The sequence below is a fragment of the Pimephales promelas genome, chromosome 3, assembly GCF_988280905.1.
Source record: "Pimephales promelas chromosome 3, fPimPro1.hap1.1, whole genome shotgun sequence".
Taxonomy (NCBI): Eukaryota; Metazoa; Chordata; class Actinopteri; order Cypriniformes; family Leuciscidae; genus Pimephales; species Pimephales promelas.
Genome location: NC_142771.1, coordinates 18,899,479 through 18,971,567, shown reverse-complemented (window position 1 = coordinate 18,971,567; position 72,089 = coordinate 18,899,479). Strand labels below are relative to the sequence as shown.

Below are 72,089 nucleotides of genomic sequence, written 5' to 3'. Positions count from 1 at the left end.
TTAATGTTCAGTGCAAGTTGCTTTATTTTACTTTAAAATGATGTGACCATGTCTTTGAAGCCAGTCAAGGAAATAATGCAATCAACTGAAGCCAACAGTGTGTGGCTGAGTGCTTGTGTGTATATTCAATTATGTGATGACTTTGCGATGGCTCCAATGCAATCAAAAGTAACAGATTTCTTTACATTCAGTATTAAGGTGTTTGGCAGCAGCTGCTAAACCAGATGCCGAGGGCTTAGTGTAAGAGCTTAGTATAAAAATCAACAAATTACAGAGAAAAATACTTGACATATTTATCAATATTTTACAAATATGGACACATTGGGGTCAGATGATATGCTTTTAAACCTATAATATTTGTAGGCTTCTTCTTGTAGGTAAAAAAATAATAATTGGATTTGAGTGTGACTGACATTCAACTTAATGGGTTATCATTTATTGATAATGTCTGTCAATTGATGGTCCCATATTATGGGTCTTTAAAGAAAAACACCCAGAAATGTTATTCACAGTTAAATGGTAAATGGACAGAATTTATATGGCGCTTTCACAGACCCAATGGCCACCAAAGCGCTTTATATTTTGCCTCACTTTCAACCATTCACTCACTCATTCATACACCGACGGAGTTAAAGATAAGTTATTGAATTCATTTGTTTGAATAATTCCTGTACTTTTTACAATAACAACTATCCATTATTAAGTGAGAAAGCCTGAATTAGAAAGCCCAAACCAAAAAGGAGCCATTGAAATAAATATGAATATAATTTCATAAAGAAAAAGAAGAAAAATTATATATAATATTTTATTAATAAGCAATATATATATATATGAAGAGTTCAGATGCAAAAGCCTCTAAATGCCATTTGAAATTTTCTTCTTTAATGATGATTTTTATCAAACTTGTATATTTAAGTTCAGTAATTTCACTTAAATAACAATTAATAGGTAATTATCATTGCAATTTAAGTGAAATCACTGAACTTAAATATACAAGCTTGATAAAAATGATCATTCTAGAAGGAAATTTCAAATGGCACTTAGAGGCTTTTGCATCTGAACTCTTCATATATATATATATATATATATATATATATATATATATATATATCAGTTACTGGACACAAACACAAAAATATGTTTTGGTATCTTTTTGACAGAAAATAAATATTGGTTATTCTATACTTGTAGGCTTTTAATCTCTGTGAATAGCGAAACAGACAAGAGGGATTTGTTGTATATTAGAAGTGGAAGGACAAAAAAACTACATCCATCTCTCTTGAGGGCAAAGGTTGAGAAAGCCTGAACCTCTATTGCCACAGGGGGTGGGCAGCTAAGTTCAAATCCTAGACGAATCAAGTCAAAGTGTGGTAAGTTGAGGTGAGGAAGCTCTCTCAGACCAGTCCATCAGTCACTGAGATAGACGGCCAGAAGATCTCATGTGGGTAACACTAGGAGAAGGGTACTGATTGTGTAAATAAAGTTTCTTTATTTGCAAATGTATACTGATTGGAGAGTATTGCGGTCATCACTCTCAGACAGACCTACATAAGTACATCATATACACATACAGTACATCACATAAAGTCATTATTTCTCACTACCCCACTATGCCAAAGGCTTAAAGAGTCGAATTACAATAAATGCTCCAAAACTGAAAAGATGTCTCCCATTACTAGCCACAGGGAATGCTGGGTTAGCGGGATGCTTTTGTTTATGTGTTCAGGGTGAACTTCAGTTCCCATAATTCAACTAAGTTGGACATACCTCCACTTCCTCACTGTCTGTCACCAATCTGTCACCGCGGTAGTAAGTGGCAATCAGTGTAATTCTGGTCAGCTAAAGCGCGACTCTGAGGGTGGCACAAGCCTGTATTCAATCATGGGAAACAAAGCTGCGGCCTGCTTTCTATCAAAACGATTTTTGCTTTATTCTGTTTTTCTTTTCTTTTTTTCCTACCTCTCTCTATATTGGATATTTGATACAAAGAAAAGGCAGAGGAGGGCAGCTGAGGGAAGAAGGGCTGTATAAATGAAGAAAAATGTCAAGAATCAAAAAGAAAAAGTCTGAACTGTCAAGGAATATAATAATGGACCAAAATGACAAAGCTGATCATTTTTCATTGTTACATAAATCAAATTACCTCCTCTAATGGTGGAATAAATTAGTGTAATCATGTTCGAATGGATTGTTCATCATCTTCCCCCTGGGGGATTTTCTGATTAATAGAGGACTGGCAGTCATCACTGACTTTTTACATGCACGTCACACCTTTTAAAGCTGATACCTAAAGCCTGATTTACCAAGCCCTCAACCATTAGATGAAGACAGAACTGTCTGGACCAGCCTGGAAGCACAAAAAGTTCTCATCAATCTTAGTCAGAACTCGATGTGTGGAGATAAGTGGAGAAGCAAAAATGAGGATTGTAATTTAACTGGTTAGACAATTTTAGTGTGGGGGTAATTTGTCCCACCTTTGTCTGGGGGTAATATCCAAATACAGTGGAAAGAAATTATAATTTTGCAAATAAAAAATAAATCAATTCATTTCAATTAAATAAAAAAAATAGCCACGTAGCCTCTAAGAATTTTGTGTTACGGTAAAAAAATCTCAGAACAAAGGAGGAGCAAATGTTGCTGCACATGTTAGAATGTGTCACGTAATCTGACTGTTACTTGATCTGTTATTACTTGAATTATTTACAAAAAATAAATAAACTAAACAAACATTATTCTAAAGTAAATAAAAAAAGAGAGATACGTTGAAAGAGTGACATATTCAAAGAGCAACAAGTGTATAGTCAACTCATGGCAAGAGATCTAAGAGAAAGTCAATAGAACAATTAGACCGTTTCATATCCTGCGGAGGATCAACTGTATCAACATCCATCAGTAATTCAGCTCTGGAAGCAAAGCCCGAAACTTCTGCTAGTCGACCTTGGTTACAGTGTGCTTAGTCAAGCACAATTCTTTAGTACCTTGTACTTCTGCCAACATTTAATTATGCACTACCAGAGTGCATGGGAGTTTAGCTTTGGACATGCACAAAATTGTAAAAAAAAAATTATATCTGAATCCACCCCTCAACTTGAAAATTTAAGAAAATCTCAATTGCATTTATGTTGATATAAAATGTAAACAAAAATGCACTGTATCTGAGTGTGCAAAGATTTAAACTCAACAAGCGTAGTTAAAGGCATCTTAGTGGCAGTGAGATTAAGAAAGGGTCTTGCACATGAACAAAACTCATCGCTTTATTACATTAGAGCTGTTTTTAAGTGCAGCTCAAGGGCGTTTAGAGCAAGCAAGAGCGGGAACAGAAAAAGCATGAGATGAATGTGTCACATTGTCACAGATCGTGTTCATAAGAGAAAGAGAAAACCAAAGGCAAACTCAATGGCAAAGACGGACACACAGACAGACCTTCAGTACACATTGCATGCACTTAAAGGAACATCTTATAGTCGCAGCTCTTTACAAAAGCGAAAACCCATGATTAGAAACTATGCTTTTACTATCTAGTAAGTGCTGACTCTATTACTTCAACTCTGAACAAACTCTCTGCTCCTCACCAAAGTGCATCTCGGGTCTCGGGTGGATCACTCCGCCCAAGTAGCCGTGCTTTGCCTTCTGAGAATAGTTCCCAATATTTATATGGTTAAAAGATGGCTGTGTATCATATGACCTTGATTTTGTACACTCTGTGACTATACAAATCACAAACATGTAAATAGGAAAATTTTAGCGTTTTGTCACTTATTGGGATTAGTATGCTAGCTGGAGCCAGTCTTTGTGCTAAGGTAGGCTAGCGGTGGGTGCGTCAGACAGAGTTACAGCACACAAGGAGATGAAAAAGGTATGTATGGACTTATCTAACTCTGGGGGATGCGGTGAACAAACTGAAGTCCCAAAAAAAGTCAGTGTTGTTCCTTTAAAGAGATCTGAACTGAAACAACCAAACTTCACATGCTCACTTTCTATAGATCATCAAGCTCAGCACGACCACCCACATGCTTCAATACTAAAATATCGAAACCCTCAGGATTGCAACATTGATAGAAGACTGATTGGTTACATACCATGCAGACATTTCAACTTACGTACCCACTAATCATTTCCCCTCTCTTTCTGTCTATTGCTCTTTTCCAAAACCTAGATGCCTATCAGAGCCGTGGCTTTGGACGCTGATTTGCAGGGTGGGACGTACGCTTTTAGCGCTATCAGACTAAAATTAGCATTTTCACAGATGTCCTACTGCACCTTTAAGTAAAGATGTTTCAAAAGACATCTGCTAAAATACTTAATTTTAGCCAAATTATAGAAAAGGCAATCTTGTATTTTCTATTGTATAATATATTTTATAGTCATGCCTTCAGACTCTTTCTTCTCTCCCCCAGTCTCTCTTTAACTACTGTTGGTTGTCCTCAGTGTATTTTACATTGAGTTCATACAGTTTGAGCTGTCAAAACCATATCACAACCACATAAATAAATAGCTCCACTGGAACCGAAACAAAGTAATTACACAGATCCTAAGAGCCTAACCCCCTCTTCCTGAACATGAGGACCCCCTAAGGACCCCAATGCCATGGGAGTTCGGTATTCCACAAAGTGCCTGGAGAAAAAGACAAAAGTGCAAAGCTGGTTTTGTTTTTGGTTTTACATCTTCTCTTTCTCTTCACCTCTCCATGTGGAAGGTTAACCGTTTCGACACAGAGCGCAGCCAGTCATCAGTTTTCATAAAAATTCAGTTTTCATCAAAACTAGACCCCCGAGTTGTCAGCAGACGGCCCTGAAGGGGTCATTGTCCATGCTTTCAGCCCTAACTGCCCAGGGAAGTCTTACCTTTCCCATGTCCCCCTAAACTCTCCATCAACCCTTCTCCTTTACAGCATGTGGTGCAGGAGCATGCTGGGCTCACTGAGGTGCTCAAGATGTGCTTTACGTGTTATGGAAATGTTGTGTACCCCCTGAGAGAACGTTTGGGGTGCTGCAAGTGCTAGTAAAATACTGCAAAATATAGCCTGAGACTGCAGTTTGTCCCCAATGTGTGACCTCTGAACTGGGTCACTGAATTTTTTTTTTTTTACACATTTTATTCATTTTACAGTAGAATGTGCGCAACTGTGTGTGTTTGCACGTGTATCATGCTCATCTGGAAGAAATGAAAAGTCATTTTGAATGTTTTGACAGCTTGAATGAGTTAGAGTGTCTGTTAATCATAACCACATTTATAATATTCACTTGATACTTATTGAATAAACAAGAATTTGCACACATATGCACATGTGTACAACAGGTGTACAACAGAGAATATGTGTACACATTCTCAAATTATGCATGGTGGATATATTTAGTCACAGCTATAGCTACATCAACATAAGAATAAAAATTAGGGTGATTATATTTTATTGTTGAAAAGTTTGGGGTCCGTAAGATTTTTTTATTATGTTTTTGAAAGTCTCTTACACTCATCAGGGCTGTATTTATCTGATAATAAATAAAGTAAAAACAAATTTACACAAATTTGTGAAATATTAAATAAAATAACTTTTTTTATTAATAAGTTTCTATATAAAAACCACAAATTTGTAAAAATGTATTAAACTGTAATTTATTCCAGTGATGGTAAAAGCTGAATTTTCAGCATCATTACAGTAATCGTATTCAGTGTCACAAAATAATAATAATATGCTGATTTGGTGCTCAAGAAACATTTATTATTATTGCTGTTATTATTATTATTATCAGTGTTGTACTGTTTATTGGTTTTTTTGTTGTTGTTTTTTTGTGGAAACTTAAAGCATTCTTGTAATGAAAATGTAATAAGACAAATGTTGGAGGAAGGAAGACAAAACAGATATTCCAGCACAGAATGTAATAAGAAAATTCATGAAACTCCTACAACAGTCTGCAGGTGAGAGCAGACAAACAGGACAGGTCAAGCAGAGGTGCTCCTGACATTGCTGAGACAGAACATGTATTCGTGTATAAATAACTTAATAGTTGGAGCATGTACAAAGCTAAGCTGTCAATGATTTTGAGTCAAAGTCATAATTCTGAAGGACATATAAAATAAACTTTCTTTATCTGTTTACTTGTAAGCCTATTTCACGAGTTCACACTTACATAGTAGGGGGCTTTCACAGAAAACAAGGATCCACTAGCAAGGGTCCAGGCAAGGGTCAAAATCCATAAGCAGTCCATAGCAGTCCCAATCCCCCGAAAAAACATCCAATCCCGTCCCAATCCCAGAAGAATGACTTATATATTTCTGGTTAATGACATACGAGTTATAGCAGAATCTCTGAGGTAAACTGTAGGTTCATGTAAACGTATAAGGCATGGAAAGCTGCTCCTTGTGTGTATGGTACCTTTCACTAGAAAAGGCTAACTGTTTTACTACATTTAGAGGCATCTGAAGGTGTATTGTTACAAAAACAAAAAAATATTCAGCCAAACAACGGCATGCTAAATGCACTCTTATGTGGTCACAATGAAAAGCTATAAAGAATTGCATATGGAAATAATGTACCTTTAATGTACTATTTCTAAACAATCTATGGCCAACATGATAAATTGACTGTTGAAATTACAGACTATATAGACAAAAGAATAAATTTAGCTTTTTATGGTTACGACAACAGACACAGCCCCAATGTTGAGGACGTACAACGGCAAAATCATACAACCCAAAATGCTTCTGTCCATGACATATCTGCCTATTGCCACCCATCTCATAACAAACGTGATCGTCCCGTATTTAAAGGTGAAATGATGCAAATCATAACGTTTATCCCATATTTAAGATGGGACATTTCTCACATCCAGGTAACAGCTGCAGAATTGTCTAAGACTGATTACTGGTTTCAGACAGAATGACTGCTTAAGGCACAGAGACATATCCTGTAGGAGTTCTATAAATAAAGTATAGTGTTCTATTGCAAGTTCACATACTTGTTTTCATGTTTTACTGTTGAGCTATCAAGTTTACATGCTTTATTTGTGTCTTTGTGTGTGTGTGTGTGTGTTGGGGTGATTGGTTGAAATATATTGATGTATTCATTGACAGCACTAAAACAAAATTATTTAGGATTACAAAATAGTAAACAAGACTACACTTTAACATCTTAAAATTAATACAATTTCTAACCGTTTAACTATTATTTATCATGTAATATTTATTTTGTTTGCCAAGGAACACAAAATACATTTTCTCAGTATAGTCCTATGCTGTGACTGACAATATACAGTAAACATAAAATACACTACTAACGCAAATTCCCAAAATAATAAATTTTATTTGTGCACTGTAATCCAAATCTTTAGTAATCCAAAAGTGGCTATAGGACTGCGTTGCACGCCACTGCTGAAATCTACCCTCATTTGGTTGATGTCAAGCCCTGCTTATATCCAATGCTTGGATGAGTGAGAGAGCGAGTGAGAGAGTGTGCGTGCGTGTGAAACAGCTTTGCCCTGATCATTCAACCTCAGTGGTCCTTCTTGCACTAAAAGCTTTTTTAATTATGAATTCCATTAGTCTTTCTATCTCTCTCTCTTTACCCACCCTCTACACCCCATCACGAAAGACGCATAGATCTAAAGCCAACTGTGCATTTAACCAATCTAAAACACACACACACACAAGCATACAAATATACAAAAAATAATAATTAATTAACAAACTAACAAACAAAAAAAGCTTCTTAATAATTGAGCAGCCATTTATCAATGAATATTCTCCTTTCCAAAGTATTCATCTTTAAATAAATAAACAAACGGCATCATTAGAGATAATGTCAGAGAACAGGCTCCATAGCCCTTAACGGCATGAGTCACATCAGATGGAGATAAGTAGCCGGGATTATTGATTTTTATATGAAGTGTATTCACTCGCCTTTAACCAAAGTCTCTTAAAGCCATTTATCCTCATCGACAGACATTAAACATGCATCACTGCTGTATTAATGAGGACTACTGTGTCTGGTTCCATATCTTTGACAGTATAACAGAGTCAGAAAACAAAGAACAGACATGACCTTCATGCTTAAATGATCTTGGTAAAATGTACAGAGAAAATTACTGGGGTCTGGACTTTTGGATGTGTTTGAACATATATCACCAAACTAGCAAACCAAACCATGGTTTCTGCTTTCTCAGACATATGAAAACCCTAAATCAATTAGCGTCAGCATTTTAGGCTGCGTCTAACCCTTTTTAGAAGGTCATGGCTGCTTCCTGTTTTGACCTGATCATGGCAAAAGGGTGATGCGGGAGCAATACACACAAACACACATTCACCGAGATCTCTCAAATTACACTTCCACAGAGGCCCGCAGTGCATGTGTGTATGTCTGTGGCAGGGTCAGAGCTATTTCAATAGGCTCCCCATTCACCTTTATCAAAGGATTCTCATCCTCTTTCAACAGAGCAAAGCATGTCTAAAGACTACTCTGCATGTGTGCATCTCTGTCAGCAAAAGACCCGTGGTCTGCCTCTCTCTCATGAGATCCTATTACTTTTGTTAAAACAGGACAAAATGAATAGTTTTAACTTCAAGGTGTGCACCTCTAAAACTGAACATTCTCATAAAAAACAAGTTACTCACCCTCATGTTGTTCCAAACCCACATGACTTATTTTCTTCTGCAAAACATGAAAGGAGAACATTAGCATGCAATTACAATGAATGGGGACTGAAGCTCTTAGACATCAAACAACAGAAAAGGATGGTAAAGGCCATAAAAGTGCTCCATACTATCCATCTTTGTAAGGGATGATAAAATGAAATAAATGATATAAAAGGCCCACCAGCCCTTTGTGTCTTTCAGGGCTGTGTAATAGCAGATGAAAAACTAAGTTGATTAATGAGCAGCATAAAACTGAATTATTAACTGAATGGTAAGGTATAAGACTTGTGATTTATGATGACTAAGAGTGATTTGTTTTCTGTTTTAGTATTCTGATGGGAATGGTGTTGATTGGTGCCTCAGATAATTAAGCAGATATATATGAGAATACAGGTACTGATCTTATTGAATTATTGAATAAGGGGATTTGGTTTTAAGCTTCATTGTAATTGTAATTTGTGTGTTATGTTTAATGGTTTTAAGATTTTTACAGATGATGCACGATTGCCGTTTACTTTATTGAAAGCATTGGTGTTGAATTGAGTCTGTATGGAATTGGCAAAGTGATTGATTTAATTTGTGAAATTGTTTTTGTGTTTTGTTTTGGACCTACAACTGACAGCGAGGTTCCCATTTTCTTGGTTTATTCTGTTAAGGTTTGGGGAATTGTAGTGGTTTGATTTACTTTCCAATAGTGGAGGTTGGAGTGAATTTGTGTTTGGTGAACTTGTGAGTGTGCATACAGTTTCAGAGCAATTTACATTGGATAGGATTGGGAACCCTTTTGTCTGTAACGGTTATAATTTTGTCTGATTTCTCTCTTTGGCAGTTCTGATTACCCCATGTAATCCTTGTGAATACGGTGCAATAAACTTTGCTATCTTTTGCAACAAAACACACTGTGGTTGTGGCCCTTTTGAGTTCTCATCTCTTGCGAGATGACGGGGTTACATGAAGGACAGATGACGAGCATCACCGTTAGAGAACTCAAAGGCTTTTAAAAAGGCACATAATTAAGCGGATGAAATGCATTTAAACAGACAGGTGAAACTGTCAGGCTCCAAAAAAGATGGTATAATTCTTAATTAGCCTGCATGTATTATTATCTTTACTTGTGAATTGTATAATAAACAAAACAGCAAGAGAAAGACGCAGAAAAAGGCAGAAACAGAAAGACAGACAAATGAAATAACTGTGGCGGCATTGCAGTATTATCTCTATGTTTTATGTCTTCTGTGTGCGTCTGTGCTTATATTTAGCATGCTGATGCAGTTTAATGAAGTCCATTTGAGGCTCAGATCAATAGAGGCCACAGAGGACAGACCTGCCTGCCCCTTTAGCCCCATCATCTGGATTCAGACTCAATCAACAGAATTCATGCTTGAGGCTAATGGCTCATTGTCATATTGATCAAGTTGTTTGGTGCTCTTGAAATGACAGCCACCAGAGAAGCTAAGAAGGTTTTGAAGAAAAAACAGCAAGAGAGCGAGAAAGAGAAAAAAATATATGATGTGGTGGAAGTGAAAGAGTGAGGATGTTGCTAAAGCCGCCGCTGAGTTGGTCGAGTGGCCTTGACAATGTCTGGAAACAATTTCTTTAAAACGAGAGAAAAGGGCAAGATACACACCCATTTCATGCTGGTCCCTTATAGCCTTCACTGGTTAAACTGGTCAGGTTTCAGATATTCTGTATTGAAAGAAAATAAATTAATTGCATGCAACAAATGCTACATTATTCATATATGTACAAAGTAATTCTGAGATCTAAAATATTTCAGACAGCTGTGAATTTTTAGATGGAGGGAGTGTCTGGGCCACTACTAAAAAGCCATCTAATGATGTCAGACAAGATCATTTGCTGCTAAAGAATTGGTGTTTTTTATTATAAATGTTGAAGATATCTATTTCATGGATCCTTGCTGAATAAAAGTATTATTATTATTTGAAAAAAAAAATCTTAATGTCCTCAAACTTTTGAATGGTAATGTGTGTCAAAAGATCAGGCATTATAGTGTAAGGAGCCAGATTATTCCTGCAGTTGTTAGCATCTGACAATCATCCCTCTCACACCTACATCTGTAATGAGTCTTTCTGTTAAAAAAAACGCCAAATAGATCAACTTCAGAAAAAGTATTTGCAAAGATGGGAAAAAAACTGTAAGCTTGCACTTCTTTTCATTCTGTGTCATTCTTCAGAAAAGGGGCAGCAGATAAAAAACAAAAGAGAAAAATGATGAATAAGGTACTGATGATGCCTGATCCTGAAGGAGAAGTGAACTGGACCTCTGCAAGGAAGCTCTCAGCACCTTCTTTTACTGAGACTGCTGCTCTTTCATCCTTCATCTGAACATTTCTCACGTCTTTCATGCAGGCTTTTCTTTGTAGAAGGTTTGCTGTTTCTTGTTTGCCCCATCTGTCCCCTGCTTGATGTTATCTTCTTCATCCCACATTCCTCTGAAGTCTTAAGTATAATTTTGTCATTTTTACAAAAGCTGAGTAAATGCTGGCCTTATGTAGAGTTGGGGGTTGTGGGATTGTATCGTATGTTTCGGCACAATTTGTCACAGCTCAAAACAAACACCAATCATATGCATTTTTTCCCCCCTCACTGATTATGTTTACATTTGTGATCTACATTTTTTCCTCTCCTCATCTTCCATTGTTTACATTCATAATGAGTGTGTATCACTGTAGATTTAGTGATGTTAAATTGAACTCGCCTGTTTCTGGCACTGATGATAATTCGGATTCTCAATCTCGTTTATATCCTGTTTCTCTGTGCTTTAGTCCTTCGTTATATTGCTCTCTCAATCTCTCCCCCTGGAAAAACAAAAACACAGCCATGGGGGACATATCAGTGGGAGTGAAATCATACCATTCATAATTCTCTGGTGAGGATCATTTAAGCTGGAATAACTGAGTGAGTGTCACTTACAGTTTGATCTTTGATGTCAAACAACCTTTAAAAAAAAGCCTGTGCTGTGTCAACTGCTGAGAATAGAACTAAAGAAAACACATATGGAGAACATGTTGGTATATTTTCCTTAAAGCAAGGGTGCCCTCTTCAGTTGCTATGAGTGAAACACACCTTTAGATCCAAAGAGGTGTATTTTTTCTCTGCTGAAATAAAACCAGGACAAAATCTAAAAACAAAATGGTGCTAAATAGCACTAAAAGTGGTGGCTTGTAATCATAGGGGGACCACATTAAGTATGGCACATATCTTTGTCACATGGTGCTATGTAGAACAATAAGAGGTGCCATAGAGCATGTTAACCACCCCAGAGAACCACTGAAGAACTGCTGAAGAACCAAACTGGGCTTAACAGGTTCTTTAAATGGTGATGGATAAATGCATGTTATGTAAAATAAATAGATAAAAAATAAATCGCATTACTTTACTTATATTAAAACCGGAGAAAGAAAAACTGAAAAGGGAAGTATATGGATGAAGGAAGACATGATGTTCACATAAAATCCTGTCTATTAAGATGACATCTGGAGGCTGTTTGTAAGTATGCAGCACAGGGGTACACTGCCTGTTATTCCACAATTATGAGTACTTTCTTGGTTGAAACAATAACTTGCATTTGTTGAAATTAGTCAATGAATTATGAAGATTACTTTTTTTGTTCTGGTTCTACTGTAAATACACCTGGAGATGCTGCTTGGTACTCAGACTTTGTGGTGCTGTGGCAGGGCCCTGACTATTGCTCTTTAAAAACCGACCTTGTTACGTTCCGATCCCTAGACACACTTAGGACGTAACACTGATGAGAAACAAGCATGACACACGGCTCGAAAGCAGACTCCTTCCGCTTCTTCAGGTAATAGACCTTATTCAGAGCAGCGCCATGACAGGTATGAAAGTGAGGCTGTGAGGGATAAGCTTATCGTGTTTCCAATGGCATCCGCTGTAAAAAGCTCCTAGATTACTCACAATTTTCCACAGCTTACATTGTCGGGAGTTTTTGGAAAGATATTTTTCCAGTGTTTCATAAGCAGAAAAATCCGAAACACAAACAGTACAGCCCATTGAAGAGATGCATGACTATCCCTCACAGCCTCGCTTTCATTTTCATTAAAAATTAAAGATGGCGCTGCCGTGAATAAGGCGTATATGTATGGGTAACTCAGTGCTGTATTATCATATTAGATAAATTTGAGTGTGTTGAAAGTTGCTATAATGCTACTCTGTGCGTTCGCGTTTGGCTGCTCCTACGAGACACTTGTTGCCAGTGTTGGGCAAGTTACTTTTAAAAAGTAATTAGTTACAGTTACTAGTTACTTCTTCCAAAAAGTAACTAAATTAGCAACTCTGTTACAAATTTTAAAAAGTAATTAGTTACTTAAGAAAGTAACTATTGCGTTACTTTCAAGTAAAATTAAATTTTAAATGCTCAAATGTGACCCCACCTCTACCCCTATTTAACGGAACTTAAAAGACATGTGCATGTTCAATTATTTATGAAAAATCTGAATATTATAATGAAATGGACACTTTTCTTGCTGTTATTTTGTTTTTACTTTATGCTATTTACTGTTACAAAAAATGTGCAAGAGTTCATTGTGCGCATGTGTGAACAAATGGGAACTTTTATTTTGACTCAACTTGTGTTCCTTCCTTGAGATGAATGTCGTGCTGCTGCTTCCTCACTCACTGATGTTATGCCAGCGCATTGAGACGAAAACTAACAAATAAATAACACTGAGAAATTGTATCTGGATTGTTCTTTAGAGGATGGATGATCGCAACATATTGTGCATGGACATGACGGACGGAAATGAAAACTTAACATAAGCAATACCGTTTAGAGAAGGCTACTTTCGGATTATTTGGGCTCGTCGGCATACCTGTCTCTCGTTGACTGACTGGCTTGTGTTATTCCTTGTGTCCGTTATTCCTGTCCGACTATGCGTTATGATGGGTCGTTCGCAGTTCATGAGCGTTAGCCGATAGTAATGATGGGTCGTTCGCGGAGAAGCGTAGGTGATGATGGATCGACTCGTTCGCGAATGAGCTTTTGATGGGTCGTTCGCGATTCGCGAATGAGCCGACTCTTTTATTTGAACGTCGGGAGCTGGCTCGCATATCTGAAGAGCCGACTCTATTTTTACAAATTTAGCCTATAGAAATTAAATAATTATATAATAAAAAGTGAAATATTATAGTCAAAGTCATTTAAAGAGCCGTTTGTGAGCTTAAAGAGCCGGCTCTTTTCAGAGCTGAGTCAAAAGAGCCGAATGCTCATCACTACTCTGCGTGCTTTAGAACACCCGCCCAACTCTACCTCTGATTGGCTTACAGTGACAGTTTACTCTACCTCAGCCAATCGTCAGCATTTATGCGCTTGTCTCGTGCTCAATGGAAGAACAGTAAAAAAGTGTGCCTCTCGCTCAGTGATCTAGTTGGTCTGATGAAAATAAAAAAACAGCTTCATCAGTTGTTATAGTAACGGGACGCATTTTTGGCAGTAACGGTAACGGCGTTGTTAAGATGAGAAGAGTAATCAATTAGATTACTCGTTACTGGAAAAAGTAATGCCGTTAGTAACAATATATGTTACTGTTCTAGTGGTTTTTGGATATTTTAACCCAAAAACGTACATAGTGTACCTTTAATGACAGAAATTTCATTTTTGGGTGAACTAACCCTGCAGTGCTAAGCACCGAGGCAGCAAGACAGTTAGGTGTTAGTCATTTCAAGCAGCCATTGACAATCAATTAGAATTTTTTTTTTCAGAATGGCTGTAGTAATAAAAATCAACACAAGATGGAGCTAAAGACCTTTTTATTGTATATAACTAGCAGGGAGTCTCTAATCATTGGATTACCCACTGTCTCCAACACAGCACACTCAAATGACATTAGTGCTGTGAAACATGATAAAGCCACTAACGCCCCCAGCCATGATCCCTACACTAATGCAGGCTCACAGACACACACAAACAGAGACACTATCGCTTTCAATCACAGATACACGCTTGTAACATCATCCTTATGGATAATTTCTTCTAAATACTGCAAAAAAAAAAATTGGATGAATTTTATAAAAACATATACATTTCACATTTCCCCAAACAATCTATGTATATAGATGTATAATCTGTCCAGCTGCATAACATAACATAGTGCATTACATAAATAAATCATGTTTTATGACCAATAAGATTTATTGAAAATTAGGCATTTCATATTGTAATACGATTTTTCTAAGTGTGAGACCATTTCAATTATGTCGTTTGTCAAGTTAATTACATTATTAGTAACTTTGAACTAATGAAGAAAGAAAAAAACCTTTCAGTCACCCAAAAGTATTTTGATCACTCTCTATTAAAAGCTATGTTTTGTGATTTAGAGAAAAAAAATTGCTTAGTCTGTTGCTTTGATCTTATGTGTGTGTGTGTTTTTTTTTTCTCTCCAGTTCATTGCTCTTCGATCTTTACATTTTGTGTCGCAATCTCCGGGGTTTAAATCAGAGAATTTGACCCTTTGCCCTCTCGCTATTCCATTACCAAGCCAACAGACTTGCACTTAATCATACATGCACACACTGCTTTAATGCCCAATATTAATATTTGACAGGGGATGTAGAGTGACCTTAGAGGGTCAAAGGTCACTTTTCTAAGTGTGTGCACTATGCACAAAGAGGGAGGGGAAAGTAATAACATTTAAAAGGAGGTAAATTATCACCCCTGAATACCAAAAAGAAACAGATTAGAAAATAAATTATGGCTGATAACAAAAGTGTGGTAATCAAGCGAGTGCTGTCAGTTGGTTCTACAGTGCAAGTGATCTGATTTCATATTAGACTCACATAGAAAGGCAGAGGATACCGGGCTGTTTCAAATCAATAAGGCTACACAAATCGCATCCCAATACACACAGTAGGGCTCTCCCTGGGCCAATTACCAGTTAGGTGGAGGGGTGAGTCTTGGATGACAAAAAAAGAGCCAAATAACCCAAAACAGATAACAAAGATGCAGATGCAGACAAACCAATAAGAATAGCCTGTACCTTATGGCAAGGTTCCTCTGGCATCAGGTTTGATAACCTGTGACTGCCATCAGCACAATGTGAGAAGGACGAGATGTTCCTATAGACAAACATGCATATTTGTCACTTATCAATAGGTAATCTAAAATTATAAAAAAAAAATATCAATGTATTCACCTTAATGTTGTTCCACAGCCATACCCCTTTTCTTTTCCTGAGGAAAACAAAATATATTAGGCAGAATGAAAGCACCAGCCACCATTGAGTTTCATTGCATGTATAAAACAAAAAGACGAAGAAAAAGATGAGTGAAATAAAGTTTGAAATTATGTGAGGCAGAATTTTTATTTTTTGGTGAACTTTTATCGCTTAAGTTATAATGGGAAATGATTGGTTAATAGGAATGATGTTCAAGGAAGAACAAAGAATTCATATCCAGTAATATGCAGGATATTGTTATATTTACCAAGCAATTCATCATTGTGCATTTTTTTTTTTTTTCATTTAAACGACTGAAGTTAATTATTATGATTAGGCTAAGGTTCAGGAAAGAGAAGGTATGTAGGGTTGACAGGAGGAAGGAAGGAATGTTTGAGAGAGAGAGAGAGAGAGAGAGAGAGAGAGAGAGAGAGAGAGAGAGAGAGAGAGAGAGAGAGAGAGAGAGAGAGAGAGAATGTAGGGAAAGAAGATGAAGAGAAAGAGTGATTGGGGCTATGACGAGGGAGTGAAAAAGAGTAAGGGGGGTTTAAAACGTCAGCATAGGAGCCCTGCTGCCAGTCTGCATGTACTGATATGCACGACGCTCGAGGAGTTTGCGCTCCGGTCAGGCTCGCGCACTGGGATCCTAACCGTCACCAGCACATAAAAGCGCGGATAACGGAGATGATTCTCTTCACACGGCAACACGAAACGACACAAAGTAGTGTACGCAGATGGAAGTGATGAAGAGTCCTGTCAGTTTCCACACACCTTTGGATGTGACGAGCTCCAAGTAGCGGGAGTTTACCGTCACAGACAGCAGGTGGGATTCCACTCAGTGGAGAGCTCGCGCGTGACTTTTTGTTGGACATGGGACCGGGTCTCGCCTGTTTTGGATACGGTACCGGAGGAACCGCGTCTTCTTGAACGAAGAGCTGTCGACAGCTGGACAACGACGAGATGCGCTCCGACCACGGCTTCATCCTGCTGCTCCTCAACGGGACAGCGTGCTTGGTGAGGTTTAAAATTTGATGTGATATATTAAGTTTGTGTTATATTAAGTTTCAGTCTTGTTTATCGAACCGAACTGGGTCTCTGTCAACGGTTGAGTGGTGCGTTTCACGTGGCCTTCACCTGTGCGTCAAGGGGTGACCGTTATCGTCTTCCCGCCGAGCGCTCGCGCTTCACACTCAAGGGCCACCTCTGGATGGACCTGCTCGAGCGCGTATCGACTCTCTCTTGGAAGTCATGCTTCGCTTCGCGCGCAAGGGGTCCCAAGCCTATTTTGTATTAGTGTGTGTGAAGGAATACGAGGGGGGAAGGAAATTTCTCCTGGTCCTAAATTTTCGAGGGGGCACCGCGGTGACAGTATTCACACTGTAAAAAAATATTGCTGGTTTAACTTAAAAAAAGTAACTTGGTTGCCTTAAAATTTTAAGTTGATTGAACTGGAAAAAGTGAGTTAATACAATGAAGGAGATTGATTTAATCATCAGAAACTCAAAATAATAAGTTATCTGAACTAAATAAATTATTTAAGTTGATTTGACAAAATAAAAAATGTGATAACAAATCTTTAAAATATTTTTTTTTTTACAGTGTGACAGCATATATATAACAAAAGAAAAAACAATACAACAATGCTACAAACTTTTTTGTAGGACATATTCAAGCAATCAACTACAAATATTAAAATGCACAACTATCAAATGTGCTGAATAATTTTTACAGCACAATTGTGAGTGTGATAGTGCAGTTTTATAAGTAGGCTAATTAATTTTAACTTAAGTGAGTTTTAGACTGGCCAGTTCTTTGTCATCGAAAAAGCTATTTCCAGGAGAAATTACTCACCATGAAAACACAATTGACACAATTCTTGTTTTTTTTTTTTATGTAGCCTACTATCGTATCGCATGTTTATAATAAATTATTTAGCAGTCTGCATCACTGCATTATTATTATTTTTCTAAATGCACAAGTTCTGTAATCCTTAATCGAAATAACTTCCCCTCCCACTTGCAGACATATCTTCTCTGATTACGTGTTTGCTGGCGCATAGGCGGGACAACTGTCACCCTCACACAAGATCACATCACAGCAATAGCAAACAATCAGAGTTGGCAGGTCCGCTTGTAATACACGACTTAGGACTTTTTTCATTTTTTGGTAAATGGCGCTACGGTTCAAGGGTTTAGGTTTTTTGGGATTATTTAAAAAAATATGGTTGTTCGTTAGTAAATAATGACAAGCAACTTTGTTTCTTTATATTTGGTCACTGTTTTTTTCCCCCAATAGGCCTAGATTGTTTGACACTGTATGCTCACAGTTAATAGCTAACCAGTCCAATTCGTAATTCGTCATCTCACATCCCACCCCTTGCCTTCATTGGAGAAAAATCACATTCAGTGAGCTGGCATGTGACGCCACGATTCAAGCAATGATAGTTAAGAGATGCAAATAGTGATTTATGTAAATTTTCAAAAACAATGTTGCACCAACAGAGATGCACATGATGGAGAGGAAACATGGGAGATGATGGACGCTGGAGGGGAGGAAAGGGACACAATTTAACAAAAAAACTATATAGATAGATAGATAGATATTAATTTTATTACAAAAATGGCTTTACAAAAAGTACAAGGACCCTCACCCTCAGTGCTCTTGTCTTTTTCTCCTTTTCCTTCTCCAAACCTATTCTGCTCACAGGTTATCGGAGGATAGCCCAGTGCTGGCTCCTCCCACTTTGTTGCAATTTGACGTTTTTTGTAAAATAACTTATGTTTCTGCTTTTCAAATTTTTAATATGCTGCAGGCTCATTTATTGATGATAAACAATACTGATGATAATAGATAATATAATAATATTATCTATGTTTTGAAGCTGCAGGTGCTTATTTGCGGTTGACAACAACGATCTAACAATACCAATAACTGATGTCCCTACATTGTTTTTTTCTTGTCGAGAAGGTGTATATCTCGGATAAACATCACAATAGGGAAGCTTTTATAACTAAGCAAAGCACAACACGAAAGCCAGTCTGGAATACTCCACTCCGGGTTTCCCAATTTGCCGTTTCATGGAGAGAAAAGGACTTTCTAGCATAGAGTTGGTTTAACTTAAAAAAAAAAGTAACCTGGTTGCCTTAAAATTTTAAGTTGATTGAACTGGAAAAAGTGAGTTAATACAATGAAGGAGATTGATTTAATCATAAGAAACTCAAAATAATAAGTTATCTGAACTAAATAAATTATTTAAGTTGATTTGACAAAATAAAAAATGTGATAACAAATCTTGAATTTTTTTTACAGTGTGACAGCATGATGTATATAACAAAAGAAAAAACAATACAACAATGCTACAAACTTTTTTGTAGGACATATTTAAGCGAGCAGAAATATATATAGCTGCAGGTGCTTATTTGCGGTTGACAACAACGATCTAACAATAGGTGTATATCTCGGATAAACATCTCAATAGGGAAGCTTTTATAACTAAGCAAAGCACAACACGAAAGCCAGTCTGGAATACTCCACTCCGGGTTTCCTAATTTGCCGTTTCATGGAGCAAGAGAAAAGGACAACTTTCTAACATGAACTTCACTTTGCACCACTCACTTACTCTAGTCTGCAACACCATGAACACAGACAAGTAACTGATACAAACTGAAAGTTAAACATCTAAATAGTGCATAGGCCAAGGCCCAAAGTCCAGTATTTTATATATTTGAAATACATTTTAAACATTTGATCAAATTTAGTTTCCATTACAAAAAAGTTTTGCGTTACATGAGGATTAATAATAATTAAATTATTTGTGAAAGGTGTGACTCGATTGAACTAAAATTGATTTTTTTTTCCCAGCATGATTTGTGAAACTAATAGTTTACTAATACTACTAATATTATTTAGCAGCTCTCAAAATCCACCTTGCTCAGTCTGAGGGGGAATGTGCTTCTATTGGATATTGGCATGACACTTCTGAGAATAAGACTGATGATACTTGACCAATCCTACAGACCAAACTTCAATAATTTCACAATAACTCTACAGCTAACATTTTAATGAAAAATTCCTGTAGGGGTTGGGGCATTTTTCTCAGTGGTCAGAGTCAATTGTCATCTTGGTAGGCTCCACAGAGTCTTACACTGCTCTTGGTGTACCCATGAATCAATGAGTAAAATATCCATAGTTTATCTTTAGAGCAAAGGTTGTGTACGGCTGCCTGTTTTCTATGCACCTGCTGCGAGGGTGTTATAGCTTAACACCCGCAGTCTAAATTTAATCCCCCTCCAGCAGTCTCTGTGTTACAATTATCTGCTATGTAGCTGGAATAATTCATGACTTCTTTGACACGTTTTAATCCTCTTATACTCTGCAGGGATACAAAATGATATCATTAAAGTGACAAAAAAGAAGAAGCATATCAGAATTAGGAATCTAAACAACAAACAAGCATTGCTTTATTTGTAGAGTTTAATAAAGGGTCTTTTGCTTGGATGTTGCATTAGTACAAATCCAGCTTCCTGTTATAAAGCCTCCCATTTGGCTACTTACATTTGTCTATTCGGAAGGGGGCGGACAACTAATAACCAGGACAAATCTTCCTTAGAATAATTACAAAACACCTACGTGTAATTAACTGAGAGGGGCTGCCAGTGAGAGGAAATTTAATAAGGTCACATCCCCTTAAATGTAAAGTTTTAGTAAAATCCAAAATTAAATCTAAAAACCACATTTAAAGTTTGGATTTGGTAAGGGTCAGTCCTGAGAGAAATATACAGCATAAATACAAGGACATCACAGTCGTACTTTGTGATATGAAATATATATATTGCCAAGAAAAGAAATGCTGTAAATAGCAGACTCATACAATTGCAGGTGAAGGTTACATAGAATTTAATTAAAATACACGGTTTTCCTCGTGTTGCCTGCAGAATGTTGTCAGTGAATACCTTCAGATATATAGCCATACTTTACGTCATGAAGACACTAATAATGTAATTATCCAATTTAGCTTACGGCGTTAGGTCATTTATCTGCCACATTACTTAAAACCTGAGGGAGAGTCAGATGCAAGAAAATGGCTTATGTGTTCGCACACCTAAATTGGGCATCATGGATAATTCATTTGCCGTGCGACAGTGATAAATTATAGAGCAATCCATGAATTATCCCTTATTAAACACTATTATGCCGTTATTATTAATAGACATGTAGAGCACATTAATAATCAACCTTAATTTGCAGCGGCTTTATTGAAACTAAAAGGCCTGCTTTAATAAAGCCTTCAAGCATTTGCCTAGTTAAACTCAGGAGCTTTCATTAAATCTGTGCCCTTCGCCATGACCTGACTGAATTTAGCAACTAAGAAAATCATCTGATGAGGTTGGAAACATCTAAAACCTGGCTATACACTGTATACATTACAAGTTATGGGAGTGAATCCACTAAATAATCATTTTGTTTGTGTAGTGAATGCAGTCACACTTTCGAAATCGTGTAAGCTGACATACTGTAGACAATCATAGCAATGTTTTGACATTTTGACCTGTTTGATATTATCTACTTTTTAATTACAGCAGTTGTTCTGTTTGGATATGTACACACTACATAGACTTAAAGACTGCATTAAACAGAAACAGCCCAGTAACTGATTTACAGCGAGCAGAATGACGAATCTAACGAGCCGTAACTGACGAAAATATGGCCATGGTATTAGCGGGATAATCCACGGCTAGCTGTGGATCGATTTTAATGCACTTTGTGAAGGCAACCACCATCCGCTTTGCATTGGCCGGTTCTTTGCCTCAACATTGTGCATTAAAATAGTTTAATGCACAGCTAGCTGTGGATTATCCCTTACTTAATCTCACTCAGATCTTTCTCTATTAAGTCTCCACGCTAATTTGTATTTTTTATTTTTCGTAAATCCATTTCACTCGGATATACTTCACAATGCGTAGAAGATTTGCATCGTATACATCACATTGTCACTTTATTTGTTAATTCAAATGTACTGTCACTTTAAACCTGAATTTTTCAGTGGTGAATTCAGTTGTAAAATGAGGTTGTCATTAACCCTGACTACATCAGACTTCGTACCTCCACTCAATTTCAGTCCGCTTCTGTACTCAGTCTGAGATAGCGACTTATCTCTCAGTTTTCCTCCATCCTGAAAACAGCCGGCCAATCAACGAACAGAGAGCCGTAAGAGTTTAAGATTGTATTCTAGGTTAGGGAAATCGAAAACAATTGCGCGTATGGAGTCATGGGATGCAATTCGCTCTGTTGGAGAATATTCCCAGAATTGAAGCCCGAACAAGAATCCACAAGAATATTTTGCCGCAGTATGAACATATACTTTTAATATACACAGATCAATAATACAAACATTTCACCCAAAATATATCCAGACTACATCTGGTACATGTGGATTCAACACGTAACAGATGTGGGCCAGATCTGGGCCGACACTATGTTGCTCTTTTGGATATAAACAACCAAAACATTATAAAATAACAATACACAACAATATAAAATAATATAATAAAAAATATAATGACAATATAAAAATATAGCTGCAAGCAGCCATTACCGGGGCCAAGCGCAAGAAGCGGCAACATATGCCAAAATGGCTAGGAGTGGCAGACCAACTGCAGCAAGGAGCAATTAAGGGCATTTTGAGAGAACTTTGGGCAAATGGCTAAGAAAATCACATAAACATTACCTTATAAGATGATTTAATGGGTTATCACTTTCGAACAATAGGTGGCGCAGTTACGAAATAGATGTGTGGTCAGAGTGAGGTGACAATGACACATGCAAAGTTTGGTGTCAAAATGTGAAGGCATTGCAGAGATAAAGCCTAAATAGTAATTTTGGCAGCATGCCTAAATTTTGATGCTGTGGTATACAAAAACGGTTTTGTCTATCATCGTGCAATTCATAACTTTTAGTCGGCACGGTCTGGAGATGATACGATTCAATTTTCGTGAAAATCGGACAAACGGTCTAGGAGGAGTTCGAAAAAGAAGGTTTTTCAAAGAAATAAAGATGGCGAACAGAACGTTTGTCTGATTATGGAAAACCTGATATCTATGTTTTTGGCATAACCAAAGGAATCTATTAAGATCAGTTTCATTGCAATAGGCAAATTTATTCAAAAGTTATTAGCGTTCTCAGAAATTAATTATAACTTTTGACCAACAGGTGGCGCTGTCTTAAAATCTTTTAAGTACCTTCAGGGCATGCTGCTTATGGCACACACTGAGTTTTGTAATATTACACCAATGCATTTGTTTAGTATAGCATTTTATTTCACAAAACTCTATTGAAGTCAATGGGAATTTCACGTTTTGTTCTATTATAGCGCCACCAAGAGGCTCAGTCCCACAATTTTTTTTATGTGTCCTCAGAGTGACCCCATACATATGTGTGTCAATTTTGGTGAAAATATCTCAATTCGCTTCCGAGTTATAAACATTTATATGAAAAAACACGTAAAAAATGACTGACACATGACTTTGTTTGAATTTTACTACCCCTTACTATCAATATTTTCGCATTTGGGCATTAGCGTTTAGTTAACAAGCTATGATTCCGTGTTTCTGGCGGTGGTTTCGTCTCGATCGGAACAGCGGTTTTGAAGATATCGCCAAGTGTTTTTTTCGCGCTAAATCGCTACGCTACACCAACCGTAACACGAAACCCAGCATGTTTAGTATTGTTGGACTCGGCAACGATTCAGGAACTCAAAAAGATGACTCCCGTGAAAATAAGTGTACCACACCCAAAGTTATAAGCGTTTGGAAAAAAAAATTCACCACTAGGTGGCGCTGTTTCGAAACTTCTCAGGCTTCTTCAGGGCATCGTACTGATGACCCATACCGAGTTTCGTAACAATTCGTTCATGCGTTCAAAAAATACAGCATTTTAGCACATAATTCAAAATGGCCGACAGCCAAAATTGCCGATCTGGGAAAATTGGATATCGGTCGACTCGGCATGATGCCCTGAATCTAACGAGATGAAGTTTATGATTTTTGGACAAACCGTTCAGAAGTTACGAGCAAAAATAGCCATTTTTCATATCTCCGGACCACTAGGTGGCGCTGCGCCGAAACGCTGCATGTAGCCTCAGGTCATGCTTGTGATTACATGTACCAAGTTTGGTCTGAATAGGATGAAGCGTTGCGGAGATACAGCCTTACGTCTGTTTTCGCAAGCGTTACGTAAAATTAGTTTGTGCGTTTATCGAAAACCGTCAGGCGAATCATCTTGAATTCCATAACTTTTTGTCAGCACTGCCTGGAGATGATCCGGTGCGATTTTGGTGAAAATCAGACAAACCGTCTAGGACGAGTTCGCAAAAGTACGTTTTTTAGAAAATTCAAAATGGCGGCCGTTTTTTTATGACGGAAAATGACGTCATAGGGTGCGATCGAATCGGCATGAGCTCAGGAACAAGAGGAAAAAAGAATTTTGTTGATAGGCCTTACGGTTCAAAAGTTATTAGCATAATAAAAGTGCAACTTTGGACAGTTGGTGGCGCTAGAGGGAATGAGTTAGAGACACCAAAATTGGTGTATTTAAAGTTGGGACTGTCCTCTATCAGAATGTCAAACCAAAACAACTTTCCCGCAAACCGGTCTATGGGCTGCCATAGACGCCCAGTCGGAAGAAGAATAATAATAATAAATATAGCTGCAAGCAGCCATTACCGGGGCCAAGCGCAAGAAGCGGCAACATATGCCAAAATGGCAAGGAGTGGCAGACCAACTGCAGCAAGGAGCAATTAAGGGCATTTTGAGAGAACTTTGGGCAAATGGCTAAGAAAATCACATAAACATTAACTTATAAGATGATTTAATGGGTTATCACTTTCGAACAATAGGTGGCGCAGTTACGAAATAGATGTGATGTGGTCAGAGTGAGGTGACAATGACACATGCAAAGTTTGGTGTCAAAATGTGAAAGCATAGCAGAGATAAAGCCTAAATAGTCATTTTGGCAGCATGCCTAAATTTTGATGCTGTGGTATACGAAAACGGTTTTGTCTATCATCGTGCAATTCATAACTTTTAGTCGACACGGTCTGGAGATGATACGATTCAATTTTCGTGAAAATCGGACAAACGGTCTAGGAGGAGTTCGAAAAAGAAGGTTTTTCAAAGAAATAAAGATGGCGAACAGGACGTTTGTCTGATTATGGAAAACCTGATATCTATGTTTTTCGGCATAATCCAAGGAATCTATTAAGATCAGTTTCATTGCAATAGGCAAATTTATTCAAAAGTTATTAGCGTTCTCAGAAATTAATTATAACTTTTGACCAACAGGTGGCGCTGTCTCAAAATCTTTTGAGTACCTTCAGGGCATGCTGCTTATGGCACACACTGAGTTTTGTAATATTACACCAATGCATTTGTTTAGTATAGCATTTTATTTCACAAAACTCTATTGAAGTCAATGGGAATTTCACGTTTTGTTCTATTATAGCGCCACCAAGAGGCTCAGTCCCACAATTTTTTTTATGTGTCCTCAGAGTGACCCCATACATATGTGTGTCAATTTTGGTGCAAATATCTCAATTCACTTCCGAGTTATAAACATTTATATGAAAAAACACGTAAAAAATGACTGACACATGACTTTGTTTGAATTTTACTACCCCTTACTATCAATATTTTCGCATTTGGGCATTTGCATATAGTTAACAAGCTTTGATTCCGTGTTTCTGGCGGTGGTTTCGTCTCGATCGGAACAGCGGTTTTGAAGATATCGCTAAGTGTTTTTTTCGCGCTAAATCGCTACGCTACGCCATCCGTGAGACGAAACCCGACATATTTGGTATCGTAGGACTCGGCAACGATTCAGGACCTCAAAAATATAACTCCCGTGAAAATAAGTGTACCACACCCAAAGTTATAAGCGTTTGAATAAAACAATTCACCACTAGGTGGCGCTGTTTCGAAACTTCTCAGTCTCCTTCAGGGCATCGTACTGATGACCCATACCGAGTTTCGTAACAATTCGTTCATGCGTTCAAAAAATACAGCATTTTAGCACATAATTCAAAATGGCCGACAGCCAAAATGGCCGATCTGGGAAAATTGGATATCGGTCGACTCGGCATGACGCCCTGAATCTAACGAGACCAAGTTTTTGATTTTTGGAGAAACCGTTCAGAAGTTATGAGCAAAAATAGCCATTTTTCATATCTCCGGACCACTAGGTGGCGCTGCGCCGAAACGCAGCATGTAGCCTCAGGTCATGCTTGTGATGACACGTACCAAGTTTGGTCTGAAAACGAGTAAGCGTTGCGGAGATACCGCCTCACGTCTGTTTTCGCAAGCGCTATGTAAAATTTGTTTGCGCGTTTATCGAAAACGGTTATTCGAATCATCTTGAATTCCATAACTTTTTGTCAGCACTGACGGGAGATGATCCAGTGCGATTTTGGTGAAAATCGGACAAACCGTCTAGGACGAGTTCGCAAAAGTAGGTTTTTTAGAAAATTCAAAATGGCGGCCGTTTTTTTATGACGGAAAATGACGTCATAGGGTGCGATCGAATCGCCATGAGCTCAGGAACAAGAGGAAAAAAGAATTTTGTTGATAGGCCTTACGGTTCAAAAGTTATTAGCATAATAAAAGTGAAACTTTGGACAGTTGGTGGCGCTAGAGGGAATGAGTTAGAGACACCAAAATTGGTGTATTTAAAGTTGGGACTGTCCTCTATCAGAATGTCAAACCAAAACAACTTTCCCGCAAACCGGTCTATGGGCTGCCATAGACGCCCAGTCGGAAGAATAATAATAATAATAATAATAAATATAGCTGCAAGCAGCCATTACCGGGGCCAAGCGCAAGAAGCGGCAACATATGCCAAAATGGCAAGGAGTGGCAGACCAACTGCAGCAAGGAGCAATTAAGGGCATTTTGAGAGAACTTTGGGCAAATGGCTAAGAAAATCACATAAACATTAACTTATAAGATGATTTAATGGGTTATCACTTTCGAACAATAGGTGGCGCAGTTACGAAATAGATGTGATGTGGTCAGAGTGAGGTGACAATGACACATGCAAAGTTTGGTGGCAAAATGTGAAGGCATTGCAGAGATAAAGCCTAAATAGTAATTTTGGCAGCATGCCTAAATTTTGATGCTGTGGTATACAAAAACGGTTTTGTCTATCATCGTGCAATTCATAACTTTTAGTCGGCACGGTCTGGAGATGATACGATTCAATTTTCGTGAAAATCGGACAAACGGTCTAGGAGGAGTTCGAAAAAGAAGGTTTTTCAAAGAAATAAAGATGGCGAACAGGACGTTTTTCTGATTATGGAAAACCTGATATCTATGTTTTCGGCATAACCGAAGGAATCTATTAAGATCAGTTTCATTGCAATAGGCAAATTTATTCAAAAAATATTAGCGTTCTCAGAAATTAATTATAACTTTTGACCAACAGGTGGCGCTGTCTTAAAATCTTTTAAGTACCTTCAGGGCATGCTGCTTATGGCACACACTGAGTTTTGTAATATTACACCAATGCATTTGTTTAGTATAGCATTTTATTTCACAAAACTCTATTGAAGTCAATGGGAATTTCACGTTTTGTTCTATTATAGCGCCACCAAGAGGCTCAGTCCCACAATTTTTTTTTATGTGTCCTCAGAGTGACCCCATACATATGTGTGTCAATTTTGGTGAAAATATCTCAATTCGCTTCCGAGTTATAAACATTTATATGAAAAAACACGTATAAAATGACTGACACATGACTTTGTTTGAATTTTACTACCCCTTACTATCAATATTTTCGCATTTGGGCATTAGCATTTAGTTAACAAGCTATGATTCCGTGTTTCTGGCGGTGGTTTCGTCTCGATCGGAACAGCGGTTTTGAAGATATCGCCAAGTGTTTTTTTCGCGCTAAATCGCTACGCTACACCAACCGTAACACGAAACCCAGCATGTTTAGTATCGTTGGACTCGGCAACGATTCAGGAACTCAAAAACATGACTCCCGTGAAAATAAGTGTACCACACCCAAAGCTATAAGCGTTTGAAAAAAAAAATTCACCACTAGGTGGCGCTGTTTCGAAACTTCTCAGGCTCCTTCAGGGCATTGTACTGATGACCCATACCGAGTTTCGTAACAATTCGTTCATGCGTTCAAAAAATACAGCATTTTAGCACATAATTCAAAATGGCCGACCGCCAAAATGGCCGTTCTGGGAAAATTGGATATCGGTGGACTCGGCATGACGCCCTGAATCTAACGAGACCAAATTTATGATTTTTGGACAAAGCGTTCAGAAGTTACAAGCAAAAATAGCCATTTTTCATATCTCCGGACCACTAGGTGGCGCTGCGCCGAAACGCTGCATGTAGCCTCAGGTCATGCTTGTGATTACATGTACCAAGTTTGGTCTGAATAGGATGAAGCGTTGCGGAGATACAGCCTTACGTCTGTTTTTGCAAGCGCTACGTAAAATTAGTTTGCGCGCTTATCGAAAACGGTTATTCGAATCATCATGAATTCCATAACTTTTTGTCAGCACTGCCTGGAGATGATCCGGTGCGATTTTGGTGAAAATCGGACAAACCGTCTAGGACGAGTTCGCAAAAGTAGGTTTTTTGGAAAATTCAAAATGGCGGCCGTTTTTTTATGACGGAAAATGACGTCATAGGGTGCGATCAAATCGGCATGAGCTCAGGAACAAGAGGAAAAAAGAATTTTGTTGATAGGCCTTACGGTTCAAAAGTTATTAGCATAATAAAAGTGAAATTTTGGACAGTTGGTGGCGCTAGAGGGAATGCGTTAGAGACACCAAAATTGGTGTATTTAAAGTTGGGACTGTCCTCTATCAGAATGTCAAACCAAAACAACTTTCCCGCAAACCGGTCTATGGGCTGCCATAGACGCCAAGTCGGAAACGGAAGAAGAATAATAATAATAATAGGAAACGGAACAGATACAATAGGTGCCTCCGCACCTTCGGTGCTTGGCCCCTAATAATAATAATAAGAACCGGAACAGATACAATAGGTGCCTCCGCACCTTCGGTGCTTGGCCCCTAAATATAGCTGCAAGCAGCCATTACCGGGGCCAAGCGCAAGAAGCGGCAACATATGCCAAAATGGCTAGGAGTGGCAGACCAACTGCAGCAAGGAGCAATTAAGGGCATTTTGAGAGAACTTTGGGCAAATGGTTAAGAAAATCACATAAACATTACCTTATAAGATGATTTAATGGGTTATCACTTTCGAACAATAGGTGGCGCAGTTACGAAATAGATGTGTGGTCAGAGTGAGGTGACAATGACACATGCAAAGTTTGGTGTCAAAATGTGAAGGCATTGCAGAGATAAAGCCTAAATAGTAATTTTGGCAGCATGCCTAAATTTTGATGCTGTGGTATACAAAAACGGTTTTGTCTATCATCGTGCAATTCATAACTTTTAGTCGGCACGGTCTGGAGATGATACGATTCAATTTTCGTGAAAATCGGACAAACGGTCTAGGAGGAGTTCGAAAAAGAAGGTTTTTCAAAGAAATAAAGATGGCGAACAGAACGTTTGTCTGATTATGGAAAACCTGATATCTATGTTTTTGGCATAACCAAAGGAATCTATTAAGATCAGTTTCATTGCAATAGGCAAATTTATTCAAAAGTTATTAGCGTTCTCAGAAATTAATTATAACTTTTGACCAACAGGTGGCGCTGTCTTCAAATCTTTTAAGTACCTTCAGGGCATGCTGCTTATGGCACACACTGAGTTTTGTAATATTACACCAATGCATTTGTTTAGTATAGCATTTTATTTCACAAAACTCTATTGAAGTCAATGGGAATTTCACGTTTTGTTCTATTATAGCGCCACCAAGAGGCTCAGTCCCACAATTTTTTTTATGTGTCCTCAGAGTGACCCCATACATATGTGTGTCAATTTTGGTGAAAATATCTCAATTCGCTTCCGAGTTATAAACATTTATATGAAAAAACACGTAAAAAATGACTGACACATGACTTTGTTTGAATTTTACTACCCCTTACTATCAATATTTTCGCATTTGGGCATTAGCGTATAGTTAACAAGCTATGATTCCGTGTTTCTGACGGTGGTTTCGTCTCGATCGGAACAGCGGTTTTGAAGATATCGCCAAGTGTTTTTTTCGCGCTAAATCGCTACGCTACACCAACCGTAACACGAAACCCAGCATGTTTAGTATTGTTGGACTCGGCAACGATTCAGGAACTCAAAAAGATGACTCCCGTGAAAATAAGTGTACCACACCCAAAGTTATAAGCGTTTGGAAAAAAAAATTCACCACTAGGTGGCGCTGTTTCGAAACTTCTCAGGCTTCTTCAGGGCATCGTACTGATGACCCATACCGAGTTTCGTAACAATTCGTTCATGCGTTCAAAAAATACAGCATTTTAGCACATAATTCAAAATGGCCGACAGCCAAAATGGCCGATCTGGGAAAATTGGATATCGGTCGACTCGGCATGATGCCCTGAATCTAACGAGATGAAGTTTATGATTTTTGGACAAACCGTTCAGAAGTTACGAGCAAAAATAGCAATTTTTCATATCTCCGGACCACTAGGTGGCGCTGCGCCGAAACGCTGCATGTAGCCTCAGGTCATGCTTGTGATTACATGTACCAAGTTTGGTCTGAATAGGATGAAGCGTTGCGGAGATACAGCCTTACGTCTGTTTTCGCAAGCGTTACGTAAAATTAGTTTGTGCGTTTATCAAAAACCGTTAGGTGAATCATCTTGAATTCCATAACTTTTTGTCAGCACTGCCTGGAGATGATCCGGTGCGATTTTGGTGAAAATCAGACAAACCGTCTAGGACGAGTTCGCAAAAGTACGTTTTTTAGAAAATTCAAAATGGCGGCCGTTTTTTTATGACGGAAAATGACGTCATAGGGTGCGATCGAATCGGCATGAGCTCAGGAACAAGAGGAAAAAAGAATTTTGTTGATAGGCCTTACGGTTCAAAAGTTATTAGCATAATAAAAGTGCAACTTTGGACAGTTGGTGGCGCTAGAGGGAATGAGTTAGAGACACCAAAATTGGTGTATTTAAAGTTGGGACTGTCCTCTATCAGAATGTCAAACCAAAACAACTTTCCCGCAAACCGGTCTATGGGCTGCCATAGACGCCCAGTCGGAAGAAGAATAATAATAATAATAATAATAATAAGAACCGGAACAGATACAATAGGTGCCTCCGCACCTTCGGTGCTTGGCCCCTAATAAAAAAAGGCCATAGGCTACTTGCACATAAGACAGGCATCTCCTTTCTGTCCTTTAAATATCTACTGAATCAACAATCATCCTTTAACCCTCTTTCACTCCTGATTGTGATGATTTAAATGATTTCTCCTCAGAACAATGTCATGCAGTCAAGAGCTTATTGCAGGCAATTACCATTTTAAGCGTGTTTATGCTGATGATACTGGCCTAGCATCATTCTCATTATGAGCTCATTAAATTAATACAGTTACAAGATGTAATGTTTTCAGAGCCGGCAGTCCACTTTCTATAGTCATAAGGGAAAATAAACTAAACACTGACGTTAAAATCAGACAACTCCAGTCCATCTGTCTGGGTGTGCACGATACGCTTTGTTTTTTGGCATACAGAGAAAAGATTAAAAAAGACTGTTTGCTAAAGTGTAAGCATGTGTGCAAGCATGTGTGTGTGTCCACAAAACATCAATGCATGCACATCAAATGCATGTGTTCAATATGAGTGAAAGTTACTTGTGTTTTCAGACCAGTTCTGTTTAGAGGAACATTTCTTATTGGATCGACATTCTTCTAAAACTAAATCAAGGATACAACAGACCTGAAACCATTCAGGATAGAGTGTTTCTCCAACTCTGGTGTTGCTTAAACAGTGTTGTTTGATTTTAAGCTCTTAAAAAATCTGTTTGCATGCCATAACTGTCAGATTTTCTGTGACTAACCTGTTCATCAAGGCCTTTCTTGTCCCTCACGGTCTGCTGCCTTGTCTGGCCAGATTCACTTTACAAGAAAATTCAGAGACTGTCCACTAGATCAGGGGTGCCCAACCCTGCTCCTGCCGATCGACTGTCATGCACAGTTTATCTCCAACCCTAATCAAACACACCTAATGCAACCAATTAAGGTCTTCAGGATCACTGGAACATTAAAGCCAGGTGTGTTTGATTAGGGTTGGAGATGAACTGTGCAGGACAGTCGCTCGGCAGGAGCAGGGTTGGGCACCCCTGCCCTAGATCGACCCACAGTTCATCTTGAGACAGCAAGAGGGCAAGTTAAGGCGGGCGTACACTGTGCGATTTTCGTCCGATTTTGAGCTGAATTCTGACTCGTGCGACTCTTTTTCGAGTCGGACCAATTTGCAGCTTTGTCGTGCGTCGTTTGTCGTGCAGTGTACAGGGAGAAACGAGAGGCGATTAACCTCTCACGATCGACAATCAGATGGTCGGATGAATTTCTGGCATGTCAGATATTTTGGTCGCTCCTCGTAACTATATCGCACAGTTGAAGCAAAGCTACGAACCGATTGCCCTAAACTCAGTGTTTTTTTTCCCTCACTGCACCTGCGCGAAAACAGAAGTTTAACCATTTCATCTGCAGCAAAAATAAAATTAAAATAAAAACGAAAAGAGGGAGATCTTTAAGTTCTGTAGTTCAAACTAGCTACAAATTACTGTTGCTTATCTCCAGTTCGTGTTGCAAAATGGATAATATTACCCACGTCTTCCAAGCCACCTGCGATGTAACCTATTAATTTGCGTCAAACAATGTTTTTGAAATAAACCTGTTTTTAATTTTCATTGATGATTAATTACGACAATGTGCGGACATATTATAGACTGTTAATAGTTTGTTTATATGCATATAATTCATTGTAATCGACCTAAATGTTTTAAACAATTTTTAATGAGGAGTAAGATTATGCAATATTTTATTATCCTCACAGCACGTTGGTTATGTGCTGTGAAAATATTGCGTGGCAAATTAATTATAATAGCGGATCAATTTAATAATAAAATTAGCCTATAGGCCTCCCCTAATAATGATAATACAATTATACTAATAATAATTAAATGCATAAATTGAAAATGCTAAATCATCTTGATACTGATAGCAGATGCTTGTTTTGACAATATCCCTGGATACATACACGTAAATAGGCGCAAACCAGGGGGTTATCGCAGATTTTACACGTATAGTGTGAGCAGTGAGGTCGCAGCTCGACGATCGGACCGTGCAGTGTGAGCACATAAATCCTGAACTTTGGCTTTGCATCGCATGCGATTTACTCATTGAGTGTGAGTAGGTACCTTGCTGAAATCGCACAGTGTATGCCCACCTTTAGTCACTCATAGACAAGATACACCCTGTTTCACTAAACACTGCTGACTACCTGTGTAATGTGTGTTAAACACTGTTGATGATTTTTATGCATTAGCACAGATTGACTAACACCACATCTAACTCCTTCCCTGAGATGGGCTTCGTTGGCATGGCTCTCCATTTTGAAGATTAGAGAGATGCACAGTACAGCTAAAATGGCACACATTTTATGTATAGATTATTTATGACTACTGTCAACATCCAATTATATCTCAGTTAAATGCCACTGTATTAATATTGAAACACTGCTTAATTGAAGCTAACGTTGTGGTACTCACCATGCTTGCATTACACTAAACGTGGACTTTGTAGTGGTCTCATGTCATTGTGATTAGGGCCATTTTCTCAAGACCAAAATACGAAACATGCAAAGACAGACAATGCATTGCAAGGACATGTGCTTTAGGGTTACTGTGGTGGTCAAAAAACAACAACAAAAAAACTCAATACTCAAGGGGGCGACAGAGTTACCTTTGTCATGTCATGCATGTGACATTAGCAGTGATGCCAACTTAAAAATTTTGTTGCTACATTTCAGACTACCCTAGCAACTTTTTTTTTCCAAAAAGCACCTAGCAACACATTTAGAGCCATATAGAGATAAATGTATATGGAATCTCTATAGAGAACCTCTCTATATGGCTCTGGGCCTATCCATTCCAAACAACACACGGCAAGGGCGTGGTGAGCTGGTACCTGCATGTTAGGGCACCAAAACTTCCAATAGAAATTAAACTGCAGTAGCCACCATTAAACTTGAAGAGGGTAGCACTCAGTACTCAGACGTTTTAAAACACTTTATACCCAAATGTCAAAAAATGTATGTAAAAAAAAAAATACTTGAATAAATGACCAGCATTATTAAAGCCCCTTTCTTAGATCATTAACTAAAAAAAGTTGTTTTAGAGTTTAGTTACTCTTTAAGATCGCTGTGGAAATGTGAAAACAGGAAGACGAAAGACAACGAGCGCAGGGGCGGGGCTACATAAGTTATGATGTCACTTTGTAGGCCAAAACGTGGAAGTGAGTTTGCATTTTAGCACTTCTGGTTCCCTCATCCTAAAGTCTATTGGTTTTTTTGAATGAGTTTTTGGTAAATCGCCTGAAATAAGGTCTGTGGTGAACAAAGCCTCTAAATATTTTCACATTTTGATCTTTGACATAAAACACACCAGTTATAACCTGCTTGTGTTTTTTTTTTTTACTTTTTTGTGTCTGCTTGTGTTTTTTAAAAACTTTATATAGGCTTCAAAATGTATACATTTTGGATTAACTTGAAAAGATTATCTTGATAGACAAAACGTGAAAGGGTCACAACTCGTTGTTTAACACAGATCTTATTTTTGTGAATTTCCAAAAATCTATGGGGAAAATGCATAGCTTTTCGATTGAGGGAACACATGCGCCGCTAACTTCCCGAGTTGTCCTACAAAGTGACGTCATCACTTCGGCACTCTATAGCCACTTAGCCAGGGTCAAAGTGTTTAACTGTTTAATATCAATGTTGTATTAAAAAAATTAAAAATCTGATCATAAAAAAGTGGTTCATAGATATTATTTTTTATACAGTATATCTACGTTTTACAATGGCATAGTTTTGCGTTGGGATTATATGTAATGATAACGTCATTTAGCAACTTTTAGCAACAAAACGACCTGCCTTTAGCAACTTCCGCTGAAAATTAGTTGGCAACACTGAACTGATGTATTGTTCAGGCAAACAGTTATATCATGACAGTAGCTGACATGACATACCAAACTGACTGTAGAATCAGTTAGAATAACTGAATAACTAAAGTTAATTTTAGTTCAAAATGTATAAACTTTAATGTTAATGTATACAACTTTTAATGTTATTCATGCATAAAGTTAATGCATTTGTACATGTACATACATTAACCAAGAATAATAAATGCTCTAAAAGTATTGTTCATTTAGCCTACATTAACTTAACACAGTTTGTTTTTGTCTGTTTTTGCATACATTAATGAAGTACTTTCGAGACTTTTAACGTTATTGCTTTTCAAAAACACGTTCAAGTTTTGCTTTAAAGTTTACCTTCAATGTGGATTTTAATCAATACGTAGAACAATCAATTTTTACAAAAATCAAATGAACTGATGGATTAATTATGACTTTGAAATTGGTACATATTTGTTTATGTCTGAGGAGGTTTTGGACTTCAAGTAGACTTGTAAAGAGGGGCAAGATGAGTTTCTTCATGGACACAGTGTTACACCCAGTTTATTTGAAGCATGGACATCTGTCACCATCTGTGAAAGTAGACAGATGGTTATTGTACTACCAGAGCATTGCAGTGACCTCATCAGGGTGTGACAAAGGCATCTGCTGACATCATTAGTGTGTGACATAGGCATCTGTTGGTGAAACCTTCAAGGCTGGATGAAAACAGAGTTATATTGCTTTTCTTATTCCTCCCCCATGGTGTCCCCTTAATTTTTAATTCTTGAAATTTCAAAATCCTTAGATACTCAGCGAGTTGTCAGTTCAAAGATTACCTTAGAGCCTGGTAACAAATACAGTTTGAAAACATTAAAGGGGTCATAAGCACTTTTTCAAGTTGATTGTACTGAAATGTGTGTTGGCAGTGCCTGTGCACAAATATCATATAATGATAAAAATCTATCCAGTGTTTTGTTTTAATCTCCTTATATGTTTCCCCTGCCTCAAATTGAGCCATTTGTTTTTGTGACATTGATTGTTGATTGACAGCAGTGTTTCTACACATCCCGGCCCTGAACGAGCTGTCATCATAGTCCGCTATTGTTGATATGCTGGAGCAGAATGGCATCTAAGCGACGCCATTGGGTTTAATAACGAACACAGTCATTTTGATGTTCCTAAATACAAAAACGCTAACGACACAGTGGCTGAGTTTTGTTTTCCAATATTCCCCACGAGCAACGTCAATGCTTTCATGCGATTCGCGAATCTTTTCTCAGCACCAGACTTCTATATAAACGAGGCTCAGACTCAGTATAAAGCTGGTTTTGCTAAGGAGCTGCTCCTAAAAAAAAGAATTGCATGTCCCTGCTGCACCTCCAGAAGAAGCGAGTGTAAAATTGTATATTTTATATTAAGCTTTGCAAATCGTTTGAGACAGCAGGCACTGTTTTGTGCGGATGGGCGGATAGGTGACTGGAGCGCATTAAGAGTTTTTTTTTCTGTTAGAACAGTGTCGTGTTAGCGACCCTCAAGTTAATAACTAATGATCTTCGCAATGGAAGTGAATTAATAAAAACTAACTTTAGTTGTACAATAACTTTATTCTAATGCTGTTGTAAACCCTAAACAATCTGTTACGGTAATTTCTATTATAACTGTAAAGCTGCTTTGAAATAATTCATACTGTTAAAAGCGCTTTATAAATGAAGGTGACTTGACTTAATTTGACTAAAGAACATTGTATACTGATGGCTAAAATAACGGCAATTTGTTAAACACAAAACAATGTATATTAAAATATACACATAATTGCTCAGTTTTGCTAAATCCATTGTCAAAGCTGTCAGTCCTATAGGATTTCAAACTGACATACGGTAGTGGGGAAATAAAGAGTTTAAATTCAGCCTTGATTTTTGCTATCAGATGTGTAGAACATGGGTGGAGTGGTTAGTGATCTTCAGGCTTTCCTGAACAATGGAAAACATTGGAGTAACAGCACTAAAAGAATCATGTTCATGATACTTTTCCTTTGAAATGTTATCACATCAAGACAAGAGTCATCCCTTAATACCAGACATGACTTTTCTTACTAGAGAATTTATCAAAAGACTGAATCCACAATTTCATTCCCCATCCTTCTTTTTCTCCTGCTCTCTGTATCCCTCTCTCCCTTTCTGATTCTCAGTGCGTTCCATGAATGATCCTAACAAGTGCAAATGGGGTCAAATAGATGAGATCTAAACTGCCTGTTAGAGCCTGTCCTATAGTGCTATGGAGAATCCCATTACCCTGCGCATCAACTGTGCTCTCGGCCGAGGAGGAAGGGAGAGAGAACAGATGTAGTTTAGGATGGTGTTTGTGTCAATGACATAGAATCAAACCTCTTCCATTAGACTGTCTTGCCCCGCTGCCACACATAGCCTTGTTGGATCTTACTGTGTCACCCTTTATCACCCAGCCTCACCCTACATGACTCACAGATCCATCACTAAAATTCACAGGGCCTGGAACAACATGTTTATGGGTATGTACAATGAACAGTAGTTCCTTTTTAGTTCAGTTTTGATTGTTTTCAAGCTCTCTGCAGGAAGAAAATACAATGTGGTCTGTTTTACCACATGGCAAGGGAACTCATATTTAATTAATGTTATATTTTCTTTTTTGTTTAGTTTTGTTCATGGGTTTTTTAAAAATGTCACGCAACATGTTTAAGTCTAATTGGATGCACAGCCTTCGGCATTAAGAACAAAAGATATGGAAAGCGTTTTCTCCTCCCTTTAAAAGTTCATTTTAAAATACATATTTTAAATCACGCTTGATCAATTTTATACATTTAGTACTTGCTGAACAAAAGTATTAATAAAAAAATAAAACACCTTTTAATCCCTTGGATTCCTTTTTGATCCTGGAACAACATTCTAATCAACCAATCAGATTTGAGGGGTAGGTTTAGGCCCCGTCCACACTACTGCGTTTTCGTTTAAAAACGGAGACCTTTTGCTACGTTTGCACCTCCCGTCCACACTAAAACGGGAAAAACGAAGACCTAAAACGGAGAAGTTTAGAAACGTTGCAGCTGCGTTTTGAAACTCCGGAGGGCGTTTTAGTGTGGACGAGACAAAACGGCGGAGTTTACAAACGATGACGCAGAGGCTTATGCTCGGCTCTATGATTGGGTGTCATCAGTCATGACGTGTCCTTCCCTGATTCGCCAACCACTGTTTACACCGGCGCGCGCATGCCCAGTGTTGGTGAATGGTCACGTGATCTGCGTTTTCAGTCGTTTTAATGTGGACGGAGATCAATTCTAATACGCAGACAAAACGCTGGTGTGGACGGAGATCGTATTCGTTTTAATTCTCCGTTTTTAAATGTGGACGGGGCCTTAGAGCTAATGTCAAGTTAAGGCTTACAACAAGGGTCACACAATTCTTATTCACTTATCATTCTGATTTTTGGGGTAAGTTATGGGTAGGATTAGGTTTAGAGGTAGGATATGTTAAGGAATATGTTTTTGTTCCAGGATCAACAAAAACTGTCTTAATTGACAATATTATGGCAGCCAAACACGCAGAGATACACACACTCACGCACTCTCCCTCTCTCTACCTCAATTTTTCCAGCCTGTCGATGCCTCACCTTTCACAGACTGGATTGTGCTGATTTTGCACCCAAATGCATGTTCTCTCTGTCAATATGTCATAAAGCAAAAAATTCCATTCAGGCACCAGCATCTCGCCGTAAATACTGAACTATCCCTGGGTCCAGCGAGCATCACTGAACTGAACCCAAATAATTTCAGATGGTCAGTTCAAGTGAGACGGGCCATGTGAAAAGGGGCACAGAGACCGAGGTGAGGAGGAGGAAGGAAGAGACTGATGTTTGTCAAGTAGCCAGGGCTGAGGTGGGTGTAAGGGTCTGCTTATTGGCTCTTGTGACCCCCTTGAAGCCGGCATAAATTATTCATTAAGAGTCAAACGGCTTGTTTCTTGTGAAATTACCTTTCTCTCCCCTTTGTGTTCTTTCTCTCCCTTGCGCCTCTTGTCTTGGTGTGGAATAATTAGTTCTAAGGGCAGAGCCGTTTGCAGATTTTAATCATGTAACAGAAGGAGAAATCTCCCAGCGTGAGCGGATGAGGTCTGTTGCAAAGAGTGAGAGAAATAAATGTGTCGGCGAACACTCAGGAATCTGAGTGGGATCTGGGGCCTTTAATTAAAAATTGATGTCATATTAGAGATGGAGATTTCAATCCAACAGCCTGAGGAAACACAGGAGCACACGGCTCATATTGAGAGACGGAGAGTGAGAGCGCACGAGAGAGAGAGGTAGTTTTCATCGCATTCTGTCTGCTTCCCATCCCCTCCCTTAATTATATGGAGTTATTTAGAAAATGAAAATCTCATCTCATACACATTGTTTTCTGCATAATATTCCAACTTAATTTGACACTCAGGTTAACAGCACAGTGTCTTTCAGCAGAGACATAATACAGTGTGCGCTTGTCGGTGTGTTGTACCTTGAGTACTCAGAGGAGGTTATCATCTGAATCATACCACCAAATGAAAACATATTGTCAGAGTTATTGACATACACTTTACCTTGAAAATGAATCAGTTACCTTGATTCATTCTCCACCTTCCTATTTGGAGATTTGTAAATATCATGAGTCTGGCTTGTCAATATATTTCTTTCATGGTTTCATATACAGTGGCTGGTGATACTACTCTTTCTGGCTTTTTTTTAAATGCGCAGTAAATAGTTTTGTTAGAAAGAGGCCTTCGAGGAAAAAACAAAATCACGTTTCACAAATTGGCACAATTTTCGAAATCATAATAATATTTCACAATATTACTATTATCACTGTACTTTTGATGCAGCCTTGGTAAGCATAAGAGTTTTTGATGACACTTTATTTCGATTGTCCACTTTAGACATTGTATTAACTATAATGCCCCTTTTCCGCCAAGGCAGTACTGGTGCCGGTTCGGACTCGGTGCCTACTTACGAACCAGTTCCTTGTGTTTCGACAGCCAAAGAACCGGTTCTCGGCCAGGAAAATTTGTTCCAAAGCGGTACCAATTCTTTGCTGGATTAGAACCGTTCTTTTACCATGTAATGCTTACGTCGGGGGTGAAATTATTGTTGAACAACTTCTAGAACGTAACCTCTGTAATGCAGGCGAGCAGCACAAATGTGTTCTAAACATCTTCTTCTGACCCCAATATAGGATCGCAAAGCCAAGAGAAACATTTGAAGAAAGAACCACATTCGTGGATCTGATGTAGTCCACTAATGTAATTGTTTAGCTTGAAGTTGACGAAAGCTAAAAACGAATGGCAACATATACAGTGACGTAACGACGACGTTCACTGGGCTCTCTAGTCAGTGAAAAAAAAAAAAACAGGTTCTGAGAAGGTTCGCAAGTTGAACCAACTTTGAACAACCACCAGTTCCGAACCTGCTCTTTTTGGGTGGAAAAGGGGTATAAGTAACTTTACAACTACATGTAAACTAGAATGTCAACTAGAAGTCATTAGAATAGACTGCTTAGTATTTGCTTTTTTTTTTTTTTTGATGGCCCCAACAGACATTCTACTGACTATAAGTTACTTTTCATGTATGTCAACTTCTACTAGCCCTAACAGTCTACTAAAACTTTAACTAGAGTTAGTTGACATGAGGTTGCAAATTAACAAGAGTTTTATTGACATGTACAATAGCCACAAAATTACATATACAGTAGGTATTACAATGCTTAAAGTGGACTATCGAAATAAAATGTATCAGACTTCTTTCAAAAACATTTTAAAAAATCTTACTGACCCTAAAATTTGAATGGTATGTTGTTGTTTTTTTTGTTGTTGTTTTTTTTGTATTTGTTTGTATGTGATAAGGAAGTAATTGATTCTTCTTGTACTGTAAATGAAACTTAAGTATTTTCATTCACAAGTTAATTTTTTGGGACAACTTCTAGGGGTGGGCTTATGACAGACAATATAAAATGAAAATCACTACAAATTTAACTTTCATAATGTGATGCAATTTTATGATTAAACAGACTCTGGGTAAAAACAAACGGTGGACTAAGGTTTCTACAATACATTTCGATTTATGTTGCTGTTCAAGTCTGGAAAAGGTATAGAACAAACATTGCAAAGGACATCGGAGCAAACTGACATATTGTTTCAGAAAGAAATTTGAGTTAGTGGACTGCGGCTCTTCCCTTCAGGAAGGTTTACATTAATTGCAGAGCCTATTTCTTTAAACGACGAGGCAAAAACATGTACTTCTTTCTCCAGTGCTATCAGTCTGAAACTCTGTAATAGTGTATCTGTCTGTTCTACTATTGCCAGGGGAGATGTGATTCAAAGGGCCAGAGCTAGCTACACACTCTCTCACACTCGTTATGGAATATTTCAGCCATCTGAGGCCATAAGGTTGCTGTTTTAAAAGGTTACCCACAGCATCCTGCAATCCTACCTCTGATAGGAGCTTAATTTAAATCCATATTGGAAAATTCACTTAAAAGATGGCAAGTTATTATATTCGAGGTGTTTTTTTTTTCCTTGAACAAAGATTTTTTTATAACAATATGGAAATAAGCACACATAGTTAATTAAAGGGTTAGTTCACCCCAAAATGAAAATGATGTCATTAATGACTCCAAGCCCATAAGACCTCTGTTCATCTTCGGAACACAGTTTAAGATATTTTAGATTTAGTCCGAGAGATTTATGTCCCTCCATTGAAAATGCATGTACGGTATACTGCCCAGAAAGGAAATATAGACATCATTAAAGTAGTCCATGTGACATCAGTGGGTTAGTTACAATGTTTTGAAGCATTGAAAATACATTTTGGTTCAAAAATAACAAACTACAACTTTAGTCAGCATTGTATTCTCTTCCGGTTCTGTTGTCAAGCTGCGTTCAGTGAAGCTGGTGACGTTAGGCAAAAATGACTAGGCTAAAAAATGCAAATGCAAAAAATCCTCTGTGTCAGAATCCTTAGACATGATTGTGAAGATTGTTTTGTTTACAGCGTGCGTCTCTCTCAGACTGTAAACGAAGGTCTGATAACACGTCAGCATCTTACGTCACCAGAGTCATTGAACGCGACTGAACATTTTCAATGGAGGGACAGAAATCTCTCGGACTAAATCTAAAATATCTTAAACTGTGTTACGAAGATGGTCTTACGAGCTTGGAATGACATGAGGGTGAGTCATAAATGACATAATTTTCATTTTTCGGTGAACTAACCATAACAACTGCTTCAGTATTTCACAATTAAAAGTGAAAATGCATGCAGTATTGAGCAAATTAGACCCTAAAGCATTATTATTATCAATATCGGGGGAAAAGAAAAAAAGCTTGCATATTTTTTGCCTAGAATTGAATCATTTCAGTATGTTATGCATGAATTCTTTTTTAATGGATGATTGGATGCTTTTCACTGACAACTTCGCGACAACATATTCAATTAGATAGCTACAATAAAACCCATTACTCAGTTGTAAAACGATCATGAAAGCTGTTATTCAACTTTTTCAGACAAGAGCCCATGGAATACAGATCCTCATGGCACTGAGAACAGTCACAGATTCTCCATCGGATAAATCAGCAGTCAGAATCAGTGATATTCCCAGATGCAGTCGCTTGAGCTCTGCCGAGTAAAACGGTGCTGTCGTCTCTTTAATTGGCCTCGGTAGAGCACTGAAGCTGTCCCTTTAAGAGACTCAGGTAGATTGTTGTGCCAGTCTGTTTTTAATTGGCTGGGGTGAAACTGTGTACCTGTCTCTTTAAATGCCTGTTTATTGCCTCTGGAGCTGACAGGCCCACGCCGGTCATCTCCCTACTCTTCTCTAAACTGCCTGCGTTGTTCTCCCTGCTCCCACTCTGTCTTCCTCACTTGTCTGTCTCATTCTGGCTTTGAATGTCATCTGCCTGCTCTCCAGTTGCCTTCTTCGTTATTGGAGCTGCTGTTCTTCCAGCTCATCCCACCTTCTCTCCACTTTTTCTCTCCTTCTAGCTATGTTCGGAAAGCCACACTATACTGTGTTTAGACAGTACACAACTTTTCTGATGTGCAAACTGTGCAGTATAAAACTATTTAGAGGAAACCATTTTCAATACTCCTATATATTCCAATCGATCCAATTTTATCAATTATTAATTTAACAGACAACAAAGCGGTTAATCAACTTTATTTTGTGTACACAAATAAGAGTGAAGGTAGATGAGTGGGGAGAAGGGATCCGAAATTGACTCGAGTATGATATTTTAAATTATAATTTGTTTTTGTTTTTTTTTTTTTAGAAATGTACGCCTATTCTTTTATTCAGCCAGGATGCATTAAATTGACCAAGAATAAATCACATTTCAAAATATACATAGAAAACAATTATGTTAAAAAAAGTGTTTTGCTGTATTTTTAATCAAATTAATGATTTGGTGAGCATAAGAGACTTTCAAAACATTAAAATATAGTATCGACTCCAAGCTTTTCAATGCTAGTGTGCATTCTGTAGAGTGCAGTACTATAGTACACTATTCTCTCTGTCATCTCATCCATGTTTTGCTGCTTTACCTCCAACTCCTCGTTCATGAAAATCATCTTCTCTTTCTGTCGCCTGGAGAAGCACCTAAGGCTTGTTGTCAATAACTAAATGAGTCACAGTTACCACAATGACCAATTTCCCACCCCCATTGCATTCTCACTGACTCACATGACACACACCAGAGGCAAAAACACAAGCCAGTTTCAGCCAAATGGCTCCATTTTGTCCATTTTTTTGTGATTATTAGCATGTTAAAGGCCCTGTGAAATTACTCAATGAGCGTTTTTCTTTCCTGGTTTATTTTCTATTGAAACAAAGTTGGGGTGGGACAAATCACTTATTAATTTACAATACTTTATTATGGCTAGATACTTTTCTCAACTTTTAGGTGTACACTAACATAGATGGCGGATCATAGTTAAAGGGATAGTTTACCCAGAATTTACCCAGCTGCTGTCAGACTCTAAGGAGTGACACACGTAGCTTTGCAACAGAGCATTCATTTGAAGTCGAGGACTTTTCTCCCCCACCTTCACCTGAAGTGGGGAAGGGTGAATTGTCTGTGGACACAGGGCTATATCAATTCGAGCCGTTGGTTTAAACTGCAGTCTTAAATGGATACTCCACCCAAAAATGAAAATTCTGTCATCAACGATTGGACGATTGGAACTTTGGCACCATGGACTGACTTCCATAGTAGAAAAATAAAAAATACTATGGAAGTCAATGGTGCCAAAGTTCCAATATCGTTCTTCAAAATATCTTCCTTTGTGTTCAGCAGAAGAAAGAAACTCATACAGGTTTGCAACAACTTGAGGCTGAGGAAATGATGACAGAATTTTCATTTTTGGGTGGAGTATCCCTTTAACTCCCACATCGCGATCGGCATCTGATGAGTTTTGTCGACTTGATGTCAATAGCGTGCAAACTCTCTAGGCATACATTCATACTGATATTTTGCCGCTATGTGAAAAAATCCAGCAAAATGCGCCAGCGTTTGTCGACCCCAGAGAATTAACTTTAGCCTAACCATAAATTGTGATTAAAATATACATGATAACTCACATCAAGACACTGCTACGGTGGTGGAGTCCATGCAGGAGGAGCAGTTTTTGGCACTGTTATGCTTTTCAGCGTGGGCTGTGTGGACCACCTCTATTCCGTTACCATCCTGACCAATGTACAGATAAATCTACACTAACTTGAAACTATCCTAACTGATGCAGTACTATGCTACTAACTAACTAGGCTACACAAAATAATCTAAATAAGTATATAAATGCTATGCTAAATAGATGCTAAAATACTCTATTTCAACGTTTTCAATACCAACTCTTGACTCACAGTGGTTTTGACGAAACAAGATGGTTATTATTGGGCGTGGTGAGCTTGTACCAAGGGCGTGGTGAGCTGGAACCTGCTTACGTCACCTAAAACCAATTATTTTAAGTACCACCGCAAACATCCAATAGGAAAATTCAACTGCAGTCATATATTGTAGAATTAAAACACTTTATAACCAAATGTCAAATAAGTTACTCGAATCAATGATCAGCAGCACTAATAAAGCCCCATTCTTACAGATCATTAACCAAAAAAAAAAGTTGGTTTAGTGTTTAGTTACTCTTTAACAAATTATTTAGATGTTACACATATCCTGAACTGTCGGCCTCTGTGTTTGGATTTCCTTCTGCGTAATAAGATTTTTCAACCCGTCCTGATCTGGCTCTGCACTTGTCAACATCAGAGCAGATCTTTTCAAATTGCAAAGCCCACATGGGCTCACCTCCAAAGAAGCTTTCGCATTCACTAGGTACTTCTCTTTCCCTCTCGCCCATCCCTCTTTATGCAACCTTTAGTCCTGTGACTCAGTTGCTCAGCTCTTTATTTAGTTTTTTCTTCCTTCTTCTGCTCAGCTATTTACCATCTGCTGCCTAAAGCAGTTCTCTTGTCCTATGTTGTTTTATCTCCCTGCTAATCATCCATTAGGTCAATTTAAAAACACCAACCGGCCAGACACTTACATTGCTAACGGCACAAAAGGAAAGAAAACACTCCATGGTGTAGTTAGAGAATGTACCAGCGGGGGCTAACTGGACCATGCCAAACCCTGTCCCCCTGATATAAACACACACACACATTCATTTACTTGCTCTTAGTAGGTTTCATTCATGCATTATAATCTCACGCGCTACAATTTATACAGTATGTGATGCCTTTCCTTTTTGCAATGTTTCAAAAATTATACTCCTTGTTGAACAACGCATTTTACTGAGAATAGGTAGCATTTGTGGTGACATTTTCAGATGTTATTGCCAGTTGTGCAGACCACTAATAGCATTAGGGCATCCAACTGTAAGAATGCACACTACGACCAACAGTACAGCCATTCGGTGACCTGCAGCAATAAATTGTCTAGAACAGCCTTTTCATTCTGATTGCTGTCTCTAAGGCTTATTCGCCATTAAAACTATTCAAACCATTTATGTTTTTGTCTCTGAGTCTATAAGTTCTATTTCTGTTGGTATTGGTAATTATTTCAAAGTAATACTAGAGGAAAAACAGGAAATAATAGGAAGGACATGATATCATTCCAAAGACATGATGTCATTCCAGTCTCGTATGCCTTTCCTTAGAACATGCACAAAAATGATTTTGAATAATGTTCCAGCTATTTTAGTCCACATACACATATTGTAAATGTACAATAAAGCAACACAAGCAACACTTTGTATGATAAACTGATATGCACTAACCACGCGGCTCAAGCAATGTTATAACTCTTCACTATTCCTGGTATCTTGGCTCATTATATGTTAACAATTGTTTTGGTTTTTAAATGTTTGCCCTTTTTTGTCCTTATGTGTAACAATGGACCTTTCGAGTTCTTAGAAAACAAGTTTTGCAAGTATTACCGCCAAATACTCATTAAAGTCCAACTTTATTTGGGATCCCATAAACAAGTCACTGGTGCATAAAGACCTCATACAAATTAAAACTCAATGAATAAATGGGATTTACTGCTTATAACCCATGCACTGTGCCTTTACCACACAGTTATATTAAAGAGAATCTCTCTTCCCTAATTGAGCCTGCACCGCAGAGCTGTTTTTCATTCTTATTGTCTTGTCTTTCCCCTCCTCTGTTTATCACATCTAGACTTTTCTTTCTTTCTCAGCCCACCGTAATCCACATGAAAGCTGAGAGTAGGATTAGAGAGCTGGTCAGTCTAGACAGCCGTTACACTTCCTGTACTATTGCCTCCAGCCGTGTTCCTCTCCTCCCATGAGTGTTTCATCTGGCAAAAAACACATTGTGTTATTCCACCCGCAGTGTTTAGCATGCTGCGCTGTCTTGCACCACTCACTTTAAGTGATAGAAGGAAGCAAATAAAGTCAATACCACATCAAGTCTGTAGGGCGATGAAGTGGTTGATTTAGTTACAGGTCTCATTAATAAAAGGCGGAGGAACACCCCTGTCAAGAGGTGCAGAAAATTACAGTGAGATTGGATGAATCATGTCCTTAATTTCTCATGGAAGGCAAAGAAGAGATGCATTTAGAGATGCTTTCATTTTGTCACTTGGTTCGTAGTGTGGATTTTAAAATCCTGTCAATTCCCAATCGTCCCCTCCTTGTTTTTTATTTATGGTTGGAAATTTATGAACCGAATCCTTAGAATGAAGTATCCTTTACCAAAAATGAACAAGAATATCTCTGTTTTAGGACTCTGATGCGCTTTTAAAGTCTCTTCACAAAACAGTTCTACAGTTTGTGTAATACGACAGTCAAGACGCGTTAAAAACAGACGCACTCAAGAAAATCCGTCTGTAGTTTTTTTCATCAACAATCAGCGAATGCAGCGAATGCTGTCTGTCAAATTAATTCAAACTAACAATAAAAGTGTAATATGAACAAAACGAATACCGTAAACTTAAAATAATAGCCCAGGCTTTTATTTTCCCATATCGTCGAAATGCACCAGCTTGTTTTTGAGACAGGCGTCTATGAAACGGTCTTCATCATTTAGTGTTGAGATGAGTCTCTGATCTCTAAAAATCTCCAAATGCTCCACGTGAAACTGCGGTCTTCCAACCTTTTACTATCATGTCAAATGATTTGAATAATATGTGCGAGAAAGAGAGAGCAAAACAGCGCTCGTTTGTGTTGTTTGAAGACGTGAGAGTGTGCGCAGCCGCGGCACAACTCACTTTCTGGAGGTATACCGCCCCCATCTGTTATGTAATATGAAATATGATTTGATTTTATGTGCAAGATGGCACCTTTAAAAGAAATTAAGTCCATGCCAGGATTTTTCTCCATATAATGCACTTTACTGGCAACCAAACGGTTCAAAGTCCAAAAGACAGTTTCAGTGCAAACTGCAAACTGTTCAAAGGGCTTTAAACAATTCCAGACGATGAATAAAGGTCTTATCAAGCGAAACGATCTCATTTTTTTAAAAAATAACAAAGTTTAAATTTTATAAGCTCAAATGCTCGCCTTGCTCTGTTCTGTGATGCGTGTTTGTGACTCTCCTGTTTGAACTCGTTTATCAAAATGAACAAATATTTTTTGGTATCATTTGGTTCATTCAACAAACGAAATGAACGAATTGACTCGGAAAAAGATTTGTTAATTTTAATGCACGAGTTCGAACAGGAGAGTCACGAATGCGCATCACAGAACAGAGCAAAAGCCCTTTGACAGTTTGCAGTTTGCACTGAAACTGTCTTTTGGACCTTGAACCGTCTGGTTCCCATTGAAGTCCATTATATGGAGAAAAATCCTGGAATGTTTTCATCAAAAACCTTAATTTCTTTTCGACTGAAGAAAGAATGACATAGACATCTTGGATGACAAGGGGGTCAGTAATTATCAGCAAAAGTTTTTTTTTTTTAATCGGCTGTCGATGGACATCTTAAACTAACAATCAAAGACTTCAGATTTTAGCCAAGGATCAGAGGTATCTTTTAGGATTTAGTACATTTGTAAATTGTAAGTTTGCACCTGGCTCAAGTCATTCTATTTAGTAATACATTTATTAAGTAATTAATTGTTCATAATTTACTTTAACAAATATCTTTCTGTCTTCAGTTTTCTCACTTACTCTTGATGAGGTCAAGGGGTGTAAGCTTGGTGAAGAAAACTGGCCACAGATCAATGTGCGAAGTCAACTTTCTCAGAGAGAGAGAGAGAGAGAGAGAGAGAGAGAGAGAGAGAGAGAGAGAGAGAGAGAGAGAGAGAGAGAGAGAGAGAGAGAGAGAGAGAGAGAGAGAGAGAGAGAGAGAGAGAGAGAGAGAGAGAGAGAGAGAGAGAGAGAGAGAGAGAGAGAGAGATTGGGACTGAAATTGAGATCAGGCTATAGAAACAGGGGGATAATGGTGTGATTGGTCCTCTTACCCGCTTCATAGTCATCCTCTCTTCTGTGAGAAAAAAAGGAAGAAAATGAGAGTGAAGTCTGAATAGATTAAAATCAATGTGTCTACCTGCTTTTTTATTTTTGTTCATTATTAATCTGGGGCTGAGATGCTTCTCCAGGGAGATATGGGAGAAATGGGATTTACTTGCAGGGTCTCCTGTGTGCCATTTCTAAAGATGGTTTGAGCAGCACAAATGAAATAAGCACTGAGGAGCAAAGAGACAAAGAATTGTAACATTCCAAGATCTCAACTTTTCTTAAAAAAAAGGACATGACTGATTGACTAATTAATCATACAGGACATTCCAGAATAACTTCTGCCTTGTGGAAGAAAGTGACATCACTCAAATCAAAATAGTGCATCCAGACTGGAATGTTTACTCCTCTAGAGAAGGATGGGATGAAGAACAAAGCTTTTATTTGGTGAAAACAATATTGCATCATACAGCACAGGGACACAGCAAATTTTGTGTGCGCGCGTGTGTGTGTGTGTGTCACTTATAAACAGTAGCATTTGCCATTTCTTTTAACCCAATATAGAATTAGAAAATAAAAAGATATTAAAGAAATTAGTGTTTTAAGTAAGTCTTACAAACTGATCCGAGATGAATAGGGGGCCGTAAAACAGACTGTAATAGAAATTGTTGTGTCTCTCCAGTCAATTATGGAAATGCAATCCACAATCATTACAAAAAATCCCTTCGACAGAGTGACAACATGGGATATTGTACAGTAGTCAGCTGGACATCATCACAAAATAAACCCTGACAGTGTGATTAGGACATGCTGATATAAAAAAGAAAGATGTAGGAAATCAGTTACCTGGCACAGCAGTGATTTATACAATTTAGCGGTAAAATATTTGTACAATATATAATATGTCTGATGACATTTTCACAAGGTTTAGGCAAAACTTTTAGCGCATATCGCAGTCATCAATATGTTGAATACAGAGGCTCGCCAAGACAGGTGTTTCTATGCATAATAATACAATTTAATATTTATACTTCCAATTAGCCAGCGTGACATTGATGCAAGACCTGCTCTGCATAGCGGCTGAGCAGATTATTAGATCTGCAATGGAGCTAATGTAGAATTATTCAGTACGTAGATGCGTTACATGCTCGTCAAGGCCAATTATTAATCCACATGTTCTTTTATAGGGATCTCTTTTATAGAGCACAATAAAGACCACGCAAGATCCAAGCAAAGTGACTGAGGGCCAAAAGAAAAACGGGCATGACTACAGAAGACTGAATTAGCCAGAGCGTGTTGCTCTAATCCGTACTGTATAAAATGGAGCCTGTCTTATCAAGATTGGAGATAGGCACTTAGAGTAAAGTAAAATGAGTATCAGGCATGAGTAAGCCTGATTAAGCCGGAATAAGCCTGCATAAGAAGAGATGAGATGGGCGTAAAGCATCAGAGTGGGCTGAAGGATCAGGGTTGAGACAGGGCAGCATGCATTATGGAAGAGAGAGATCCTTAAGCTCAGTGGATCAGGCCTGCCCTGACAGAGAGAACAGACTCATATATATATATGTATATGTATATATATATATAAACTCACAGACAGACACATAGCTTAGACACTTACACATTGTCTGAATATATGCTTAAATAGTCTGGCAGCAGGATCTCTTTCTCAAACACAAAGATAGGCAGAATCCTCAAACACTGACAATGACTGCATACATTTACTGTGAGGGTGGACTGACATATATTTTGGGTTTGAAATAAGGTCTCTAAAGGCACTACCTTATTCTTTTCTTTCCTTTCTTCCTTGTTATTCGTTTTTACACTTGGCATACAAAACCATCATCATACCTACTGATAAGAAAATTCACATATCTCTTTAATATCTCAATAGTTGTATTGCAAGCAGCTGAGAGCATAATGGTAATATGATTTTTGTCCTTTCCGTCATATTCCGTCGAATGACATCTTGGAGCCAAACTACTCTTTACACAATCTATCTATGCAACTAATTCAAAAACATAAATCCTAACTTCCAACCAGTGTTTATTATACTAAAAAAAAAACCTGATGTAAATCAAGCAAATTAATCAACCATTTTTTTATCAATCTGTACAAATTTGATTTGCTAAAATGAATCAAACTTGGCAACGCTACAAAAACCAGTCCATCTTGGCGAATCATCAACAACAACAAAAGGCACAACTAAAACGGTGTCTACTCTTTGAACCTACCTCAGGTTCAGAGACACTTGGCACTCCAGAGACAAGTCTCAGTTATATGTCTATGCCCTGGAACAGATGGAGGTGAAGACAAGAGGTCACATGACTATTGGTAGTGTGAGATGGCATCAGTTGACTTGGACACAACTGGAAATGGGAATTAATTTTCTTGGTTGTGGTTCATGTTGCCCCAACTCACAAGGTCTCTGCAACCCATAAACGTGGAAGTGATTCTGTCTCTGGTGTAGTCAGAGAGCTTCTGTACAGCATGAGGATGTTTCCTAGAAACGAATGTTTCTTTTGGGGGAGTTTTTGCTTTGAACCTGACCATGCGGATACAATGCAGCTCAGGCCTATGGCTCAGAGACACAGACCAAAAAGAATTTAGAGCTCATCAGATAATAAACAATACATCAAAGCATCATTGTTTTCTGACACTCTGCAACACACACACACACACACACACTCACACACAAACTTGTGAAGTGTCACATTCAACTGTTTGATCCAAGGTATGAGAGCTCTTGTAGGATTATCTGTGTATGAGATGTTTTCAAATAGATCATTACCATCCCGTAATTACCAGTTACGCCCACTCTGGGGGTCTTCACCTATCCATGAGCCCACATAAGGAGGCTTCTCTTCCACCTCCACAACCCTCTATATACTGTGTGATACACACTTTCACTAACACTATTTTATCTAACAACATCCTTCTTTCCTTTTGGACTTTCATCCCAAAACCTCTTCCACTCTCTGCTGAATTATTATTTTCTATCTGTTCATGGCTTTGCTCAATAAATAAGATGTTAAAATGTATTAAAGTTAATTTTAAAATGAATGTGGCTTGCACTCTTCCCCCCCCCCTCTCTCTCTCTCTCTTAGTCAAATTGGCTCTGGGAGTCCTAGAGATCTCCTGTAAAAACAGATTATACTCTAACAGCCATAAAGGGATCAAACCATTCCCACAAAATATATAAAGCAATATAGCGAACCAGTGAGTATAGAGGAGAGGTCAGATAGCAGAGATTTATTCCTGTTGACGTGAGTCTAATGTGGCCTGGACATTTTTATCTATGACGCTTTTCTGTGGGTGAATGTTGATTCTAAGTGCTAATGTTTCCTTTTTAGCAGTTCTTTTTTTTCTGCTTTCAATTCAGACATTCAAATAATGCTATATTGCAAGGCAAGCACTGCATTAGAATTCCTGTGCTGATATTTCAAACACATTCTATTATTATTCATCTTCTCAACAGTTTCAAAACAAATCAACATACATTCCATAATTTGACTCCATTCAAACTTTGTTTTGCAGATTTCAGCCTTAGGTGTGCAGCACATTTTGGCTTCTTATAGAAATTTAAAACAAAAAAAAACATTTTTTGCAAAAACAGTCTAAACCCTAAGCATAAGTAAACGTCAACACTGTTCTTTTGCTTCCGTGCAAATGCCGCTATTTCCTTTGGGAAATGCAAATCTAGTTTCTATTCAAATTCCTGTCTGTGTAACCTCCTCTCTCTTAAAATGTCATCATCTCTATTATACTTCCACTAACTGGCTCACTCTTGCTCCTGTTTTCTTTCCTCCAGCTGGCTCTAAGGCAGGAAGAGACCCCCTCGTCAGCTTCTTCCTTCCCCTCATCTACGTCAAAGGCCTCCTCCCCAGCAGACTCCTCCAAAACTCTTGGCGTTCTGGGATCTCAGGGTTCGATTTCACCCCTGAGCCGCTGGGTGATGCACAGCCGTGGCCGAGCTGCCAACACGTCCACAATGGAGCTGCCCTATCGTTCTCCGGTGCCCTTTTCCAAACAGGAATTTTGGGAAATGCTGGGTAGCGACCTCCTCAAAACGGACACGGATGAGTCCGGGAACTCCCGTGTGAAGCGCCGCCCCCCGATCGTCAAAACAGGCAAATTTAAGAAGATGTTTGGCTGGGGCGACTTCTACTCTAACATCAAGACAGTGCGCCTCAACCTGCTCATCACGGGTAAGATCGTTGATCACGGGAACGGCACCTTCAGCGTCTACTTCCGTCACAATTCCACCGGCCAGGGGAACATCTCCGTCAGCCTGGTACCTCCGGTAAAGGCTGTGGAGTTCGACTTGGAGCGGCAGAGCGTGGTCTACCCCAAAGACTCAAAGATCTTCAACTGCCGCATAGACTATGAGAAGGTGGACCGCAGCAAACGCACCTCGCTCTGCAACTACGACCCCTCCAAGACCTGCTTCCAGGAGCAGACACAAAGCCATGTGTCCTGGATCTGCTCCAAACCCTTTAAGGTCATTTGTATCTACATTTCATTCTACAGCACAGACTACCGACTGGTGCAGAAGGTCTGTCCAGACTATAACTACCACAATGAGATGCCCTACCTACCCTCGGGGTAGAGCTGTAGGGAGCAGTTGACTAGAGGAACGAGGAAGGCTGGATGGGGGAAGGTGTTAGCATATGAGGGATTGGTTCTATTACGGACACAAAGATGAATGCGAAATGCTAATTTGGGACGGGTTTTAAGCTAAAGAGCTAAAGAGTCTTCAGAAACTTATCATTGAGCTGTTATGGACTACCTTCTCATGACCTGAACATCACAGGTGGTTCAAAAGGTGAATGTACAGTATATAATTTGCTGCAGTTGATGTCCTGAAGAACCTCTAAATCAACCTGGCAAATGTGAACTGCAAAAATACATATATGCAAAACCAAATGGTCAGGCCCAGCTGCTCAGTGTGGGAGGGTCTGCTGCATCAGTCCGAGTCCCTGATTGGCTGCGCTAATCAGTGCTAAGTGTTAAAGCCTTCTATTTATTACCCAGGAGCAAGAAATCATACTGGTCACCACAGGCTGCTATGCAGAGGTGGAAGAGTTTGCTGATTTGGTGTACGCTCTTAAAAAATGTTCTTTTTTTTTCTCGCAACTATGGTTCTTTAACATCCATGGACCCATTGCACAAAAGGTTGTTTAAAATGAATATTTGTTCTTCAAACTAAGAAAAAAATAATAATTGAAGAACTGTTCACTGATTGGTTCTTTAGGGAACCAAAAATTGTGCCATTTCTGTAAACCCCCATTTATAATATTTGTTTTTTAGGAGTGTAGGTTATTTTTCCAAAAAAATAAACACATTAGCTCACACAATACATTTACACACAACATGCATTAATGACACCTCAATTTTTCCACCTCTGCTTAAAAAAATGTCACCGAAAGAAAACTGAAGAAAAAAAAACCTTAATATCAATGAAAATAAAAAAGGGGGCAGAAAGCACTTTAATTAAAAATACAGCCCTGAAAAGGAGATGTTGAGTCTGCATTGAGCCCAATCTCTCTATTGTTCCGACTGTTACGGAAGAGCAGAAAAGAGGTTTTGTTTGGTCAGGATTCCTGACTTTGTGCTGTGATAACTGTTCTTTTGAACGCACGATTGCTTTGTCCTTGTCTGAACATTCAGTGACAGTCAGCTGGTTTATCGTTGAGAAAAAAAAAAAACAAGTTAATTTTGCATAATTTAATCACACTGTTAAATGGGAGAGCTTGCAGTACATTTTGAGAGTTACCTGGCAAAGGTCTTCTCTGGATGTAAAATTTCTACATTACATGAACATAATTCAAGCTGACCTGCAATGAACACCCTGTTTATAGACAAATTATTGTGAAGGAAATTGATATAGAATTGAATTTTAAAAGTAAATTTAGGTCAAACAAGGGCAGACCAGCCAAAATGAACACAGGTGTCAAGCCAAGCCACCTTTATTTAAATAGTGCTTTTTACATTACAGATTGTATCAAAGCAGCTTCACAGTGATACTGAAATCATCAGGGGGAGAAATGAGGGAAGAGGAAAGACAGAGAGAAAGGATGGAAGGTAAAAAACAGCAGTGGGTGTCGTGACGTCTGCAGTGACGAGCAGGTGTGCATGACAGAGTGAAGAGGAGAAAGAGGATATGAAAGGTGACTCACAACATGAGCAAACTAACAGGAGATGGACCGGGAACAAACAGATGAGGAAGGGACCGAATGAATATAGAGGAGGAGAAGAGGAGAGAATCATGAAAAAAAACAAAAAACTGAAAAACAAACTCAGGATGCTAAATAGAGTAACATAAAAGCACAATATGGAACATCAAAGTGTCATCTCACCGAGAGAGTTGGGGGGAAGAAGCTTTTTATGAGCCCACGAAGGAAAAAAAAAAAAAATCTTTGCCTGAAGTTAAATTCAGTGTGGTGAATATATCCCTGTGGGTTTCCGCGCAATTTAGAGAGTTACAAAGACGGAAATATCCTGCTGGATAAATCGGTTTAACCATGTTCTTAAAAGACATACTATTTATCTCCCTCTATTCTGAAATGTATTGCTTTACAAAGAAATTTTAGAGGTCTGAAATTACCTGACAATAAACTTGTAGCATACAAGCTGGTAAAAAAAAAACACACGCATGAAGTTACAAAAACTTTAGACATCAAAGATAAGCTCATGATGGACGTTACAAGACATTAAACCTAGTATATGGTTTGATTATACATCATAGACATCGGACTAGCATTCTTACAGTCTGACTTAAACCATGCTGCAAATCGTTTTCTGTGACAGGCCTGTGTCTGATCTGTGTAATTGAACATTTGATCTAGACTGTGAGGCTTTGATTTGTTTCTGTTGCTTCCAAAGTATGCAACAATGTCAAAATGTTTGGCCAGTCTGGTCATATGAAGTTTGCCTCAGTCCAATTTTCAAGACAGACACATGTGCAAATAAAACGCCTCTGTGCCCAGGGCAGCATGTCTCGCTTGCCCTGCTGGTGAACTGAGCGCTGGGGCTCTCGCTTCTCCCTCAGGCGCTGGTCTGGACTGAGCTTCCTAATCTTCTGCAGCTTAACTACACTACCGCCTGCACAGAAGTGCACGCACACAGAGAGAGAGATAGAGAGAGAGAGAAAGAGAGAGAGAGATGCTCCCCGTAATGGTGTAATCGCTCACTTGCAGGAATCTTTCATTCTCTTTTTTTCATTAGTTCTTTTTTTGCTCATTCTTTTTCAATTGTTCAACTTCATTGTTCCATTCATTTTCGTTGCTTTCAGTCTTACTCTTTTGTGCCTTCTTTCTTGTTTCTTTTTGTTCTCTTTCAGTCGTTCAACTTGATTTCATTTGTTTCATTCATTGTTTCTCACTCATTAGTTCATCCTTTTCAGTCATTCTTTTCCTTTTGTTTGCTCTTTGACATTTTTTCACATTCATTTGTTCGTTCGTTCAATCCTTTGTTACAATGCTTTTCTTTATTTGTTCAATTTCATTTTGTTTTCTTCCATTAATCCTTTTTTTCTCTCTTTCTTTCACTTTCTTTTCTTTATATCTTCCTCCTTTTGTTTTCTTTTGCTCTTTTTTTTTTTTGCTTGTTCCCTTCATTTGTTTGCTTCCTTTTTTCATCCCTTCTTTCTTTTGGTCTTTCTTTCTTGCTACCATCCTTTTTCACTTTCTTACATTGTCTTTCTTTCTTCTCTATTTTCTTTTTAGCCAGGAAACATCTTCAGCAAACCCCTAGTGGTTCCCTTCACTCTTCTTATGATCACAGGATACTTCAGAATAGATCCCTACTTGTTCAACACTCACAGTTAACAACAGAACATTAAGTGTTCCCCTGGTGCTCATACGAGAGTTCGCTGACTATTGTGTGTCTATATTAAACCACTGAACATGAGCACAACAGTGCTGCATAAAAACATACCATTTAGAAATCAATTTTAATTTGCTTCAACTTGCTTTCAGGTAATAGTCCCACTTTGAATGCTACTTGCCCACAAAGCTAGCTGCAATCTGTTACCCATACATAACGCAGCCCCCTACAGGAATAGTTACCATTATATCCAAGGGAAATGCCGCCAAAACAACTCAGAATCTCCCTCTGACTGCAGAAGAGGGATAAGAAGACTACACTGTCACGCACTGCTGGGTGTTGCCAAGGCAAGGATAAAAGTTGAAGTGGAGGAACTCTTCAGTTGTCATAGCGACGGGCTCCTTGGCTGGCCTGTCGGGCTTGGACGGAGCATCGGACACCTGGTCAATCCGTAGAACCAGAACTGAGCTAGCAGCCTCTGTAAGCAAGAAATTGTATAATGAAATGTGGTACAAAATGTACTGAACAGACATACTGCATATATATATATATATATATAAATAAATGGATATTTCTAAATATATATATGAGAAATATATATGAATTCAAATACAATAATCCAGCTCCCGGAGACTGGATGAAGCTGTATTACATGTCAGACATACAGTGGACTTTTCTCTGGTTCATTTGAGGTTTGCTGTTTTATTTCTCTATTTTTACATTGTTTATTTTACGTGTGTGTCATATAGTGTATGGATGACAATGGTGGCATTTATTGTGGTTTTCTGACATCTGACAAAAAAAAAAAACTGAATAAATTAGAAGGAAAGCACTGAGTTCAGAGGGCTAAAGTGACTGTCGTCTCAGGTCTCATCTTGTTTTGACTGCTGATTGACAGAGGGGATGACATGACTACGACATGAAAGTCTATGTTATCACTCTCTTTGCATAATTGTTTTCAGTGCCCATGGCAAGAAGCGGGGAAAACAGGAGGCAATATTCCACAGGGACACGGAGAAAGAGGTGGAATGAGAGAAAGAGGTGACAGAACTATTGAAACGGTGCAACTATACAATAAAATAATAATACACTTTGTGTCACCGTGAACTCAAAATGTCTTCTCACTTTCGTTCATTCCTTTCTGTCTGAAACTGTGGACATAATTGGCATTAAATATGTCCAGAATCACAATTAAACCTGACATTCCATAAAATGCAAATGAGCTTGAATTATGTCGTCATTAAGCAGATTGATTACAATGCTGTATCTGACAGCAACTCCCGTTCCATTTTGTTCTCTTTGTCTTTATATATGTTGTTTCAAGCCCCTAACCACCCTCTGCTCTCTTCACTTTTTCTTTCTTTCCTCTCATCCCCCAATCCGGCCTCTTGCACAACCTGCCTGAGGATAACCTTGGAGAGAGTGATGAAACCGCCATTTGGGCTGTGAGCTCCAGCTCAACCCAACGTTAATAACATAATTCAAAACAAACCAGCGGTGGCGCCCCACAACACATTAGACAGCAAGGGAGAACATAACGGAGAGAAAAGCATAAGAAAAGGACAGATAAGTGAAAAATAAGAGGGCATATAAACAACGGAATGGCAATTGAACATAGTTAAAATATTTCTGAAAATGTACGCTATGGAAAAAAAAAAGACAGAATATCAGACCACTAGCTTTGGTTATTGCCTTTTGCATAAGCCTGTAAGATCATGTCATGGCCTAAGGTCATAAATATTGGCCTGTATATTAAATGAATAGCCTGTGCATCTGAGGAAGAGAGCAAATGTAGGCATTATTATTTGTTTCTGTCTTCTTATTGTTATTTTGTGACCTCATAAGTTGTTTTCTCCAAATCTCAAAGATGTCCTTGAATTCGGCTTGTTATTCTTAACGATCTTCTTGTATCTAGTTCTGGAGGTCACAAAAGGCATGTCTTAGTGAAATACAAAAGCTGCTCCATGTCTGGCAGTGATGAACCAGTTCAAATTTGGTGTCTGACACTTAAGGAGACTTTACTATCATAAAAACTTTAGTAAATATGTGGTCAGTTTTATTGTCAACTTAAGAAACTGAGATGTGGTTTGTGGTTTGTTTGTAAACTAGGGCTTTCGTACAATAGGGCCTACACATATTCAACGCATTCTCACCCCAAGGCATCACCTTTTGACCATGCTTCAATATTCAACACTTTAGGCACCCTTTAGCATCAGTTACATGACACGATCCTACGGCGGGTAGGTTTAGGTCTGGGGTATGAGGGTTACACGCGATCCTAGGGCGTCATCTAACTGACGCTAAAGGGTGCCTAAAGCGTCAGATATTGAAGCATGGTCAAAAATGCTTTGGATAATTTGATGATGATAATAAGTAAGATAAATAAGAAAGATAATAAGTTTGATTATAAGTTTTTTGCATGTAACATAAATTAGAAATATGTCATCACACAATTAATATACACGAGCAAACCGGATAAGTTTTATAGTTAAAAAAAAAATGCCATGCCAATGGAGTAATGTACCTGGCCTTATATGATTTTGAAGTTCATCAAGAAACATAAAAAATTCTGATATTTAAATAAATAATACCACAAAATCAGTCCATACACCATGAAGCCAAACTGAATAATTAGTACAGGTTATAATGATACACACATTTGCTGGCTGGGACTATGGGTTGAGAACAACATACAGAGGATGATCATGGACGGTGTGTCCACTGGCTAAAGGAATCTTTCATGTCAAAACCTCTATTGGCAGCATTTGTGCATTTGTGGCATAATCCATTAAACAACAGAAATAAAGGCTAGTTCCTGGTTATTTATTAAATAAATAAATAAATATGTTTAATATGAAAATACAGAGAAAGTAAACTGCATGATAAATAAATTAGAAATAAATCAGTAGCAAAATAAAAAGGTGCAAACTAATTAAACAGTAAAATATAAAAACTCAATAAAAAAGGAAAAAAAAAATCACTTGGATGTATACATTAAAATACACAGTTTGAAAAGAATATTCAAAAGATTAATATTATGCATGTTGGCATGAGTCACTTCCTGACCTTGAAGTGGAGCTTCACTTTGCATTTGGTGACAAATATCCAAAAATTGTATAAACAAAGATAATTGAAACGTGCTGCCAAATGAAAAAGTTTGACTTAAATAATTAAATAATATATACAAATAATAAAAAGCTTCTAATTCATTGATGCTGCTTCTACAAATGTACATTTCAAGCTTCACAATTCTGGTTTGGATGGATGGTGTCAAGAATCTGGGAGATTACCCTATTTATACATCTTGTTTATGAACTGTGATATGGTGGAATATAGATCGACAAATCTGGGAATACCAGACGGCTACGAGAACGCAGAATCCAGCAGTGTTGGGCTGAGTGCTCTTTTTCCTTTGCCACGAACCGTTGGCCTGATTTTCATAACGAATCATTAATATTGATGTGCTCTCTCTAGTTTAAGATCCAACCTGAAGAATCCACAAAAAGCTTCTCGAATACTCAACGAAAAAAAGGCACAAACGAAAAGCAGTCCAATGCAGGAGAAAAGAAAGAGGGAGAGAATGAGCAAGAAAAAGGATGAGTAGGACGACGAAGACCTCCATGTCTATGAAAACCAATTAGGAGAGCAGTTACCTGGAAACCAAAAGAGTCTAGAGGCTAGTCATTAGCATAGCTCTGCTCATCAAATTCAAATATGTGGGAATATATTTTTTCTGTCTTGTTCTTTCGGTAACAATATTTTGCCTCAGAACTGTCAGCAGCAGACACAGAAATCCTGCACACAGACACATTGGAAGTGTTTCCATGTACAATTTTAATAGCATTTCTAGACCGCCACGACGCTCAACAACAGAGATTAGCACAGCCGGGGCTCACAAAGATACAGTCACTAATAGCACACAATCCAACAGCTACTCAAAACCCTTCCTCAATACTCAATATTACTCAAACTCATACTGGAAGATGGAGAGAGAGAGAGGTGGTTTAGCTGGCTAGAAAGCGAAATGGAAGGAGAGGAAAACCAAAGACCTGATGAAAAAATATGAGAGCATGAGACAGAGAGAAAAAAAAAAATTAAAGAGCATCTGTTAGGCTGATAGGAGTAAAAGAAGAAAAACAGCCCCAGGGGCCAGAATAAGATGACATGAACAAACTAATCATTCTAATTGAATTAGAATAATCTCTCACAGACCTTGCAAATTAAATTAATGACCAGATTATACAGTGCGAGTACAATATAGCACTGCTCTAAAAACTCCATCTCACAACGGTTGTAATAAGATGAATCAAATTGTAATGATGGAGGTTTTAATTTTGTTGTCAAAATATTTGTAACCGTTTTCTTTTCACAGTTTGGAACAGCAACATCTTGATGAAATAAAATGAGTTATCTTAAAACAGCTTCATTAATAATTTCTATTTTAAAGAGAATTTTGAGGAAATGTATTTATGTATTTATTACCATAATATTAGCCATTAGACCTAGGTTTCTAGATATTGTATTAGACTCTTTTTTTTTTAAACGCTTGACTATCAGCGACTATCAACGTAGGTTAAGATTTGAGAGATGCCGGACTGACTCCTCAAATGTTTCATTCTCTTTTTTTTCTTACAGCAAATGTGTGTTTGTCTCCACAGTGTAACACTACCTTTCACCTTGAATCAATGACTTGGTCTGTTTTTAATGATCTGGCTTGACAGAATCTCCTCCAGAGACTACAGAGGAAGCCAACCAAACGCATAACAAAGCCTTGAACAATTCCTGTGACTCAGACACTTTAAAATAATTAAGCACTTGTTTGGGTCTACATCCAGATGCTGAAAAGACAAATGTAAACTGATACTTTAAAATACAAAACAATGAGCAATGAGAGGCTATTACAGTGATTTTGAAACCGGTAATGGGTTTCTTGGGCATGATTCACAATGGAGTGCCTAAAATCACTGTGATTCACAGAATCGCATGGCATATTTATCATAGAACTCCAGCAATACATTTTCCACACTATAAGTAATATTCATTAGCATAACCGTAGGCTCTTTATGGCTGCCAAGCAAAGTAACAACTTGCCAATTCAATTTAGAATGTGTGATCACAGGTAATGTTAATTTAGTTCATCCGATTACAATTTATTCTGAATGATCTACTGTGAAAGGTGTTTCCTGATGCAGAATTCCCTATTTTTAAAGCAATCCTCCTTTATACGCACCAAGCTTTACATTCTTTTAGACACAGAACATATGATACATACCACACACCTACATGCCTCCAGACATACAAAGCTAAAAGAGGCATCACGAGTCGATCATTGTGACAGCAGAAGAGATCTCTCTCTCTCTGTGGGGCAGCTGTAAAGGACATCTCCACTTCAGAGTGAGGTGCCGTGAATCAGAGGAAGTGATTTAAATTCACTGACGGGACTTTAAATACCAGCCAGGGATCATAGCGGTGCCCTTTGGCAAAGTAATTATTCACTCGACTAAAAGAAGCCTAGGTGTGTGTGTGTGTGTGTGTGTGTCTGAAAAAAGAGATACAAGGAATTTTTTTTTTATCTGAGTGAAAGGATTTCTATTTAGGATGTGTTTATTTTCAGGTGGTTTTATGTGAATGGGTATTTACCAGCCCGTTCTCATCCCAAGGCGTCATATAATGACGCTTTTGCCAATGCGTAGACATCCAACATGGGCCAGAAGGCGCCTCCTAGAGGTCTAACCCTACCCCAGATCTAAACCTACCCAGGGGTGGCTCGCCCATAGAGGGCGCTGGGGCGCCGCCCTCCCTCCGACCTGTCTGTCTGTTTTTTTAATATATATTATAATTTATCATTTTGAAAAATAATCTGTGTTAATTATATGCTAATAATGGTTTTACTTTGAAAAGTGTTTTGAACTCACCAGAATGATATTTGCATTCACTTTCGTTACTTTTATCATGTTGGTGTAGTAGTATAGCCAATAGGCTGTCTTCTCAGGGCGCCAGTTCGCTCAGCCCCACAGTGCTGGAATTTAAGCCAATGGTTCCCCGGTTGCTATGCAAAAAAGTTTATATTTCGCCAATCAGCGCCGTTAAATTTTATGGTTTGGGGGCGCTGAAAATATCGCCCACAGTATCAGATTAGGGGAGTGCACCGTGCACGCGCACCACGGGACATTTTTTTTTTTACCTCAGATGAGAGAAGAATGGCAGCGCCAGTGACGTCGAGTGGAAATAATGTAAAGTTAGTCGTGGGAATTGATCTGTCTGTCTCTGTCACTCACTCACTCACACACACATAAACACTGTTTCACACACATTTGATATTAAAATAGTTATAGGAATATTAATACCTGTGTGTTTGCTTTGTTTTTGATGTTTTTAAGTTCTGAGATAGATTACTGTGTTTCATACTAGTTAAAATCAACTTTCTTCTCATACTTGGGTGTTACCCTCAAGAACGTTGTCCCACCCTCTCTTTCAGAGCCTTTTCTCTCTCTCTTTCTCTAGTATCAACACATTGTTATCCATTATCCAATTGTCAATTTGTCAAAAATATGTAGTCTACAGCTGGGGATTGATTAAACTAGATTGTTGTATTACTTTTTTTTTTTTTGTATTACCTATATTATAATTTATCAATATTATGCATTTGCACTTTTTCTGTCAGCACACAGAGCATAATAAACATGCAACTTGTTCATTATCATTAACTGTCAAACTGTTATTATTATTATTGTATTATTTGACCATTGGTATTGACTGGTTTAAGTTATTTTATTGGTATAGGTAAGGGCATGGCCTAAGGCCTAAAATGCACCAGAATGCAGGAAATCACATCTACTAAATAAAAATTTTTTTGGGGGGGAACCCCCAGACCCCCCACTTATTCAGCCCCCCCCCCCCAACCCCCCCCCCCCCCCCCCCCCGACAATAATTTTCACCAGCCGCCACTGAACCTACCCATAACCGAAGCGTGTTATATTGACGCTAAAGGGTGCCTACTGTATGTGCGTGAGACGTCTTGGGATGAGAATGCATTGTATTTATCCACTCTACAATCAATGAATGTTTGTAGGTAAGTGAACCACATCAAAAACTGCACTAGTCTGGGGTTGGTAAGACTTTTATAAGCTCACTAAGGCTGCATTTATTTGAAATACACCAAAATAGTAATAATGTAAAATAAGAGTGCAATTTTAAACAACTGTTTAAACATGATCACATGATCCTCCAGAAATCATTCTAATTTAAAAAGAAAGAAAGAAAGAAAGACATATACAACATAGAGAATGAATAATTGAATTTCAGATAAACAAAAAAAACAAACAAATTTGTGAAATGAACAACTGAATAAAATAAAGAAGAAAATGGAATAGAGGTGGGGAGGGAGGGAGGGAGGGAGGGAAGGAAGACAGAAGAAAGAGAGAGGCAGAAAACAGAGAAAGTCAGACAATGTTTGCCTCCTCATCCCTCTATCTATATACTTTATATGATCATCTTTTATCATCAATCCATCCATCTCTCAGTCTAGTAAGCTCAGTGTCTCTTTGAATAAACATCCATAGAAAGACTACACATTCACAGTGACACTTCTTTCTTTCTCTCATCCTCTTCTATCTGTCAGCCACATTTGGTTTCTTTTGTTATTTTCCCCCACCCTCCTCAGGACACCCTATTTTTATTTACCTCTCTTTTGTTCCTTTCTCTCTCTCTACCTCTCTTTTATGAAATAAAGCGGCATCATTTGGGTAATAGTCAGAAACAGTGACAGCCCCACCGCCTGATGGGAAGTGACATTTATTGGGAAGCCGTCCTTCAGAGAGACATGTGACAGTTCCTCAGGCCACCACTTCCTCCACTCATGTCTCTCTCACTCTCTCGCTGTCTTTCTCTATTGTATGTGTGTGTAGTGATGGAATGGACTGCTACTGATATGAACACACTGACTGTGTATGTACAGTAAAGTCAGGGATAAGATACACTCATAGCATACTGTATGTACACTTTCATTCAAAAGTTCAAACACCTTAACAAATTCCTTGTGTTTGCACACACTTAGGGAATAAAGCTCATTCTGATTCTGATTATTAATCCAATAAGTACACAGTATGAATATGTGAAACAGTACTGTAAAATAAAGTGGCACCTACAGTATATATAAATAACTCCCAAACATGGTTACATTTCAAAAGATGTCAATAAACACAATGCTGACTACGCAAATTAATGAGATGAACAGACAGGCATAGCCCGTTCTCATCCCAAGGTGTCATTTAATTGACGCTTTTGACCATGCGGCAACATCCGACGCACATGGCACCCTTTAGCGTCAATACGAGACGCGCCTCCTAGTGGTTTAACCCTAACCCTACCCCAGATCTAAACCTACTAGAGTCATCTAACTGACGTTAAAGGTTGCAGTGTGCATCAGATTTAAACGCATGGTCAAAAGTGTCAGTTAGAAGATGCCCTAGGATGAGAATGCGCACTGTTCCAAAAGCTAGTAAGCTGCCTTGCTGCTACACAGACAGAAACCTAACCTCATAAGCATCTGATTTGGAGCACACTGCATATACGCAGCAACTCAGCACAAACAGCAAGCCACACACCGGAGACTCGACTCATTATTGATTTTAAGAGAGTTTGACATTAGCATGTTGCTAAGCTATCGGCAAAATACTCTAATGAGCATAAAATATATCACACACATATTGGATAAAATCCATTTTTAATTACACCGAACTGTTTGTTCTTCAATAGTTTTAAGTATTGAATGAAATGCAAGTTAATTTATAATCGACATTTCTCTTGCCTCATCTGTCATTTTGGACTTATTTTTTCACTTAGCTCGTCACAGTGCACAACAAGAGTTCTTTCTCTACAAAGCATACACGCAATGCTGACTTAGAATATAGCTAAAATGAAGTGTCTTAGAAAGCAGGATAATTAAGTTGCCTACCTTGTTGCCGTCGCATCTGGATCATGCCCATGATAAATGCCGTCTCTGTAGTTTAGGAACAGAAAAAAAATGTCAGGACAAAACAAGACAATAGAAAGGAATGGATAAAGAATTGAAAGTGTATTTTTGTGCTTTTTATGACTTAAGCAAACTTTCCGTGTTTATTTTATTACCTACGCACACAGTAGGGCCCTCAATTATTTCCCTCATAGCTTCTTCAAAATGCAGACTCAGCTTCCGCTCTGTCTTTCTCTACCCTCCTTCTACATCCCTCAATCAATCTTCATTTTCCCTCACTCTAGCACATTCGGTCCTCCCTCACCATTTTTCCTACTCTTTAATGGGCGACCATCAAAATCCCTCAAGTAAAACACTCCTCGTCTTATCTCTCCAGTCTTTCCCCATTAATTCCCTATGTTGGTACTCCTTCCTAATAAACTAGATTTCATATGATACCGTAGAATGCAGGACCGGCTCCATCTTAATAAACATAATGCTGTGCAAGAATGATAAAAAAAAAAGAATGATATGAAGGTGCATACAAAAAATTGTAAAGTCATGACAAGCAGCTTTGTAACGCCTAATGAAGCAGTTAGAAACCAACATGTTTGACTGCATAAATTTTGGTCGACCACCTGTGACAGGCACAGAAAACTGCAGCACATGCCGAGCACGTGCATCAGGATGTCTTCTTGACAATCTCTCAAAGTGGCATGACTCATTTTGAGAATAAGGCGAGTTGTCATAGGCTTCATGTGAAGGTGTGAAATCACATGGATGAGGAAAGACGCGTGTAAATGAGAGAAACAGAGAACATTTAGGTCAGAAAGACAGAGGGAAAGAATCAGAGCACATTAAAGGTGTTTTCACACCCACTTCCTTGCAGGGGTCTGAGAGCACTTTGCAAGAAATGGGGTTTAAAGAGTTAACGCTTCAAATTAAGTCAGGCAATGTTGACACACCGTTGAAACAGAGGAGGAGACAAGATGCTTATTGGAGTTTTAGGTAGATGATATATATATATCATTATATCACACATTTAATAAAAAGTCAAACAAGCAATGGAAACTTTGGTCTAATGAAAAATGGTGAAGAACAAAAGGCTATTAATACATTAATAATGACTTTTTCACCCTTTATTATCTCTTTATGACTAAATCATAGAATTTAGTGAGAATAATGATAAAACATGTTAAAATGTCACATTTGTTGATGTATTTTTACTTTAAAGTAAAAATACATAATTAAAGTTTTTACTTTAAAATGCTGTTTTAATTATTCTGATTTCTTTTGATTATTTTAATTTCTTCCATGTAAAGCACTTTGAATTGCCACTGTGTATGAAATGTGCTATATAAATATGCCTTGCCTGTTGCCTTGCCTAAAGTCAAAGAAGGCACCAGAAAAGTATATAATGGTCATAAAATACACATAATATGAGCATTTTTTTGTAAGTCACTAAATCAAACCTGCTTCATCCCTCCACCCTCAACGTACACAATCGCATGAGTCACAGCTCTTATCAACATCGGCTTTTTAGCATGCGGTCATTATTAAAGTATTATGTGTGAAGTGTTGCATCCGACATGGAGGATCAAGTAAAATAGATCCACAGAGAAATGAAGACAGTAGTGGAAAAACCAGACTCGCCACTTGATTTAAAAAGATTTAAACCTAACACTTCATGTGGTGACCAGCACATTCCAGGGCCCAGATTATGGCCCTCTCAAAAATGAACAAAAGTTTGATATTGATTGGATCTTGGTGAACTAACCCAAACAAACTCTCCAGCACCATCAGAAAAAGATGCTATCAAATTGCAATCTCCCCCTCATAGGAAAATAGCAGCCCCAATATAATCAGCTCATTCTCACCCCCAAGGCGTCACTTAACTGACGCCTTGGGAAGCATTTGGACATGCTTCAATATCTGACGCTTTAGGCGCCCTTTAGCGTCAGTTAGATGACGCCCTAGGATCGCGTGTACCCTACCCCCACCCCACACCTAAACCTAACCACGTCCTCTAACTGACGCTTTCCTTTAGCGTCAGTTAGATGACGCCGTAGGATCACGTCATGTAAGTGACGCTAAAGGGCGCCTAAAACGTCAAATATTGAAGCATGGTCAAAGGTGACGCCTTGGGGTGAGAATGCGTTGATATAATTTAATCATGAACACCTCAGTTCTATCTGTTACACGGTGGCAGGGAAGAGGAGAGTCAAGAATGTAAATGCATCAAAAATATATTCAAAACACAAAAAAATGATAATACAGAACAAACTGGAAAACAAGGAATGGGTAGAAATTATCTGCATAATTAGATAGGGTACAAAACTTCAACAGTTTAACAAACACGCAAAGACAACAACCATCAACAGACTATACTGAGACACTAGGGTTCACTGTATATACACAAGATGACAAGAGCAGCTAACAAGGGACAGGTGCGGGTAATTAATCACTATAGCAACAAACAAGGGTAACTATGGAAACAAACAAAGGAGCTAAGGAAACAAGGTAAACACAGGAAGTGAACCACAGGAACAATAGGAACAGGAAATCAAAAAAGGACAAGAATGTAACACTAGTCATTCTTTAATGACAGTTAGTTGACATCTGCAAATTATTGATAGTTCATTGATACTGTATGTAGTTGCAAAGTAACATAGTAGAATGTTTAAAGTGGACTATCAAAGTAAAGAGTAACCGATTTTAAAACAAAACAAACTGAAGGTAACTAGATGTTGGAAAGAAATGCAACAAGGAAAAAAGAACAGAGTAGAGAGGAAGAAGATGGATAAGAGATAGAGGTGAAGAAGAGTTGAGTGTAATTATATTCACAGTGTTATGAAGCATATACCCATTTGGACTCTACACACACGCACACACACAGCAGAGCTCATGCATTGTAAATCCTTTATACACTCACAGACTGGTGATCTGAAACAGAAACACTCCAGTTTGAAGGATTAATAGTGAGATCACTGATTCACATCAAATAATGCACTCCTCCGCATGCACATGCACACACACGTACATACACAGATTTTGACAGCACACAGCTTCCATATATTTTGCATTACTCTGTCACTTTTGCACACAAATTATTACATTTCTTTGATATAAGTTTTGAAAGTTTAAAATCGTAGATAAAAATAAACTAGTATGCTTTGATACAGTATAAATTAATATTGTTTATGAATTAATATTTATAATACCCTTTATTAATATTGATATAACATGTATATGTATGTGATGTGTAATATTTAATTAAATATGTTTATTATTTTCTTCACTATGTCAATGTGTAACGGTTGATCTTGTAGAGATTGTGCACGACGAAGGAATGGAAATAAGAGTAGTGGGCCACAACCAAACACGGGACTAGTTATAATACCCTTGTTTTAAATACTTTCACACATGCCAGCATGACGAAACTTAATGTATTAACTTAATGCCATATCAATAGAGAAAAAATTGCACAAAAGAAATATTTGGAAGATGCACTGAACATTTAATTAACCACAGCAAAAGTACATTTCTTACAGTATGTTAATTTTTCTCTACTTTTGGTGTTTATTTTAAATTAGACCAATCTTATATTACTTTAATCGCTCATTTGTTATTTAATAGTTGATATGGTTCTTTAATGCTTCGCTAACTGCACTAGCAAGGTTTAAATCACAGTTGTGCGGCATGTTCAAATATGCTATTCTATTCTTTTATGCTGAGAGTCAATGTTCAGAAATTATTAATTATTATTATGTTTTGAACTATGTTGCAGCTGTGATTTCCGGTGTGCTGGTTGTCAAACTCAAAAATAATTTTATTTTTAATTATTAAAAAATGGCATTATTTTATATGAAAAAGTTAATAATTGTATTTTATTGTGAAAATCTTTTAGTTTGTCTTGTATATTTTTTGATTAGATCAGATAGCATTTTATGCTGTCATATGGTCATGTTACAATGTTCCCCTCACGTTACAATTTAACCGCACCAATGGGGCACGTTGTCACATTTCCCTTCCATTCTTTCGGGGTATAAAAAGAAAAAAGTATAAACTGTATTAATAATGGGACGGGACAAAACTGAGGACTTTAGAAACTAGACAAAACAGAGGACTTTAGAAATGATGACGCAAAAGCTCATGCTCGGCTCTATGATTGGGTGTCATCAGTCATGACGTGTCCTTTCCTGATTAGTCAGCCATCAGATAGCTAACGTTACTTTCATCTTCATCTTTTATCTGTTCTAATACGCAGATAAAACGCTGGTGTGGACAGAGATCGAATTCATTTTAATTCTCCGTTTTTAAACGAAAACGCAGTAGTGTGGACAGGGCCAGAGAAAGTCAAAAAGTGTTAGGTTGTGCCCTGCTAGTCTTTAATAAAGCTAAACAGAACACTAAACTATATAGAACAACCACTTCAATACAAACAATACTGGACAAAGATACTGAGGAAACAGGGCTTAAATAGACAGGAAAGTTAAAATAACTTAAAAAGAAAATGTGCAGACTCAATGAATAACCATGGAAACAAACTAAGCAAAGGCAACACAGCCAAAACAGAAACAGAACAAGAAGGAAAAAAATAACAACTTTATTTTGCAATGGCTGCTACTTATATGCTGGGATGGTCAGTTGAGCAACAAGATTGCAGCACATGATGCCTTCTGTGTCCTTGTATCTTTCTGAGTTCATTTTTTTAAAGTAGCCTGGCAAGACCAGTCTCCACAAGAACACAACTCCATTCTTTGCGTTCTTGGAATAGAGAAACAACCTACATTTCCCAGCATCCCTCCTATTCATCACCTGCACTTACCATCACCCACACCTGTTTCCCATCAGCATTCCAGCCTGCATAAGAGCGCACACTTCACTGTTACTCTTTATCTGATCTCAACTATGGATAAAAGACTACTTACCCGCCCTCTATCGGTTCTGCCATGGGTCCTCATCCTGGCTTGCTCTGTGGTGTTTTTCCTTCACCAACTCCTTCACTCTCACTGTGTTAGACCCTCCCTCCCAGGCCCTCAAGAACTACACCAAACTAAGTCATCAAGTACCATTACATTTTTGTGGGCACCAGGAACCGCTCATAAGGGGAGGGGCTAATGTCACATATGCTCTCCATTTGCCCATCTTCAATAGTCCAGTCATGAAGTCAAAGACTACATTTCCCAACATCTGTCCTGTTCATCCCCTGCACTCATTTGGCCATCACCCACACCTGTTTCCCATTAGCCCTCCAATCTGCACCAGGATAAGAGCACACACATTACAGTTAGGCTACTCTTTATCTGGTCTCAACTAGGGATAACAGACTACTTACCTGCACTACCAACCTATTGAATCTCCTTGTGAATCACTAGCGATCTCCCTGTGCCACTCCAGCAATCTTCTGTAAGCTACTCTTTGGAATATTATATTTACCTCACCATACAGCTGTCAAGAGGTATGTGCTCTCTCTACTATCACACTCCAGTCATCATTGCTTCGCTGTCACCCCGATAAAAGAAAAAGACTCAGTTAGTACATATTCATCGGCTCATCATTATTCTGACTGTGCCATTACTCACTTGCTTTCAGTTTAATTCATCACTGTCAATACCCTGTTTGGGTTTAACCTAATCTCTGTCTAAGAGTCTGTTGTTCCCTGACATTGTGACACTGATCATATGAAATAGTCAGAGGTTCTTGCATCCATTGAAGATGCTTATGATTCACGTGTTCATCTGGTTTTACACCTGAAATTGACATTCACGTTTCAATTCAACTTTTCACTCAGATTACTCAAATTATATAATTTGTAAACACAAAATACATTCAATTTAATTCAATTTACACTAAATTCAAAACAAGCATGTTTAGTAGTCTCAGACTGTATTTCATATATACAATGACAATCGATATAATCTGCACTACACATTCACACATAAAAGTCAGGGTAAAAAGAGGAACAGGCAAAAGAAAGATGAGGAGGAGGAGAAATTGAGAAAACAAATTATGGTGGGACGCAATGAGCGGGTTAAAGGATAGGAGAGCATAGGGGGAGGCCGAGCACGTTTTATGAGGCCCTTAACATTTAGCTGCCCATGCCTGTCTATTACAGCCAGAATATCCTCCTACACACAGATCATCCATCAAATTATAAAGAGAGAGAGATGGGGAGGGGAATAACGATGACGGAGAGAGGGACAGAAGAGTCCTGCACAAAAAAAAAGATGTATGAAAACCTGAAGAAATAGACTCTAACAAAAGGATGAGTGGGAATGAATAGTTCAAGTACAAGGATGAAAATGAGGAGAAATAAGAGAGAAAAGTGTATTCACTTGTGTTCTTCAGCTTGTCAAGACCAATTTTGAGCGTGTTTGCAGACATTTTTTTAAATATAATTGCAGTCTGGCTG

General features: G+C 38.2%; 1 protein-coding gene and 1 long non-coding RNA gene across 3 annotated transcripts; one reads left to right on the top strand and one right to left on the bottom strand.

The window, feature by feature from the left end:
* The first annotated feature begins 16,249 nt into the window (after window positions 1-16,249).
* LOC120478282 (neurexophilin-1) lies at window positions 16,250-57,576 on the top strand. Of its 2 annotated transcripts, XR_016155096.1 has the most exons (3): window positions 16,250-16,834; window positions 52,706-53,719; window positions 54,893-57,576. XR_016155096.1 is itself a non-coding variant. In XM_039670101.2 (2 exons), the coding sequence occupies exons 1-2, from the start codon at window positions 16,781-16,783 to the stop codon at window positions 53,501-53,503; spliced, it is 852 nt and encodes a 283-aa protein (XP_039526035.2). In that variant the 5' UTR covers window positions 16,250-16,780; the 3' UTR covers window positions 53,504-57,576. The 2 variants fall into 2 exon arrangements, 1 of the variants encoding a protein (XP_039526035.2); XM_039670101.2 differs by having other exon boundaries at window positions 52,706-57,576.
* On the bottom strand, window positions 54,621-66,745 carry LOC148982002 (uncharacterized). Its single transcript, XR_016155097.1, has 2 exons — window positions 65,678-66,745; window positions 54,621-57,199 (listed from the first exon to the last, which is right to left on the bottom strand). It is a non-coding gene; the product is annotated as an uncharacterized LOC148982002 (long non-coding RNA).
* Between the last annotated feature and the right edge of the window lie 5,344 nt (window positions 66,746-72,089).

Bases quoted from the DNA above. Each gene is read 5' to 3' on its own strand.
- LOC120478282 (XM_039670101.2), top strand. From the start codon at position 16,781: ATGCGCTCCGACCACGGCTTCATCCTGCTGCTCCTCAACGGGACAGCG. The intron at 16,835-52,705 runs GTGAGGTTTAAA...TCTTTCCTCCAG, and splicing joins TCAACGGGACAGCGTGCTTG to CTGGCTCTAAGGCAGGAAGA.